A 72,089-nucleotide genomic window follows, 5' to 3' on the forward strand; every position below is an offset into this window, starting at 1 on the left:
CAAGGTGGTGAAGCAGCCGCAGGCGGTTTCAGCGTAAGTGTCGTTTTTCTTATGCCTTTCTTTTTCTTATTCGGTTGATATTCTTCTAAGCCTTCTTCTTGACTTATCAAAACAGGGCCCCACTTTCTCTCGAACGGGCCCCTGCCGCCTCCATAGTCGGACCCGTGGGAGGGTCCTCAAGCTCCCGCCGTGTGGATCCCCGCGCCGATCTCCTAGAGGCAACGGAGCGAAACGCGCGGGAGGCGCGGGAGGAGCGGGAGGCGGAGGAGCGGAGGGCGGCTCAGGAGGCGGAGGAGAAGTTGGCGGAAGCACGAGCCGGCGCGGCTGCCAAGGCCCGGGCGGAGGCCGCGGCCGCGGAGAAGGAGGCGGAGGCCCTGCAGAACCAGCCTCCGCAGCTCGTCATCCCCCTCCGCGCCGCGGCTCCCGACATCTAATGCCCCCGACGGAGGAGGCCGGCCACAGCCAGCCGGTGATGGAGAGGGAGGCGGCGTCGTCGCCGCCGCCTGGAACGGGCCAAGGAGGCCGGCCCGATGCGCCGCTCGTGGAGCTGGCTGGAGGCGAGCCGACTGTGGGGCGGATCTTGTGGTCTCGTCACCGTCTTGTTGGCGCGCGGGGAAGGTGACTTCGGCGCCGGATCCGCAAAAAACTGCGGGCGCCAACTCGTCGGCCTAGGACCTGGGATCGGCCAGCGATAGCTCGTCCGGGTGGACGCCGGGCGGCGGGACGGCCGTGCTGAACGTGGCGGCGCAGGACGTCCGGAACCGGCTTCAGTCCCAAGCTACCGCGCTGAAGCAGTATACTCAAGAATTTCTCACGACGCGCACGGTGATTTGGGTGAGTCCTCCCGCTTTTCGTTGATTGCTCCTGATTTCTTCCGTGGGGAAAAAGGGCGCGTCAGCGCACCCACTGGGTGTAGTCCCCGAGTTCCGAGTCGGCTGCTGAGCAGGCGGCTTAGAACTTCTTGGTAGACTTCGATTGCCGTCTTGTTCTTACTCGTATCTCTTATATTATCTGCAGGAGTATCATAACCTCCGCGCAGCTGCCTTCAACTCCCAGGCCCAGGAGTTGAATCAGAAAGCCACCGATCTGACCGAGAGCCGGAGTAAGTGCTTCATTTTTGTCTCAAGTGGGGTCGTGTCAGCGCACCCACTGGGTGTAGTCCCTGAGATTCGGGCCGACTGCTGAGCAGTCGGGTCGGATCTTTTCCTGACGACTTATTTCTTCATATCTGCAGGGGCCAATGCTGACTTGAGGATCCAGCTAAGCGGAGCCCAGACCGCCCTTCGTGCCAAGGAGGCCGAGTGCGCCGCCCTGGTTCAGGAGCGCGATCGCCTGGCCAAAAAACTGGCCGACCAGGAAGATAGGCACAAGGCGGCGCAGGACAGCGAGGCTGCCCTCAAAGCCGAATATGAAGCCGAGGCGACGAACTGGGCCGAGGCAAGGCAGGCGTTGAGCCAAGGCTATAGCCGGGTGGAAGACTTAATCGACGGTAGGCCGCCTTCTTCTTCGTTTCTTTGCCTGCCTCCTGCCGTCTGACTTGTCTTTGGATTTTGTGCTGCTGCTTTCTTCTTTGTGCAGATTACTTTCCCGGCTACTCCGTTGCCGCTACCCAAGCCATCGAGGCCCACCGCGACGCGTGACGGCAGGTAGGGGTCGAGATCGCGCCGGGCGCCAGCCGGTCACTTGAGGAGCAGCTTCTGGCGATTCAAGCCCGCCTGCAGCCGGCTCACCGCCTGCTCCGCCGGCTTCAGCGCGCCGGGGCACAAGTGTTGGCCGCCTTGTGGCCTGGCAAGGTGATTCCGCGCACCCCAAGTCGGACTGTTGACTGGCTGGAGGTTGCAATCGGCCGCTTCGAGGCTTGGAAGGCGTCAGCGGCCCGGTCCGGTGCTGGGCGGGCGCTAGAGTTCGTCCAAGCTTGGTATCCTTGGCTGAACTTGGACCAGCTGAGCACCTGGCGGCAGGAGGCCGACGAGGAGCTGGAGGCGGTGCGGCTGGCTATCATCCAGCGCGCCTCGGCGATCGCCGAGTACACCGACACCAGTGTCTTTGCCCCTGAGGTGGATGATGCCGGCGTCGCTCAGCCGGAGGAGTGGTTCGGGCTGAACCCGGCAGAAGGTGAGGACTCGGCGGAGGAGATTGCTCTAGCGATGAGGGCAAAGGGGAAGAGGGAGAGGAAGGTGAAGACGTGCCAGACATCAAAGCGACCAGCCCGCCTCAGCTTGATCGTGCCTCCAGCAACGAGGCGCGTGCAAGCACGCCGCCTGCAAGAGGTGATGATCATGCCGAGGCTTGCCAGCCGGCCACTCCTCCAGCCGGCACTGCCGTCTCCACCGACCTACCCGACTCGCCCGTCGCTCCCTTGGCCTGATCCGCCGTCCTTGCTTTTCCTGCTCGTTACTCTTTTGAACAACTTTTATTAAATTTGCACAGTTCCACCCACTGGGGGTGTATTCAAACTATGTTGAATGCTGGCCTTTTGAAGGCCTTTTCTGTAAATATAATCATGCATGTGTTTGGCTTCCGTTCATGTTTGCTTTTCATCGTTTTGGCTTTTTCCTTTGCCGCCTTCCCTTGGCCGCCGCCTTCCCAACCGGACAGCTGCTCTGTATTCTGTGGCTGGAGAAGGACTTGGTTGTTTTGGAAAGACAAGTACTCAAGCTTTCCCAACCGGCAGCAAGGTGAACGGGAAGCCGGCCAGCCGGCTGCTCTGGTAGCCGGTTGGCGGGGTCGAGAGGCCGGCTCGCGTTATATAAGTTTGTTAGTCCTTAGCCGTGTTTCGTGTGGGCATCCTTTCCTGCCCTTGGCTCTTGCCAGTCGGACAGTCGATTCTTTGAGCTACGACTTTTGGCAAGAGGGGGCTTGGGTGCCGGCACACTACTTGTCTGACTGCAGGCAGAACTTTAGATATAACTTGAGGCGGCGAGTCCTCGGGCCGACTAGTCGAACCCGGTGTCGGACAAAAAGGCAAACGTAGTAACATAATTGTAGGCATGATACTTATCTTTCATAGATAAAAGAGGGTAGTCCCCGATGCTCCTCGGGGGACCCTTTGTTTTGTACTTAGTACAAAAGGCTACGTACTGCTTTTTTAACTGTAAAATCTTTGGAGGAGATTGGCGTTCCATGGTCGTTCCGACTCCTTGCCGGAATCATCTCTCTTGCGTGCCTTCGGCTTCTGCGCGTCAATTAGGTAGTAGGAGTCGTTGCCTGAAGCTCTGCTGACGATGAAGGGGCCCTCCCAAGGGGACGAGAGCTTGTGCTGGCCGGCTGTTCGTTGGATTAGCCGGAGCACAAGATCGCACTCTTGGAAGGATCTTGGCTTGACCTTCCGGCTGTGGTAACGGCGCAGACCCTGCTGATAGATGGCGGACCGGCTGAGGGCTAACAGCCGGCCTTCTTCCAGCAAGTCAACGCCGTCTTCTCGTGCTTCCTTGGCCTCCGCCTCCGTGTACATGGTGACCCGAGGTGAGTCGAACTCGATGTCAGTTGGGATGACAGCCTCGGCACCATATACAAGGAAGAAAGGGGTGAAGCCGGTTGACTTGTTTGGGGTAGTGCGCAAACTCCAGAGGACGGCCGGCAGCTCGTCGAGCCAACAGCCGGCCGAACGCTCCAGTGGCACGACCAGTCGGGGTTTGATGCCGGAGAGGATGAGGCAGTTTGCTCGCTCGACCTGGCCGTTTGACTGCGGGTGGGCAACGGACGCTAGGTCTAGCCGGATGCCGTGTGTTGCGCAGAAACGTGCCAGTGCTCCCTTTGCAAAATTTGTACCATTGTCGGTGATGATGTTGTGCGGTATGCCGTACCGGGTTGTGATATCTGCGATGAACGTCACGGCAGTCGGCCCATTCAGCTTCTTGATCGGCTTTGCTTCAATCCACTTGGTAAATTTGTCCACAGCAACGAGCAGATGTGTCATGCCGCCGCGTGCCGTCTTGAATGGGCCCACCATGTCCAGCCCCCAGATGGCAAAAGGCCAAGTGAGGGGGATGGTTTTGAGTGCAGAAGCCGGCAGGTGTTGTTTGAAACTGAAAACTTGGCACCCTTTGCAGTGTTTGACTAGTTCCTTGGCGTCATCCAAAGCAGTTGGCCAGAAGAATCCATGGCGGAAAGCTTTGGCAACGAGTGATCTTGAGGCCGCGTGGTGGTCGCATTCACCTTGGTGGATGTCCTTGAGGATTGCTATGCCCTTCTCTTGCTCGAGCAGCGCTAGAAGACTCCAGTGACACTGCGCCTAACAAGCTCTTGGTTTACTATTGTGTATGCTCCGGCTCGACGTTGGACTTGTCTTGCCGAGATCTCGTCGGTTGGCAACTCTCTGTTTACTAAGAAGTTGAGGATGGGTTGGGCCCATGATGGAGCTGTGACTTCTTCTGCTGTCAAAACTGCTACTGTGACCAGGGCGGGTGGGCTGGGTGGTGAAGAGTTGGAGTCGGCCACCGCCTGTTGTGTCGATGCAGTCCCCGGGCCGGCTGTAGTAGCCCCCGGGCCGGGTGCGGCTACGGCAGTCCCCGGGCCGCCTGTCGAAGTCCCCGAGCCGCCTGCTTGGTTCCCCAAGTCGGATCCGACTGCGTCGGGGTCAGGCAGCACGAAGATGGAATCGTATTCTAGAGACGGCTTTATAGACGGCTTGAGGAGGCGGTGAAGAGAAACGCCGGCTGGTAAAGCTTGCCGGGTGGAGCCTATTCGTGCCAGGGCATCTGCCTGCACGTTGTTGGCCTGTGGTACATGAAGGAACTCGCATCCTTCAAAATATCCACTAATTTGCTGAACGAGGAAGCGGTAGCTCGCCATGTTCGCGTCCTTGGCGTCCCAGTCGCCAGATGACTGCTGGACCACCAAATCCGAGTCGCCATAGCACAGGATCCAGCGGATGCCGAGCTCTTTGGCTAGCCAGAGCCCGTGTATGAGCGCCTCGTACTCGGCCACGTTGTTGGAGGCGGCAAAATGAATTTGCAATGTGTACTTGAGCTTGTCGCCCTTGGGAGAGGTGAGGACGATGCCGGCTCCCAAGCCGGTGTGCATCTTGGACCCATCGAAGTGCATCCGCCAATGAGTGGAGTCGGGGGCCGGTGGCAGATACTGGGTTTCGGCCCAGTCGACGAGGAAGTAGGCCAGTGCTTGGGACTTGATGGCGGTGCGGGGCTGGTAGAAGATCGTGTAGGGAGCTAGCTCGATGGCCCATTTGGCCACTCGGCCGGATGCATCTCGGCTGCCTATGATCTCGGCGAGCGGGGCAGTACATACGACCGTGATGGGGTGCTCTTGAAAGTAGGTCTTGAGCTTCTTGGCGGCAAAGTACACACCGTAGCACATCTTCTGGTAGTGTGGGTAGTTCTGCTTCGAGGCGGATAATACTTCGCTTAAATAATACACCGGCCTGTGGACTAGCTGAGCTCAGCCTTCTTCTGGGCACTGGACCACGATAACCGTGCTGACCACCCGGCTAGTGGCGGCAATGTAAAGGAGCATAGGCTCTTTTTCAGTCGGCGCCGCCAAGACAGGCGGCGTGGTCAGCATCTTCTTTAGCTCGTGGAAAGCTTGGTCTGCTTGGTCGTTCCACTCAAAGTAAGTGGACTTCTTCATGAGTCGGTAGAGGAGGAGAGCTTTCTCTCCGAGCCGGCTAATGAAGCGGTTCAGGGAAGCCAAGCATCCGGTGAACTTCTGGACGTCTCGTAGCTTGCTGGGAATCTCCATTCTCTCTATGGCCTTGATCTTCATCGGTTTGCATTCGGTGCCGCGTTCGGAGACCAGGAAGCCTAGAAGCTGGCTGGCTGGTACTCCGAACACGCATTTCTCGGGGTTGAGCTTGATCTGGAACCGGCGCAAGTTGTCAAATGTCCCTCTGAGGTCTTCCAGCAAGGTGCTGCGCTTCTCCGTCTTCACCACAATATCGTCTACATAGACGTGGGCATTTCTGCCGAGCTGCTTGAGGAGGCATTTCTGCATGCAACGTTGAAAAGTGGCACCGGCATTTCTCAAGCCGAATGTCATAGTCAGGTAGCAGAAAGCTCCGAATGGTGTGATGAAGGCGGTCTTCACGCGGTCAGCTGGATCCAACTTTATCTGGTGGTAGCCTGAGTAAGCATCTAAGAAGCTCAACAGCTCGCATCCGGCTGTGGAGTCTATTACTTGATCAATCCTTGGCAAGGCGAATGGATCTTTGGGGTAGGCCTTGTTGAGGCTGGTGTAGTCTATACACATGCGCCACTTGTTATTTTTCTTTAGCACGAGGACCGGGTTGGCGAGCCACTCTGGAAAGAAAACTTCCATAATGAAGCCAGCTGCCAGAAGCCGGGCTATCTCTTCTCCTACAATCCTTCTCTTTTCTTCCGATAGTCGGCGGAGGGGCTGTTTGACTGGTTTTGCACCTTCTCGGACATGTAGCTTGTGCTCGGCGAATTCCTTCGGAACACCCGGCATGTCCTTGGGGGACCATGCAAAGATGTCCCGATTCTCACGGAGGAAATCAGCGAGCTCGCCTTCCTATTTGTTGTCCAGGTTTGCCCCGATGGTGGCAAACCTTTCTGTGTGCTCCGGGTCCAGAGGTACCTTCTTTGTTTCTTTGGCCGGCTGGAATGAACCTTGGGCATCACACTCCTTGGGGTCGGGGGACAGGGCCAGCTGCTTGCCGTCCGTGGCCACGACTCGATCCAGTATCTTCTTCTCTTCAGCAATCACGAGGGACTCGGCTAGCCGGCTACTAGCTGTCGCACACTCGGAGGATTTCTTGTAGTCTCCGGCTATGGTGATGATGCCCTTAGAACTTGGTATCTTCATCTTGAGGTAGGCATAGTGGGGTACAGCCATGAATTTGGCCAGAGCAGGTCGGCCAAGCAACGCGTGGTAAGGGCTCTCCAGATCCACTACCTCAAACCACACTGCCTCTCGGCAGAAATGATCCTTGTTCCCGAAGAGGACGTCTATCCTGACCTTGCCGGTTGAGGAGTAGGACAGGCCGGGTACGATCCCATGGAACACAGTCCGACTAGGCATGAGCTGCTTCGTCTTGATGCCCAGCTTCTCCATGGTGTCACGGTACAGTATGTTGATGCTGCTCCCGCCATCTATCAGCACGCGGGAGAAATGGGCAGCTCGCCTTTCTGTTGCGAGGGTGGCGTCCAAAACCAATGCGTAAGAGCCAGGAGACGGCATCACCTTTGGGTGATCAGTCTGGCTCTAGCTGATAGGCCTCTTTGACCAGTGCATGAACTCGGGGTTGTTGGAGGCGACTGCATTGACTTCTTGGTGCTGTCGGCACCGGCTACGCCGATCTTCTGGTTGGCTTGTAAAGACGACGTAGGCGGCATGCTCGTCGGGGAACTCGTCTTGAACAGCCCCGACTGCTGGTCGAGCGGCCGGCTGTGGAGGGGCCGGAGGCGGCTGACCAGCAGGCGGAGGCGGCGCTATCCCCTCGCCCTTGGAGATCCGTGTGAGCCAATGGCATTTCCGGGTCGTGTGGTTCGAAGGCTTCGCGCCGCTGTGGAACTTGCAGGGGGCATCAAGAGCTTGCTCGTAGGAGAAAGCCGGCTGCCAAGCCGGCCTGCTGCCTTTCTGCTTCTTGGGCGTGGGTCGCCCTTCGATTTGTTCATCTTCGACTGTGGCCACCTGCCGACTGGTGGAAGGCGGCATGGGAGCTTTGCGCTTGTGGTCGTTGTGGTACGGGCATCGGCTGGAGTCTCCGGCCGGCGTCTTGGGACTCGGAGCGAGCACCTTCCCAGAGGCATCTACTCAGAGCTCGGTCATCATTGAGGAATCGGCCATGGCGTATTTATCAGCTATGACTAGCAGCTCGTCGAGGGTAGTCGGCTCATCGCAGAGGAGTCGGTGCTTGAGGAGGGTGCCTTCTCGGCACCCAGCGGTGAAGTACTCTATAGCTTGAACCTCGTGCACCCCTTCACAGGAATTGCGGAGCTCGGCCCAACGCGTGAGGTAGTCGCGAGTTGATTCATTGGGCCCTTGTACACACAAGGAGAGCTGTCGGGGCTTGGGAGCCCGCTTGTAGGTGCTGGTGAAGTTGCGGATGAAAGCTTCTGTGAAGTCTAGCCAGCTGTTGATGTTGTAAGGCTTGAGGCTGTTGAGCCAGGTGTGCGTCGTGCCCTGGAGCATGAGGGGGACATACTTCACAGCAACACGCCTGTTGCCGTTCACGATGCTAACTGCAGTGGAGTAGTCGATCAACCAATCTTCCGGCTTCACGGAGCCATTGTACTTGGGCGTGTCTCTTGGGAGCGAGAACCCTTTGGGGAAGGGCTCGTCGCGGATGCGAGGGCCGAAGCAAGGCGGGCCGACATCATCTTCTTCTTCCAGAGCCAAGGATCGCGCTAGGCGGTCGATCCGGTGGCGGGCGTCATTCTCGCCGACTCCTTCGCGGCGGTCCAGTCGGCCGCTGAGAGTCAGATGCGTGACAGGCGGCGGGGTAGGATATCTCTCCCCACGAGGTGGAGGAGGAGGAGGATCGCCTCGCCACTCCATAGCTCGAGGGCGGCCTTCTGCGTCACGCTCGATGGAGATTCGAGTTCGGCTGTGGCTGGTAGCCGGCTCCTTTTCTTTCCTTGCGTGGGTGTTTCCCGCAGTCGGCGTTCGGGACGTCGCACCATGCTCTCGGCGCGGGGGAGGATTTTTGGTGCGGACACCGGCTTCATGCCGCTCTGTGGCCGCGTCGATAAGCTGTTGGATGCGTCTGGTCATGTAGGGGAGCTCGTCGGGCCCCGGTCCATTCAGCTCGTCTGCGGCCGCCTGGGCGGCGCGTAGGTTCTCGAGTGGCGTGGCATAGACTGGGCGGTCTGCTCCCAGCACGTCGGCGATAGCCGCACCGCGTTTCTTGATGATGTCGGCGCGGCTCGGCCCATCGGGAGGCGGCGTGCCGAAGGCGGCGCGGTCGACTTCGCGCTGGTGAGCCTCGGTGAGGCGTCTCATGGTAGCTAGCTTCTGGCCCTCCGCAACGAGGGCGAGGTGGCGCGCCTCCAGTGCCTCAGCGTCGGCGTCGGCCAGGTTGGGGGCGGACAAGTCGTGCAGCGCCGTCTGCAGGGCATCGTGTGCGTTTTCGCCAGAGGCAGCGCCGTGACTGATGACCAGTACCTCGGTGATGGCGCTTCCACTGCTGTCGGCTCGAGGAAGAGGGTCGTTGATGATTACCACGTTGGAGGGGAAGGCGTCAAGCGATGCCGTGTCAGAGTCGACAAGCATCGGGTCGGTGGAGCCAACCGACTCCAAGTCCGCGGCAAGCTCGCCGGAGACGTGGAGTTGGTCGAGGAGGCTGACGAGGTGGCTCTCGGGGCAGCCTGTGCCCGCGTCGGATGCGGGCTCGTCGGAGATGCGAGCCTCGCCAAGAAGATCGGCGAGGCAGCTCGCCGCGCAGGCGTCGAAGACGCCTTGCAGCGCGTCGGGGCAAGCGCCATCGGGCGAGCCGGGCTGGCTACGTGCGCTAGGAAGGAAGAGGGTTCCCGTCCAAAACAGGTCTCCGGACGACGGTGCACCTGGCCCCACGGTGGGCGCCAAATGTCGGGTGGTTGGTGCGACATATGCCAACGGGCGGCTTATCATTGTGGGAGCCAATAAAACATCGCCGGTGCCTGGAAATGGGATAAGGCGAAGACATGCACGCCGGCGGATCTTACCCAGCTTCAGGGCTCTCCGTAGAGATAACACCCCTACTGCTGCTCTGCGGTGTCTCCGCATGGTCACTAGATCAACAAACAACTACAAGAGGCTCCTTGAGCTGTTCGGTGAAAGGATGAAGAAGGGCAAGGCTAGCCCGTTCTTCCTCTCAGTGCGGTGTCTAAAACTACTCGAAAGAGCCTCCTCTGCATGGGTGCCCTGGGGGGGTTTATATAGGCCTACCCCCAGGGGTACAATGGTAATTCGGCTGGGCGTGGGCCCCAGCCGTCTATGTCTACGCCGGCCGGCTTCTCCGCCGACCGATGGGCCCGCCGACTGGTGGACCCCGCCGGCTGCCGGCCTTCTGGTCGACAGGCCAGTCCCACCGCTCGAGTGTCTTGTCGGAGGCTGGTTACTGTTGCCTCGCCTCTGGTGACGAGGGCTTCGTCGTGGTAAGCATGGCTACAGTGCCGCCGTCGGGCGGCTTATTGCTGTAGCCTCACCTCGTCTTATCTCCTTAATGGGGCGCCCCCTTCGAGGTGTGAACTAGCCGGCTTTGGGAGTCGGCTACATGCCAGGCCGACTGGGGGAGGCCTGGCCGCCTTTAGGCGTCTCCCTGGCTGAGAGGGCCCGCCACCCACGGGTCGTACTGACACCTCGCCGTGGGTGACGTCATGGTCACCATGGCAACAGTGCCGCGCTGGACAGGTGATGGTTGCCCCGTACGGCGCACTGTGGCCATGCGCGTCCCGGGATTCGGGGTGGCAGGTTTCCCTGTAGCCACGCCCCGTCTCATCGCCGTTATGTGGGTGCAGACTCTGAGGGCACGATCTTGGCCGCCTGCTGGGGGGAGCCGGCTTCTTGGAGTCGGCCTTCTTGCGGCCGGCTTCTTGGAGCCGGCCCTCTCGTGCTTTCCTTCTCGAGGATTTCAGGGCTGGGCCGCCTTTGTGCAGCCGGCCAGAGAAGTAGCCAGCCGGGGGAAGGCGGCCCCATGTCTTGGATGTTTGAAGGCTTGATCGGCCTATAATTTTTCTGAAGAGCCAGGGGGAGCCGGCTAGGCTACCCGTGGTCATTTACTCCGACAAATTTGTATCATTTTTTACGATTTTCATACACCATCATTTGCGATTAATGCATCGCACACATTTTCGTTGAAGGGTCTCTGATTGTACTATCGCATTTGGACCATCCTACAGTAGTGAAAGTTGTCTCACAAATCTGAGCTATCACTTCACTAACCCTAGCTAGAGGGAGGAGGTGGTCTATATATAGTCTAGGTGAAGTGGGGGAGAGAAGGGTCACATGGCCTCTTTCTTGTGGTTGCGTTGCAGGAGCCGGATGTTCGGGGTCATGCCGAATGTCCAATCCGACTTGGGGCAATGGATGTCCGGCCAGGTGGTGACCTGAGTCAGCCTCTTCTTTGGACTCCTTTGCCCGGATAATCCTGAGAGGCGCCCGATGTTTGGGGGTTGTCCGTATGTCCGGCCACTGAAGCTCTTATGTTCCTCTTCTACACAAGCGCCGGATGTCCGGCCCTGATCCGAATGTCCGGCCATTGTAACTTCAGCATCTCGTCTTCTTTCGTCGTCGCTTCCATGCTTCCTTCGCGGACGGTGTAGTTGTTTCTCGGTGCTTGCACTCCTCCTCGTCATCAATGATTCTTCGGTAACACCTCATGCACATGAGAGGAGTGTCACGTAGTATACCATCCTCGAAGGGGTCAAGTGAACACGGGTAAAGAAGATGATTCACTATGTATGTGAAGTAGATGATGAACGTGTCACTTGCCGAACAGACTCTTGACATCGTGATGTTCATAGGATGCTCCGCGTCATGGTACCTCAGGCGGGCGGGGGAGCAGACAAAATTTATCCTAGGAAGTGCCTCCGATCGAGTATATTTGAGAGAGTTGGGCTGCCTTTTTGGGATAACTCCTTAATATTTGCTCCTCTAAACGTATAAGGGTTCGGCTAGATGCGGTTAGTTGATTATCTTGCTCCATCAAAACATTTTAAGGGGTGGGCTAGAGATGCCCTAAGACATTCAATTTGCAGATTTAGTGGGCCGAAGCACACCTTAGAATTAGGTGATCCACTGGTTTTGGGGTTTTTTTGCGAAAATGATTAAGATCTATTATTAAAGTTCACCGGAATACAAAACATCTCAAACACAATAAAAATTACATCGAGATTCCGAGACCACCGAACGGCCACTACCTTCAGAAGAACGAGCCGTTGCAGTGTCGATGTCGTCGCCCCCCTATTGATGACGGTTTGACCTTGTCGATAATAGCCAGGAAGTATTCATGGACGTGCTCCTAAGAACCATCGACATGGAGCCGCAATCGCCGTCATTGAGTCCTTGAATAAATCTGAAGCATCTAACACCAAATCTCGTCACACGATGAGAAACACTAACCTCACGGCCCCAAGGAGATGTCGGGGATATACACTGGAGCTTCGTCGACTATGTCCGGATGGACAAACTCGGATCGAAGCCCAAAAGACAAACTCGAAAAAGAAGTGTCACCATCTACTCGCGGAAAGATAAAGTCTAATGACAAGCATTGGTAATTCTCTCACCGGGCCAGCCACTAGAATCAGTCAATGAAAAAGCAAGCGCAAGTGTAGAGGGGAATTGCGCAAGTGCAGAGAGGAATTTTGCAAGCTAGGAGGAATAGAAAATCCTAACTAAGAGCGTCGCACCTGCGATGACTAAAACCCTAACCTAAATTACTAACCGAATCGAATGCACCAGGATTCCCCTTCCCGTTACCGGCCGCCGGAGCGGCAGGCAAAGGAAAGGCGAATCAACGGGCTCGCCGACAAAGCATGGACGGGAGGTTTTGCCCTAGCCGCCAAAGGGATAGGGATGGGAAACAAAAACCCCAACGATGAGCATACACATTAGGGCATCCACCGATTCAGTTGCCACGCACAAATCAGAGAAGCAGTGATAAATGTTCGTCCGTTGCCTCTTGACCATGTAGTATACCCTCATATGCAGCTGGTCTCGGCATGCAAGCCAAGAAATACTCCATTTTTTGGGGGAATGACAGTAGCCCAAAAAAAATCCAAAGAATAATTTATTTAAATCTATAAAAATATAGTAACAAATGTTTGCTGAGATGGTACCCACTACTTTAAGGCGTCATGGTGTCCCGAGGACACGCACATGGTCATGCTCGATGATCGTAGATGGAGCGTTCTCCGTTGTCGCTCTCGCAACTCTCTTTTTTTCTAAAATAAAATGTTTTCCTTGAGCCTTGGGGATGTCCTATATCTGGGTTGGATGGGAAACCAAAGCAGGTGCTACGCCACCGAACTTTTAGCGGCGCAGAAGAAATAGGACTAGAGGGAGGGAAGTAGTTTGTTTTATGGAGAAATAAGGCAGTTTAAAATTAGAAATGCCAGAGCATCCCCATCCCCAGGCAATAATTGAGCAAGCAAAGCCTTTAATCACTCCCTGTAAACGTGTATCTATATATTAGGAGCCTGCAGCAATTAACCCAAGGAAAGGGTACTGCTAATATAGAGGAGGTGGACAGGCCAGCCCCCCTCTGGCCTTGTTCTCTCCCCCACATGCCCTGCCCAAGGTGATCATTCTTCCTTCAACCATCCATCAATCCATGGATGATGCTTTTGAGATTCAGCATGTGAATTGATTACTTCTCTGTTCATCATTCTCCTCCGATTTGGTTGTTTTTCTGCTTGTGAATTGATTCTGTCTCTCCCGGTTTTGCATTTGGTTCTTGATGAGATTGTTGGGTAGATGTTGTTTTTGGAGCCTGGAAAGAACGATGTGCATCCCTCCCATCATTCGATTCGATGACAAAAACAAAAAAGGCAATCTCATCTCATGTGGTTAGCTAGCTTGTATTCTACGTGTGGAGAACATGATTCCATGAATCCATCAAAAGTTGGTGCTGCATTGGCTTCCGATTCTTCCGATTCCTGGCCATTGCTGGTGTCGAGCTCTAATCTTCCCCTTCCTGCTTGATTCGTCAGTGCCAAATCCAAGAATTAGAGCTGCTCCATTGACGGGGGAGAGATCGACAGCAATGGGGGAGCTGGTGGTCGCCCGGAGGTACTGGTGCCACATGTGCGCCGCGGCGGTCAGCCCCGTGGCCGCGGACGCCGGGGTGGAGATCAAGTGCCCGTATTGCGGCAGCGGCTTCCTCGAGGAGATGGAGACCGCCCGCAGCAGCGTCGCCGCCGGCACCGGCCACGCCCACGCCCACGCCAGCGGCACCTACCCTAGCGCCGACAACGCCATCTCCATCTGGGCCCCCATCATCGACAGCATGGTCGGCGACCCCGTCCGGCGCCGTCGCAGCAACCGCCGTACTGTGGACGCCGTGGCCGCCGCAGAGGACGAGCTGGACAACGTCGACTTCTCGCGACGCCGGCGGCGCGCCACCGCGTTCCTGCGGCTCCTGCAGGCGATCCGGGAGCGCCAGCTGCAGCGCCTCGAGTCCGCGGCCGCCCTCGGCAACGGTGGCGGCCTCGAGGCAGAGCACTACAGCCCATTCGGCCGGAGCATCTTCGCCGCCGCCCCCCTCGGGGAGCACGGCATGGCGCTGGGGGACTACTTTCTTGGGCCCGGGCTGGACGCCCTGATGCAGCAGCTGGCCGAGAGCGATGCGGGGCGGCAGGGCACGCCGCCGGCAAAGAAGGACGCCGTGGAGGCGCTGCCGACCGTGGAGGTGGTGGGCGGGTGCAACGAGGAGGACGCGGCCAGCTGCGCGGTGTGCCTGGAGGACTACGCGTCCGGCGAGCGCGCCCGGGAGCTGCCCTGCAGGCACAGGTTCCACTCCCAGTGCATTGTGCCGTGGCTGGAGATGCACAGCTCCTGCCCGGTCTGCCGGTTCCAGCTGCCGGCCGACGACGACCCAAAGAGCTCATGCGGCAGCGGCAGTGGGAGTAGCAGCACCACCACCACCTACGTCACCTACGTCAGTGCTGAGGTGAATGACAATGTGGATGGTCATGGCAATGAGAGTGGCGATGAGGCAGCGGGCAATGCAGCCGTGGAGCGCCAAGACGGCGATGTGGAGGGTGAAGGAAACGCGAGCCGTCTGCCGGCGTCCATACAGTGGCTCAACAGCCTCTTCTCCCCGCAGGCGACATCACCATCCTCCACTTCCACTTCCACTTCCGGCGGCAGCTCGCGGCACTTTGAGGACTAAATCTGCTCTGCTCTGCTCCGTTTGGATGCCATTGCCATACCTACCACGCACGCAAGGGTCTGCTGCTTGGAGCTTTTCTCTCCGTCTCTTCTTCGTGTGAATCGGTCATTTGGGTGTAATTTAAAAAGAAAAAACAAGGGTTGTACAGTTTAAATTTGATACATTTTGTCAAATATATGACCAATGTTCATCAGTTTTCAAACTCTACACAACGATAATCAACCCTGTGCCAGAATTCAAGAGTGTGTGGGCATAATTGATCTAACGCTTTTATGTTGTCAATCATCCTTCTTCACCATTTTGAGATAAACTAGTAGCAAGTACCAAATGTTAGAAATATAACGCAAACAACAGGCAAACATATGAAGTGAAGCAGCTATCAGGTAGTTCAATCATTGCATATAAGTAAGTTATAGTAGTAGCAAAACAAGCTGCTACCATAATAGTTTTGGTGTTTCCATGGCTAACCCCTCTCATAAAGAGTAAACAGCCACAACTTGATAACACAAAGTTTTAACCAGGTTGCACTGCCGCAATCTTGGCAGCAAAAAACTGTGGGTATGCGTAGCCTCGCAAAAAAAAAAGGAAAATCCCCAGGCAAAATGGTGTTGCATTGTCGCTGCCACTAGCTTACACGGTCAAGAGCTTGATGACGGATGCATTCCCGATGCGGTGAAGGGCCACAATGGACTCACCAGCGTTGCAAAGCCCCATCTCCTTGGCGTTCTTCATGGCAAACCTCAGTGCCTCTTCCGTGGCTTCACTGTCAAACGCCTTGGCAGTGCCAGCACTCAGCATAGGGATCACGCCCCTCACGATCAGGCTTTGCCTGGCAGGCCCTTCGTCGCTGCAGATCCAGTCAAACTCGACCGTCTTGAGCTCAGGAACCACGACAGACAGTATCGGCATGGATGGCCTGTACTTGGCTACAAGCCTTGCAGTTGTTCCTCCCCTGGTCAGTACCAAGATAAGCGTCGCCTTAGCTGAGTTCGCTGTGCGGACAGCTGATGAGGCAAGGCTCTCCAATGGGCTCATGGGAATTGGGGCTGATGACATGATTGATTTAAAAACAGCAGAATAGTCCACACATGACTCGGCCTGCAAGCAGATCTTGGCCATAGTTTGCACTGCCAGTTCTGGATAAGCTCCAGCAGCTGTCTCACCACTGAGCATGACACAGTCAGTGCCATCAAGAACTGCATTGGCAACATCTGTTGCTTCCGCTCGAGTAGGGCGAGGAGACTTGATCATAGACTCCAACATCTGGGTTGCGGTCACAACTGGCTTGCCCTGAATGTTGCACTTGAAAATCATCACCTTCTGTGCATAAAAGATCTTCTCTACAGGAATTTCCATGCCCAAATCACCTCTTGCCACCATAAAAGCATCAGACTGTGCCAGGATATCGTCAAAGTTAGCTACTCCTTCCTGGTTCTCAACCTGCACATTCAAATTAATTGTAATGAACTGCTAGGTGAAAGTGCAGAAGTGCATACTCAAATGAGACAATGGCATACCTTTGACATCAGCATTATTGACTTGGCATGCTCCCCAAGTACCTTCCTGACCTCCACAAGATCTGAACCTTTGCGGACAAACGACAAAGCAATCATGTCAATCTTGTTCGGGACACCCCATTGAAGGATATCCTCCTTGTCCTTTTCAGTGAGTGTTGGGAGATCAACAACGACCCCTGGAAGATTGACATTCTTCCTCTCACCAAGCATAGCAGTGTTCTCACAACAGCAGCGAACAAGACCTTGCTCTTTGTCACAATGAAGCACAGTAAGAGTGATGGTACCATCAGCGCATAATATGACACTGCCTGGCTTCAGATCAACTGCTAGCTTCTTATAGCTCATCGATATCATCTTGTCGTCCCCCTTTATGCTATAATCTGTGGAGATCACAATTTCTTGGCCCTTTCTCAACTGGATAGGCTTCCCATCTTTCAAAAATCCAGTACGGATCTCTGGACCCTGGAAATGTAGAAAACAAATAATATCTAATCAATAAGCTTTCATCAAGCAAACAAGTGTACACAAAATGAGGTTAGTGGTTCTCCATTTGACACGTAAGATGTAAATAGCATTTCATAACTGACACACGTCCATACACCACAAACAAGATAACTTGTGTTTAATTTCTGTGACTATCAAGCTGATCAAGGAGACAGAAATTTGACATCCAATGTTTGGTCTGTCATAGTTTTAGACATACTGCAACTTTCTTCATCCAAACAAGGATTCAAAATGTTGCTATCATGATGGTAACATTTTTTTTCCAAATATATTACCCACCTTGATAAAAAGGGTAATGTGAACCAAGTGTGTGCCACGACAAACGGTTGAGGTTTAGGTTGCTGGAATTCCATTACAATATGCTTTTCTTAGATAAAGAAACATATATACCAGAAAGCCGCTAGCAATGTGAAATTATTGAGAATATGGTCAACTAACCCCGGTAAGGTTTGTTTCAGATTATGTGTGTGCCAGTTAAATTTAATCATTTGTGATCCAAATATGCATTCGCATTTGATCCTAACTGAAGGTTTAGTAAACTGTCTCTGCAGACAACTTCTCCAATTGGGTATTTAAAATAAAATTAAAATGCAAAATTACTTGCTCCTTGGATGTGGTAGTTACATAGATACTATCTGGACATCTTTGTGTGGGTGATCCGCAAGAGAAGAAAATCTAGACTGTAATCACACAAGCCATAAACTTTGTTGCAGCATAATAATTGTCAGCAGATCAGAAACTTGGTCAATATAACCAAAAAAATACTGCTCTAAAAGCATGGGCCATTACTAAAGCATTACAAGGACAAAACAAACAAAGAGGATTAGAAGGAACTATATAATACAGTTTGGCTTCTTTTAACTGAGCTATAGGTTAAAGTTCACAAAATGATACTATTAACATTTTGGCGATTCAAACATATTAAGTTGGTAGCACAATGTGAGAAGCATACAATTATCCATTGGCAGTGTTACAAAAAAGAACAGAACAAAACATAACACATTAATATAGTCAGAAACTCTCGCTGTACAACAAGGACCACAAGCCGACAAACTCGACAACAGCAAGCTAGCCAATCAAAATCCAGCTAGGCTAGTATTGCTCCATTGATCAACTCAGTTGCAAAATCCACGTGCAAATCAAGCTATATGTCAATGCAGACATTTAATGGCTAGATCTTCTGATACCAGAAATTATCTTCTGCCATCTGTCGCTTTAATTGCTGGCAAATTTACCATACTAGTAAAACACTACTGACCCCGCAAAAAAAAGACATACACAAGCAGCAAAAAAGAAAGCAGAGCACAAAAAATGTTCAAGGGAGCAAACAAATAAATCAGAGATCACATCCAATAATAACATAAAAAAACACAGTAATAACCATTGAAAGTTGCTAAGGACCTGAAGTTAACTTGGTGATGTCTTAATATTTGTTTCAGATCATAGGTTCTGACAGTATGGTTTAGTCATTCATCATCCAAATATGCTCATATTTGCTCCTAACAAGAACACCCTCCGTACCGAATTACTCGTCGCAGAAATGGATGTATCATATTCTATCTCATGTATAGAGTATCTAGACGTATTTTTAGTTCTAGATACATCCATATATCCTGGAGGGAGTACTAGTTTACTGTGCTACTTCTGCAGACAACTCCTGCAACAGGACATTCTACAAAATAAAATGCACATCAGTTAAGCGACCATGCAAAATTACTTACCCCTCGGATGTGATAGTTAGATACTATTTGGACATCTTTGTGCGGGTGACATAGAAGAAAGAAAATGAATCTAAGAATTATAATCACGTCATTCATATAATTTGTTGCAGCAACACAATAATTGTCAGTAGATTCACAAAAAGCATGAGCTGTAACTTGAAAAAAAATATACTGTTTCAGAAGCGTGAGCCGTTACTAAACCATTACAAAGTCCAAACAAATACGTGAGGAGAAAAAAGGGGCTATATATATTACACTTTGGCTTCTTGTGCTAACTTAGCTAAAGGTTAAAGTAGTCGAAATTATACTGTATGAGCATTTCGGCAGTTCGTCCATATTTCAGTTGGTTGGCTGGGGTGAGAATAATACACATTCTCCATTGGCAGTCACAAAGCATTCCACAACAAACAAAACAAATTAACGCACCAGGAACTCTGGTTGCAGCATGAGGACCGCAGCCGACAAGGAAATGAAATCCACAACTGCAATCTAGCGAATCGAAATTCAGGGATACAGGATACTGGTACAGAGTATTACTACTACACTGGCCCATTCGATACTACTAGCAAAGTTCGCATGCAAAAATACCGTGTGCAATCTGTGGCTTTAATTGATTGCTAGATCTTGGGATATCAAAAACATCGTGCGCAATCTGTCGCTTTAATTGCCTGCAAATTTACCATGCAGAAGCAGCAGTCGAAAAAAAAAACAAGGGAGATCGCATCGACAAACAAGATCAAGAACCAAAGACGAGTAATAACCCCTGAAAATGGCTAAAAATAGCCAAATCGCTGGCTTACAAGCCCACCCAAGGAGAGAGAAAGAGAAAACCCCACGTCCCCACCACGACAAGGCCAGCAGCCTGGCTATTACAAGTCCATCTACAAATTAATTTTAATCGGAAAAACAAATCAACGATGAAAAGATGCCCAGGAGCAGCCGAAAACCTAGACCAAGCATGAGCAGGCAAGAAAATTAAACGAGCAAAAAAATAGGCGGGCACAGATCGGATCGGCGAGGCGCGGAGCGGAGCGGAGCAAAAGAAGGGGAGCAGGAGGGAGGGACCTTGGTGTCGAGCATGACGGCGCAGAGGATCCCGGTGCGCTCCATGGCGGCGTGCAAGTTGTCGAGCGTCTCCTGGTGGTAGTCGTGGGAGCCGTGGGAGAAGTTGAAGCGGGCGACGCACATGCCGGCGCGCAGCAGCTTTTCGATCATGTCGACGGAGCGCGAGGCCGGGCCGAGCGTGCAGACGATCTTGGTCTTGGGCCGGCGGCGCATCACGGCGAGGCCGTACTCCCCCGCCTGCGGCTGCGACAGCTCCCCGTTGGACACCATGGCTTGTCGGTCGCCGGATCTGTCTGCGGCCGGGGAGGGGAGGGGAGGGGGTCGGCGGGGGTGGGGATTCTTTGGGCGAGGTGGTGGCGTGCTTCTTGCTCTCCAAGAATGGGACGGCTCGGTTAAATAAACGGAACAGTCGGCGGATTGATTGAGGGGAATGGAATGGAAAGGAGGGAAAGTGTTTGCTTTGCTGTGCTCTTCTTCTTGCTCTCCAAGACCAAGGACGGAAGGGCGCGGGGTGAATAATAATGCGGCGGCGGTCTCGTTGACAGCTCTCTCTCCCTCTCTCTCCGGTCAAAAACCACTGCCGGCCAGGGCCCATGGGTTGTTTTGTGCTGCTGAACCATTCGAGCATATTTTTCTTTTTGAAGTTCAAAAAAAAAAAGCTTCAACCGAAACAGGTGAACGGACGAACGAGAAGGGGCAAAGCGAAACAGCACCTCTGTCGGTTCATAACCGCCACGTAGCTACAAACATGCGCATAAACAAGAGACGCCAGGTCAGGGGCTCCACCGCAACGGCGCTTGCCTTGCGACGTTCCCCAAAAGTCAAACGCAAGATGGAATCAACTAAATTTTAAGCTTAAGCCAATCCTTTGTTCTTAGCATTTTAAGGGTTTCACTTTCACATCCATACTATGCCAATCATTGAGCTTTTCTGAAATAATCATCTTGGAATAGCATTAGCTCAATGAGCTATATGTTATTATGAATTACCAAAACCACCTAGGGATAGTTGCACTTTCAATCTCCCCCTTTTTGGTAATTGATGACAACATATAGATCAAAGCTTTGACAAATGATAATAAGCATGAAATATATCGTCGCTTTGAGAAGTATGTGACAAGTAAGAGCTCCCTCTAAATTTGTGCATATTTAAAATTTACTTTGGACTGCAAATGCACAAGGAGTTAGAGTCATGGGTTACTCTTCCATGTCACATACATCTTGATGGAGCGCTTAAAATGATAAGAATGAAATACATGCACTCATCATTAAGAATAGTGAATGATCACATAAGATAGATAAGATAATAGCATTAAGTGTAGCTTATGATCAAACACATGATCATCAATGTCTCACAAGCAATGACATAGTATCCAAGCACTCAAAAGCAAACAAAGTTCGAAAAACCACCAAATAAAGCAAGAGAGAAAAAAACAACACTCTCTTTCTCGAAGCCTATGATCTATACATTTTTCTCCCCCTTTGGCAACAAGTTACCAAAAAGTTCCTAGAAAATGCATAGTGCTAGATCGACACTCAGGCTTGATCTTCTGGTGGTGGTGGAGTCCGGATCACTCCAAGGACGAAGGCTTCTGTAGACGCTGAAGTAGACGCTGGAGTTGGAGCTGAAGTAGATGCTGAAGCTGGTTGGGCTGGTGCTACGGCTGGAGCTGAGGCAGTTGCTCTTGTGTCAGGAACTGGCACTGCAGACGACCTCGGACCTCGTGGCACTCTGGCAAAGGCATCAGTGGTTGTCTTCTCTTTCCTCTCCTGCATATATCCTGGAGCTGCTCCATTGCAGTCTGAATCTCTGTCACCTTGACATCCAAGTCATAAAACTTTTGTTCCATGATTCTCTCTAGGCTTGCCTGGTTTTGAGTTAGGATGGCTAGTCCTTTCTCAATCCGCAGGGTGGATGCAATCAGGTAACCAAGCTGCTCTTGTTTGGTTTTCAAGAAATATTTAGATGCCTCCTCTTGAGTTGGCATCTTGGCAGCTTTCTCCTTTCTTGCCTTCTCCTTCTTTGCTTGTGCTTGTGCAGACGATGGTTCATTTTCAGTCATCACAACTTGATTGTCCTCAAAATCTGGACGGATGGGCAAGTGTTCCTTGTCCAACAAGTATATGCCCGTGCCCATCTTGGAGTTAATGAGCTCCTGAATTTGTGGGGCATACCCACAGCTCCTCTTCTGGTCTGCTGCAGTCCTCTTGATAGTCTCTACTATGAGGCTCATGACTTTGAATTTCTGAGATACATCAAATACATGAAGCAAATTGATTGCATGGCCTTTGATCATCTTGTGATCTCCAGACTTAGGCAAGAGAGTGTGCCTCAATATCTAATTTATAGTTGGCAGCCCTGACAGAAGATAATACACAGACCCAAATTTGAAAGTATCAAGAGCTTCATTGGGAATCTCCTTGTACATGTTGGACATTGAATTGTGGTCCATCTTCTTCTTGGCATAAATGTCCAAGTCATCTGATTGCTCCTCTGGGGCATTAATCAGCTGAGCCCATTCAGCAACTGTGGATTGGTACCTCGTACCTTCAGACATCCATGTAATCCTCTCATCTGAGTAGAAGTGTGCTGTGGAGTAGAATTGCATGATAAGCTCCTCGTTCCACTTTGTGAGCTTCTGCCCAACAAAGTCTGCAACTCCACAAGCACTAAAGCTGTCATACACTTCAGGGTAGTGTTCCTCATTTTCCTTCATGTAGGTCCAGTCGACCCATCTCATGTCACAAACAATGGGCTTCTTGTCCAACAAAACTGTCTCATAAAAGTCCTGCTGTTCCTTAGTGTGGAACCTGTAGTCAACAACAGTACTCCTCCTTGAAGCATACGGATCTGCTTCTCTCCACTTCCTCAGCCCTGAGTCTCTCCTGAGTTTCATGTCCTCAGCCACAGGATGAGCATCATTGTGGTCTGGGATCTTGGGCTTGAGCTTTCTGAGAACTTGCTCTTCATCCTCTTCGTTAGCAGCTTCAGGCACTGGGGCCTTGTTCTTCTCAGCAGCAGGTATGCTCCTTGTATTTCTCTTTGGTGTTGTCTTGACCTTTGATGCAGCCTTGGGCTTAGATGCAGTAGCCCCTGATTTGATAGCATCACCCATTAGCTTGGGTGCCTTAGGTGCTGGTGCAGCAACCTCTTCTTCCTCTCCCTCTTCCATAATGGAAGCCTTTCCAAGCACTTTGGCTACGGTCTTCTTGACCATTTCCTTCCTCTTCTTGCCTTCAGCAGCAACTGGCTCTTTGGGTGCAGGCTTTTCAGTTGAAACTCTGGCCTTTGACATAGGCTGTCTGCCTGCTGGCCTTTTGATCTTTAACCCTGGCTTTGTGCCTTGAGCTGGCTCAACTCTCTTTGATGTGGCTTCCTCTTCTGCCACATAATCTTCATCCTCAGAATCTGAAGTTCTCTTCTTCCTCTGTCTGGTGGCAGCTTTTGGCAGATTGCTTGGGGTACTCCTGCTGCCATCATCTGAAGAACTTGAGGGACTAGTGCCCTCACTCATCTGCACTTGCTGCTCTGACAAGTTCTGGCTGTCACTCTGATCAGACATGTTGCAAACTCTGACTGCTGACCCTGTGAATAGTTTATAGATGAGGTAGAATAGATGAGCATCACAAAATGCAGAGATTTTTGCAAAAGAATGATCCAAAAACTTAGTTTTAGTTTCCCACTGAAATCATCTCGGATCTACCGATTTTTAAACTCGGTGATACCGAAGCAGTTTTAGAACCTAAACTAGTGAACTCGGTCGGACCGAGTCACAGTTCGGTGGCACCGGGACTGCTAGGGTTTCACAGAGTTCCAAAATCGGTCACACTGATAAGTAATTCTCGGTCAGACCGAGTCTCACCTGTGCAATGGCATAAGCCAAATCGGTGGGACCGAGTTTTTCAACTCGGTGGGTCCGAGATGGTTTCGGCGGAAACCTAAACCTAGAATTTTCGAATCAAACCTAATCTACGAGTTCATTGACTGGATAGAAGTTTATCAAACGTGGCTAGAATCAATATGATCACAATGTGCTAGGAATCAGATTGGAGAATAGCACAAAGATCGAGTCCATACCCTAGTTCAGCGGAGACTCGCTACGGCGGCAGCGGTGGGGTAAAATTCCCGTTGACGGCGACGGAGACCAGTGACTGGAGGCGGATGGCGGCGAGGAGACGATCCGGAGACCACGTTGGCAGAGCAGGCTATCGCGCGGGCGAAGGGGTTCGGAGAAATTTCCAAATTTTTGCCCGTGACTATATATAGCCCGACCCTGTCGGTGTGACCGAGTGGAACAACTCGGTGGCACCGAGATTCATAACTGCAAGCAGTTACTGAAACTCGGTGTGACCGAAATGTTCAAATCGGTTGCACCAAGATCGAAAACCTAGATCAACTTAGTGATCTCGGTAGGACCGAAAGTGGGGTATCGGTCAGACCGAGAATCATAAAGAGGTTTTGGAAGTTTAAGTCTATGACGAATCGGGGACTCCGAGCGCTCCTCACACAGAGTGGTTCGAATCTGACTTGATCAAATTTTGTGATGTAGCATGAATAGAGTTTGAGACGAGAAAAGCATAGATAGCTAGAGGAGGTTCTTAGGCATTCTTGTCCATCCACTTGGCAAAAAAAAAGAAACCAACCAATCAAAACAACAAGTGGATGTCCTCGAATGAGTAAAATATGCAACCAGCATGCTCACACAATAAGATGGCAAATGAAATATGTGACAAGGCATGCACAACCAATTTTAGCATCTATCAAGCAATTTGCGATGACAAGGTCATCTATATATGAGCATATTGACTTAGGAGTCAAGTGAGAACACTTGATCATAGGTCATACTCATCGTTTAAGCTCAAGTGGGGTTACCACTTTTACATAAAGCATTGTTGTGTTCACATCTTTAGAGTTGCTTTAGCTCAAGTCTTAGAGTAAAGCTCCCCTAGATGTGATATCCCCCCTAAGAGGGATGAACTAACCTCGGGTTTTGTCGATCATGACTTCATGTAGATGTCGAAGATGTGGATGCTCAATGTTGATGTAGATCACTTGGAGCTATCCATTTGAGTGAATTGCACTTTCAATACCTACATGGGTTAGTCCCACAAGGAACAAACAAGGATATCCATAGACATAGAGTGATGCACACACAAGATGATGTCCATGAAAACTTTTAGATTACCTTGTACCTTGTCTTACCAACAAGAGGGTTTGTGACTCCTTGAACTAGTGCAAGATGTGGAAGTTGATTGCACTTGTTCTTGCCAAAATGATAAGAGTGAAGTATGTTGGCGGAGTCACCCTCAAGAACTCTCTAGTTCTTCTTCTTTTGGATCCACACCATCTTGATGGGAATCCTTGGAGTAGTAGTCGTACTTGATGAAGTGGAACTTGAAGTAGTCTTGGGAATCCACTTGACTAAGGTCTTAGGAGCTTCTTCAAATGCATCAATTTCTTCTTGAAGCTTGTCCTTGCCTTTTTGCTTGTAGTCTTGTGGTGGAAGATCATCTTGAGCTTGTGTCCCCTTGAAAGAAGTATCATACTTCTCTTGTTGAGGAACAAACTATGTCTTGGGGTATTGATCTTCTTCCCACTCAACTCCATTGGCATTGAACTTTCGTTCAAAACCAACACCTTGATTCTTCCGGTGCATTCCTTGCTTGCGCACAATTTCCTCGAATTGCTTACTCCCGGCAAGGCTTTTGTACACTCCTTTCTCTATAATTCCCTTCAATAAGCTATTTTCTTGCTCAAGTGTAACTTGGCTAAGAGAATCATTAGTGGAATCAAGAGAACTACTAGAAGCAACAATATTGGATTTAGTATGATCATTGTTACTGCTAGAGGAAGAATCTTTCTTGTTCTTGTTACTAGACTTGACTTGAGGCATGTAAGTGGATAAGAGTAAACGCTTGGCAATGTGAGAATAACTTTTCTTGCGGAGATCATCATTGATTGCTTTTAAGAACTCATGCTCTTGCTCAAGATTGAGCTTTTCAAAGCGTAATTTCTCATGAGCTCTTAAAAGTTCTCGATGATCTTCGAAGATAGTTTCATGAGCTAACTTAAGAGTGTTTAGTTCTTTAGTTAGAGCCTCAATCTTCTCCTTATCATTGTCATTCGTTTTATCTTGATTAGCATGATTAATTGACGTTTCATCATAGTATTCATCACTAGAGTTGTCAATAAGCAAATCATCACCTAACAAGTCATCTTCATCACTATTGAAATCAACATACTCGGGGTGTGTTACCTTAGGACCTTTGGCCATGAAGCATCTTCCAATTCCTTCATTTGGTGAGTCAAATATGTCGTAGGAGTTGGTTGACACAAGTGCTAGACCGGCAACACCTTCATCTTGAGTATCTTCGGAGTCGGAGTGATAACTTCTCTCGGAGTGGCTGTCGGAGTCGGAGCCGGATACCCATTCACCAACATGAGCTTGATGTCTTTGTTTTGTGTAGCTCCTTGATGATTTTTCCTTCCTTTCCGAATCCTTGCTTCTCCGTGAGTATCTTCGTTCATAATGATCATCTCTACTCCTTCTCTCTCTTGGTGGTGATTATTTGCTTCTTCCTTTTGGAGAATCTTCTCTTCTCTTGTAGGGAGCCGTACACTCATTGGAATAGTGTCCGAGTCTTCCACAACTGTAGCAGTTTCGCTCTCGACTAGAAGATCTTTTGTCATTGTAGGACCTTGACTTGAAGTTTCTATCTTTGCTTCTACTCTTGTAGAACTTGTTGAAGTTCTTCACCATTAAGCTCAATTCTTCATTGAAGTCTTGTTTCTCACTTGATGATGTAGGGGCTTCACATGAGGCTTTGTAGGCACCACTTGATTTGTTGTGAAGTTCCTCTTTATCCTTAAGTGACATCTCATGAGCAACAATTCTTCCAATCACCTCCGTTGGCTTGAGATCTTTGTAATTGGGCATCATTTGGATCAATGTGCACACGGTATCATATTTTCCATCCAAGGCTCTTAGAATCTTCTTGATGATGAATCTATCGGTCATCTCTTCACTTCCTAAGCCGGCAATCTCATTTGTGATGAGAGCAAGCCTAGAGTACATTTCAGCGACACCTTCACCATCCTTCATTTTGAACTTGTCAAGTTGACTTTGAAGCACATCCAACTTGGATTCCTTGACGGAGTCGGTACCTTCGTGCATATCAATAAAAGTGTTCCAAATTTCCTTTGCATTCTCAAGACGGCTGATTTTGTTGAATTCTTCGGGGCACAATCCGTTGAAGAGAATATCACAAGCTTGAGCATTGTATTGCAACATCTTCAACTCATCCGCGGTAGCTTCACGGTTTGGTTCTTTCCCATCAAAGAAGTCACCTTGCAAACCAACACACACAATAGCCCAAACGGCGGGGTTATGTCCAAGAATATGCATTTTCATTTTATGCTTCCAACTAGCAAAATTAGTACCATAAAAGTAAGGACCTCTACGGTGATAATTTCCCTCGCTAGACGCCATACTCTCCTAGGTTGTGAAACCAAGGCTATGGCCACCAAAAGCTATGGAGATCAAAGCAAATGGAGACCAAAGCTCTGATACCACTTGTAGGATCGAAAGTATGTCTAGAGGGGGTGATTAGACTACTTGACCAAATAAAAGCTTAATCTTTTCCCAATTTTAGTTCTTGGCAGATTTTAGCTATTGTAGGACAAGTCAAGCAATCATCATATAATTCAAGCAAGCATGCAAAGAGTATATTGGCAGCGGAAAGTAAAGCATGCAACTTGCAAGAATGTAAAGGGAAGGGTTTGGAGTATTCAAACGCAATTGGAGACACGGATGTTTTTCCCGTGGTTCGGATAGGTGGTGCTATCCTACATCCACGTTGATGGAGACTTCAACCCACAAAGGGTAACGGTTGCGAGAGTCCACGGAGGGCTCCACCCACAAAGGGTAACGGTTGCACGAGTCCACAAATGGCTCCACCCACGAAGGGTCCACGAAGAAGCAACCACCCACAAAGGGTCCACGAAGAAGCAACCTTGTCTATCCCACCATGGCCATCGCCCACACAGGACTTGCCTCACTAGCGGTAGATCTTCACGAAGTAGGCGATCTCCTTGCCCTTACAAACTCCTTGGTTCAACTCCATAATCTTGTCAGAGGCTCCCAAGTGACACCTAGCCAATCTAGGAGACACCACTCTCCAAGAAGTAACAAATGGTGTGTAGATAATGAACTCTTTGCTCTTGTGCTTCAAATGATAGTCTCCCCAACACTCAACTCTCTCTCATAGGATTTGGATTTGGTGGAAAGAAGATTTGAGTGGAAAGCAACTTGGGAAGGCTAGAGATCAAGATTCATATGGTAGGAATGGAATGTCTTGATCTCAACACATGAGTAGGTGGTTCTCTCTCAGAACATATGAGTTGGAATTGTGTATGTGTTCTGATGGCTCTCTCCACGAATGAAGAGGAGGTGGAGGGGTATATATAGCCTCCACACAAAATCCAACCGTTACACACAGTTTTCCAATCTCGGTGGGACCGAATCAACAAACTCGGTCGGACCGAAAATGTAAACCTAGTGACCGTTAGAGATTTTCGGTGGGACTGACATGCAACTCGGTAGGACCGATATGGTTAGGGTTTGGGCATAACGTAATCTCGGTGAGACCGATTACACAAACTCGGTGGGACCGAATTTGGTAATTAGCTAACCAGAGAGTTGGTCAGGCAAACTCGGTGGGACCGATTTGCTCTTTCGGTGAGACCGAAAAGTTACAAAAAGGAAACACTGAATTTACATTGCAATCTCGGTGGGACCGATTCGCTCTTTCGGTGAGATCGAAAAGTTACGAAAGGGAAAAAGAGAGTTTGCAATCCCATCTCGGTGAGATCGAGATCCCTATCGGTAGAACCGAATTGCTAGGGTTTGGCAGTGGCTTATGACAAGTGAAACTCGGTGGCGCCGGATAGGAAGAATCGATAGGAACGAGTTTGGCTTAGGGTTTAGGTCATATGTGGATATGGGAAAGTAGTTGAGGGTTTTGGAGCATATCACTAAGCACATGAAGCAAGAGGCTCATTAAGCAACACCTCATCCCTCCTTGATAGTATTGGCTTTTCCTAAAGACTCAATGTGATCTTGGATCACTAAAATGTAAAATGAAGAGTCTTGAGCTTTTGAGCTTGAGCCAATCCTTTATCCTTAGCATTTTGAGGGTTCCACTTTCACATCCATACCATGCCAATCATTGAGCTTTCCTGAAATAATCATCTTGGAATAGCATTAGCTCAATGAGCTATATGTTGTTATGAATTACCAAAACCATCTAGGGATAGTTGCACTTTCAGTTACTCTCCACTATAGAGGTAGTAACATACTCCCTCCTTTTCTGGTTTATAAGCTTATCTCAAAATTTTAGATTTCTCATTTTTATAAGTCTCAATTTGATTGTTTTCCATCATATGTTCAGATTTCAAGATGCATTAAATCGTTGCATGCGAGGATCAAGAGAAAGTTGACCAATGCATGTATTGTATTCATGCATGCATTGCAATTAATGCATTGGAAACATAATTTTGTGAAGAAAATGGGCACGCTGATTGAGTGCTTTTGCAAACTACAAAAGTTATTCCACCACTCATTATCTACCTTGATTGGTGAGATTTTTGAATTGGGCCCTATAAACCGGAAAGGAGGTAGTAGACTAGTAACATAGTCTATATTACTACCCATTGTGGGTAGTCTTAGAAGGTGCTTGGATACGTTTTAGTCCCATGACTAAAAGTAGTGGGACTAAAACATGCTAGCCTCACCCATGCTTGGATCCAAATACTAAAAAGGCTAAAATCAAGTTAATGAGCATCTATTATCCTCCAAACCCTCCAATCCAGAACTCGCATGTGTTAAAGGAGAGGAGTTAAATGAGTAGGGAGAGGACTAATCCACATTTTAGTAGGGGTACCCCTGACAAAAAAAATTAGTATCAAGACTAGTTTTAGCCCCTCTTTAGTCAGGGGTGCTTGGAAATTTTAGCCTCTTAAAGAGACTATTTTTAGTCAGACTAAAATAAGTCCCATGGATCCAAGCACCCTCTTAACAACAACAATTTAAGCACTTATGCATTGGGGACTAGAGATGATAACCTATTTAATGCGCTTAGCACCTCATCTAAGCACCTGTCCATTGGAAGAGGTCTTATGGTTGCCGATTGGCATAATTTATGGAGCTCGCAACCTCCATAGTTTTAAGGCTGTGGAGGTCAAGTATGAAGTTCGCTCCAAAATCTAACCGCCAGCCACAAAGGAATGTTTCTGCTTTTTCCTCCTCACGTGTTTTTGTGTCAAAGAGTGCTGAGAATGCACTACAAAAAAAGACACATCCGTGACATTTTGGGCCGAACGAATTTTTTTCCTGTCATACATATGACACTTCTATGACGATAATTGTGACAAAACCCGGTATCGTCATAGATGTGGTGGGCTCCTACTTCTATGACAAAAAATCATGACAGAAAATGGGCTTTTCGTCCTGGGCGGGCCGGAGACGCAGCTGCATGACATTCTTTGGGCCGTCCATAACGGAAAAAACCGTGGTAGAAGCAAGGGGAGGAAAATTTCGGAGAGTTTCCGGTTACGGTGGGAGGTCGGGGGCCGAGCGATGCGCGTTTCTCTCGTACACGTACGTGCGTGTGTGCGAGGCGTTGGCTCTAACTGAACCCGAGCGAGGCATTGGGTTCTAACTGAACCCGAGCGATTGCACTGCAGGCTACGCGTTACTGAACCCGAGCGATCGATCGATGGCTGTTAACTGAACCCGGTCGAGCGATTCCTTCGCTACTGCTGCTAACTGAAGCCGATCGATGCTGCCTCTGGATGAACAGTTAGCGTTGCGAGGGGGTTTGGATGAACAGTTCCCGGTGGGGGTAGATGAACAGGACCCCGTGGTGTTGCCTCTGGATGAACAGGACCTCGATCGATCTAGCCGGTTGGGGCTGGATGAACGGGACCCCGTGGAGGGCTGGATGAACAGGACCACCCCGTGGAGGGCAGGATGAACAGTAGACGGTGGAGGGCAGGATTAATAGTAGCCCGTGGAGGGGTGGTTGAACAGGAGCCCGTGGAGAGGGCTGGTTGAACAGTAGCCGGTGGAGTAGCGCGCGGTGGAGGCTGGATGAACAGGAGCCCGTGGATGAACAGTCGCAGGTGGAGGCTGGAGGAGGTCGACGATGGATGAACAGTAGCTCGTGGAGGCTGGAGGGGTCGACGGTGGAGATGAACAGTATCCAGTGGAGTCCCGTTTTGCGGTACGCCACACCCCTCCTGATGAACAGGACCCCCGTTCCGACCGTAGTGCTCCAACACAAGTCTGTTTCGTCCGTTTTGCGGTACACCACACCCCTCCCGATCAATAGGACCCCCGTTTCGACCGTAGAAGGTACGTTTCCTCCGTTTTGCGGTACGCCAGACCCCTCTCGATCAACAGGATCCCATTTAGAACGTGGTCGGTCGAACACAAGGCTGTTTCCTCCATTCTGCGATATGCTAGGCCTCGTTTCCATCGCCTGTTCCGTCCAAGCCCTCCCGATGAACACGACGCATTCCGTTGCCTCCCCATGAACACGACGCATTCCGTTGCCTCCCCATGAACACGACGCATTCCGTTGCCTCCCCATGAACACGACGACGACGCTGTTTCTCCGTTCCGACCCAGCCATGTACACGAGCCCTGGCCGTACATCTGCGCGAGTAGGCATACGAGACCCCGCCCGTATGTACACATACGTGGCCGTATTTTCTTTCTTGCACCCTGGCCGTTGTACGTACGTGTACATGCTACGTGCGCGCCTCTACTACGACACGTGTGCGTCTCTACATCGACCAGTATATATGTACGTACACGTTCGCGACCAGAATGACAACGCTATGTACGCTTCGACCCGGTGGGTCCCGACTATCAGGCACTTCCTTGCGTGCGAAGATGTAGCTGGTGGGTCCGAGCAGTTAGGGGGGCAAATCATTTTTTTTTGCCCGGACGCACTTCCTTGCATGCGAAGGTGTAGCTGGTGGGTCCCAGCAGTCAGGGGGAAATGTTTTTTTTTCGCGAAATATGGTGGCCCGTCCGCTGGGTCCCTGTTGTCAGGTGGAGGAATAATTATTTTGCACGTAATAAGGAGGCACTTCCTTACTGCGGCCGTGGACCCAGTTGTCAGCCTCTCCACGTACAGTCCATGTCCGATGGAAGTCGTTCCTTGACCACGTTGACCATGCCGCGCCGAGAGCACCAGGGCGGTGGACGACGACGAGGCCTAGGAAGGGGACGACAGGGAGCCGGGGAAGACGCGACAGTGGAAGCCCGCGCGGAGAGGAGTACGAGGGTTCACTGGTTCGGCTGCGGTGTGAGGCTGCCGTCGCCGCAGGGCCTGGCCAGCGGTGGGAATAGTAGGGGGCGGTGAGGCCTCCGCGGCAGCACAGCCAGCCACGGGAGGCAGGAGCATGCGGCACGACCGACGCTGCTTTGGGCAGCTAGAGCAAGAAGACCAGAGGTTGAAGAAGCACTACGACCGTTGGATGGACATCGTACGGTCACCGGAGCTAGAATCGTTCATATTGACTAAAGTTGACAAAGGCCCCCGTCCCAGTCAACTTAGTAGGCCCACAAGTCAGCCTCCCACCATGGTGGGTTCCAGCAGTTAGGGGGAAACGCTTTTTTCGCGAAATACAGTGGCCCGTCCGGTGGGTCCCAGCTGTCAGGTGGAGGAATCATTATTTTCTGCGTAATGAGGAGGCACTTCCTTGCTGCGGCCGTGAACCCAGCTGTCAGCCTCTCCACGTACGGTCCACGTCCGATGGAAGTCGTTCCTTGACCACGTTAACCACGCCATGCCGAGAGCACCAGGGCAATGGACGACGGCGAGGCCTAGGAAGGGGAAAGCATGGAGGCAGGGAAGACTCGTCAGTTGTTTCCCACGCGGAGGGGAGTACGACTGTACGAGGGTTTACCGGTTCATCTGCCGTCGCCAGAGAATAACAGCAGGTGTGGGTGAGTGGAGGGATGGCTAGGCCAGCGATGGGAGTACGGTCGGGCAGTGAGGCCTGCGCAGCAGCACAGCCGGCCGCGAGGAGGAGGGAGCAGGCAGTCCCGCCGGCGCTTGTTTGAGCGGCTGGAGCAGGAAGAGCAGAGATTGAAGAAGCACGACGGCCGTTGGATGGACATCCAATAGTCAGTGCTTGTGCATCAACCTTTTTTTAGGAAAGCCTCAAATCTGTGGAAAACAGCATACAACCCATCTGCCATTATTTCTAATAATTTACAGCCCATTTGCTAATTCTTAAGGTTTTTTTGGAGCCCATATTCTTTTTGTTAGCATTACAACCCATATTGTGGCAACGGTTAAAAAATTATAAGAAATTTTGCATATTTCGATGCGGTCCGAACTATTTTTAATCCCAAAATTTTGACTCACATTCAAACTGATTTTAAAAATAAATGTATATCAATATAAAGTCCAACAAATTCTCCACGCATAAAAATTAATGTAATTTAAAATCTTGAAATGAAAAAAAAGATATTTGAAACTAATTGCCGGTTTGATGTGTTTTAAAAATGTACAACCCATTTCTCATTACTGATGGGTCATTTTCTCGGCCAGCCGAATGAAAGCTCTCCTCGTCTTGAAAGATTTACAGCCCAACAGGCATAACAAAGCGACTAACTTGGCAAATCACAAAAAAATTGGGATGTGGCCGTGGACCCAGCTGTCAGCCTCTCCACGTACAGTACTCTTTCGATGGAAGTCGTTCCTTGACCACGTTGACCACGCCGCGTGGAGAGCACCACGGCGGTGGACGACGGTGAGGCCTAGGAAGGGGACGACGCGGCAGTGGAAGCCCGCGCGGAGAGGACTACGAGGGTTCACTGGTTCGGCCGCGGTGTGAGGCTGCCGTCGCCGCAGGGCCTGGCCAGCGGTGGGAATAGTAGGGGGCGGTGAGGCCTCTGCGGCAGCACAGCCGGCCACGGGAGGCAGGAGCATGCGGCACGACCGGCGCTGCTTTGGGCTGCTGGAGCAAGAAGACCAGAGGTTGAAGAAGCACTACGGCCGTTGGATGGATATCGTACGGTCACTGGATCTAGAATCGTTCATATTGACTAAGTTGACAAAGCCCTTCGTCCCCGTCAACTTAGTAGGCCCACAAGTCAGCCTCCCAGCAAGGTGGGTCCCAGCTAGCCAGGGGAGTATTCATTTTTTTGTGCGTAATAAGGAGGCACTTCCGGTGGTTCCGAGCTGACAGCGGGGGGGGGGGGGGACGTTTTTTTCACGAAATACGGTGGCCCATCCGATGGGTCCCAGCAGTCAAGGGGGAAAGATTTTTTTCGAAAATACTGGTGGCCCGTCCAGTGGGTCCCCGTTGTCAGGTGGAGGAATAATTATTTTGCACGTAATAAGGAGGCACTTCCTTACTGCGGCCGTGGACCCAGCTGTCAGCCTCTCCACGTACAGTCCACGTCCGATGAAAGCCGTTCCTTGACCATGTTGACCACGCCGCGCCGAGAGCACCAGGGCGGTGGACGACGGCGAGGCCAGGAAGGGGACAACGTGGAGCCGGGGAAGAAGCGGTAGTGGATGCCCACGCGTAGAGGAGTACGAGGGTTCACTGGTTCGCTGCGGTGTGAGGCTGCCGTCGCCGCAGAATAATGGGGGGTGTGGGTGAGTAGAGGGATGGCCTGGCCAGCGGTGGGAGTAGTAGGGGGCGGTGAGGCCTCCGCCGCATCGCAGCCGGCCACGGGAGGCAGGAGCACGAGGCACGACCGGCGCTGGTTTGGGCGGCTGGAGCAAGAAGACCAGAGGTTGAAGAAGCACTACGGCTGTTGGATGGACATCGTACGGTCACTGGAGTTAGAATCGTGCATATTGACTAAGTTGACAAAGCCCTCCGTCCCCGTCAACTTAGTAGGCCCATAAGTGAGCCTGCCACTAAGGTGGGTCCTAGCTAGCAGGGGTATTCATTCTTTTGCGTAATAAGAAGGCACTTCCGGTGGGTCCGAGCTGACAGCAGGGGGAACGTTTTTTAGCAAAATACGGTGGCCCGTCGGGTGGGTCCCAGCAGTCAGGAGCAAACGTTTTTTTCGTGATATACTGGTGGGCGTCCGGTGGGTCCCTGCTGTGAGGTGGAGGAATAATTATTTTCCGCGTAATAAGGAGGCACTTCCTTGCGGCTGCCGTGGACCCGGCTGTTAGCCTCTCCACGTACAATATTCTTCCGATGGAATTCGGTCGTTGACCATATTGACCACGCCGCGCCGACAGCACCACGGCGGTGGATGACGGCGAGGCCTAGGAAGGGGACGACGCAGAGCCAGGGAAGACGCGGCAGTGGATGCCCACGCGGAGAGGACTACGAGGGTTCACTGGTTCGGCTGCGCTGCCGTAGCCGCAGAATAACAGGGGGTGTGGGTGAGTGGAGTGGAGGGATGGCCTGGCCAGCGATGGGAGTAGTATGGGGGCGGTGAGGCATCCGTGGCAGCACAGCCGGCCACGGGAAGCAGGAGCAGGCGGCACGATCGGCGTTGCTTTGGGTGGCTGGAGCAAGAAGACCAGAGGTTGAAGAAGCACTACGGCCGTTGAATGGACATCGTACGGTCAGTCGAGCTAGAATCGTGCATATTGACTAAGTTGACAAAGCCCTTCGTCCCCGTCAACTTAGTAGGCCCACTATACTGGGTCCCAGCTAGCAGGGGGAGTATTCATTTTTTTGTGCCTAATAAGGAGGCACTTCCTTGCGTGCGAAGATATAGCTGGTGGGTTTGAGCTGTCAGCGGCGATAACATTTTTTTCGCGAAATATAAAGGCCGTTTCAGTGGGTCCCAAATGTCAGGTGGAGGAAATCATTATTTTGCGCGTAATAAGGAGGCATTTCCTTGCGTGCGGCCGTGGACCCAGCTGTCAGCCTCTCCACGTACAGTCCACTTCAGATGCATGTTGGTCATTGACCATGCTGACCACGTCACGCCGAGAGCACCAGGGCGGTGGACGACGGCGAGGCCTAGGAAGGGAACGACACGGAGGCAGGGAAGACTCGGCCATTATTTTTGTTTCCCACGCGAAGGGGAGTACGACTGTACGAGGGTTTACTGGTTCGTCTGCCGTCGCCGGAGAATAACAGCAGGTGTGGGTGGGTAGAGGGATGGCTAGGCCAGCGATGGAAGTACGGTGGGGCGCTGAGGCCTGCACGACAGCACAGCCGGCCGCGGGGAGGAGGGAGCAGGCAGTCCCGCCGGTGCTTGTTTAAGCGGCTGGAGTAGGAAGAGCAGAGATTGAAGAAGCACGACGACAGTTGGATGGACATCCAACAGTATACAAGCCATCTGTCGAAAGCCTCAAATCTGTGGAAAACAACATACAACCCATCTCCCATTATTTCAAATAATTTACAACCCATTTGCTAATTCTTACGGGGTTTTTGAGCCCATATTCTTTATGTTAGCATTACAGCCTATATTGTGGCCACGGTTAAAAAATTATATGAAATTTTGCATATGTCGGTGCGGTCTGAACTGTTTTTAATCTCGAAATTTCGAGTCACATTCAGGCTGATTTTAAAAATAAATGTATATCAATATAAAATCCAATAAATTGTCCACGCATAAAAATCAATGCAATTTAAAATCTCTAAATGAAAAAAAGATATTTGAAAATAATTACCGGTTTGATGTGTTTTAGAAATGTACAACCCATTTCTCGTTACCGATAGGCCATTTTCTCGGCCAGCCGAATGAAGCTCTCCTCGTCTTGAAAGATTTGCAGCCCAGCAGGCCTGGTAAAGCGACTTACTTGACAAATCACAAAAGAACCGGGCTAGCCATTTTCAGAAAGAAAAAAAAACTACTGGGCTGGTCTGTGGTAAACATAAAAGAAAAGGCTGTCTAGACAGGCCAGAGTGTCCCGCACAGCCCAGTTGACACCCTGCTTCCGTCTCAAAAACAAATTAGATAAATGCCACTCCAATTATGGCGATTCATAAAAATGCCACTGCAATTTCCAAACTTTAAAAAATGCCACTGCAATTTTTGCAAACTTTGGAAAACGCCACTGCAGTTTGCAAACTTTGAAAAACGCCACTCCAGACTTCGAAAAATGCCACTAGAAATGGCATGAAATGACATTTTTCAAAGTTTGGAAATTGCAGTGGCATTTCCCGGATACACCAGATTTGGAGTGTCATTTATCAAATTAACTCAGAACAAAAATAACTAGGCGAGCTACTGGGTCCCTGGTGTCAGCCGCTCGTTGTGCAATTCTCTCGTTTATTGACTACGTTGACAATGGCATGGGACCCAGATGTCAGAAATCCACTAGGAGGAGCCATTTTTTATTGGCTTCAAATAAGGAGGCACTTGCTTGCGTACTGCCATGACCTTGGCGGATCCCTGCTGTCATCCTCTCCACGTACAGTACCAGTTAGTCATGCTTCAAAACTGATCGACACGTCATTAAAAAAATAAAGGTCGATAACTAATGCGGCACCTCGGGCCAACGCGGCCAGATCGAATTTTGCACGAGAAATTACACACCATGTTTCGTTGACATGTGGTCCCGTTCCAACATATCAGTGAGACGCCGGCGAGTAGTAGGAGTATTTCCGAACGGACGTGTAGGCCGGGGCGCCTCTTCATGAACCGTGGCAAACTCGCAACCATCCACCAACTCTTCGCCTTTCCCTCTCAATTTGGAACTGCTGTCGCACGCTCTTCCTCTCCCTCCTCCATTTTCCTTCAGCCCTTCACCCTTTCTTCTGCCATTGTTCGATCGTCTTCTCCATGGAGGGAACAGGCCGGAAACGACCCCGTTATTCTTGCCCCGATCTGAAAGATGACGTGGTGGAGGAACTCATTGATCGGTGCGACGTCATCACCTCGGCTAGCATGGCAGGTTCGTTCAAGCCCATTCTCGACTCAACTAATAACATCATTACAAAGAACCCAAGAGTCAAGGAGCGGTTTGATCTCCCCTATCTTCTTCGCCGTGACCCTAATGACTGGCGCCGGCACGATGGAGGCCTCGCCCTGTGCCAATTGATGCCGCTTGATAATGATACGTATGATGTTAAGATGCCATCGCTCGAGGGTAAGGCTTGGGCGGGCACAAATGGAAATTGGGTTGTTTACATTGGGTCCAACTGCGAGTGGGAACTTGTGAATGTGTACACTCATCACTGGGTTCCACTTCCAAAAATCTAAGCACACTGCCCAGAGGTTGAGCACACCGGTAATGTACGCACGTTCAAATACGATCATGGTGACTGTCTTCTACGGAAGATAACAATTTGTCGAGTTCCCAACCGCTCTTGGAATTAAAATAACTATCAAGTTGTTGCTATCTTCGACAAGCTTGTTGCCATCCTTCGTGGTTCGACTCGATGGATATTGCTCAAAAATCAGTTTCTGTACACGGATGAGTACTATGATGCAATTCAATACGAGGGCCTTGTGTTTGCTGCCACCACTCGTGGCACTATTTTTGCATGGCATCCTAGTAGTTTCGGTACGTTTGTCTCACACCATAATTATAATTGTTTCATCCACATGCATGCGGGTTAGCAAGTTTCCCTTTACTAATTAACCTTCTTCTTGTGTTTCCAAGGTCCTGTGAACATCCCACCACCTATACTTGAAATTTTTTATAACCAAGGGGGAGATGACGATGGTGATGATCACGAGCATGAGGACGAGCACCGCCGATATACTCTGTGGCGCCTGGCAACTAATTCCGATGGATCACCTCTTCTTGTGTGTATACAACGCACTGATGACGTTACTGGTAAGGAAGCAGGTGTCTCCCATGGTCGCACTCTCCGGACTTATTCCAACACCCGTTGCATGGTATTCGGGATGGATACTAGTGTGCTAGCGCCAACTCCTTCTCCCTGGCACAGAATTGATAGTCTTGGAGAAAACTCGCTCTTCCTTGGACAAAACTATCCGATGATGGTGAAAGGCGATCCAACTGCTGTTGACACATTTATGAGAAGCAACTGTGTCTATACCTCGGACCTTTGGGTGGTTCCCTAACCTCGTACTGATATAGTAGGCCGCTTCAGCCTGGATGATCGGTCCTGTGTTGGTCTCCAGATCGACAACAGATGGCCCGTCCCAGAGAATCAGTTGTGGTTCAAAGCAAGCATTTCCAACGCCGCAGAATGGTTGTGTTGAACTTCATTTCATGGCTTGTTATTTGTTGTGTGGTGAAAACTTTAGTATTTATAATGTATCCTCATTGTCGGTGTGGGTTGATGACCTGTTGTATGTAATAAAATGATATGCTTGTGATAAACTTACTAAATTTATGAATGGCTTTCGAGTCGCTTCCCTAAATTTGTACTAGCTTCACATGCTTCGCGTGTCGGGCGGGTGTTTTTACTGTAGCCATATGTTAATGTGTTCGTTGTACGTAACCAGCACCTCGAATCCTTGATACTAGTATACTATATACTAGTAGGAGTAAGTAGTAGGAGTAGTAGGGTGGCATGGGCCAGAACAAGCATTCACGTCCAGGAGTACGGCACACGCCACCACCACGACATCCATCTGACACCATATTATTTCTTGGAGTCCGTGCTAGAACTTCAGCCATCGCGCGGCGGGCGAGGTGGGGGTTTGCCGATAGTTGGTTTCCTTAACTGCGGTCCCACTTGTAAGGTCAACTCCAACACACGACCCCAAATGGACCTCCGTTTTGCACGAACTCCAACGATAATTTTGACTAGAAAAGCAAGACCAAAGAAAACAAGAACCACAAGAATACATTTTACTACTCCTGTAAGTTGGATTAGTGCCTTCTTGATGCATTCATTGTTGATCTGCGGAGGCTCGATCTTGCGTGCTTCTTTCTTCTTCGAGTGTAAAGAAGTAGACGTTGCTTCCTCGCATCTAGTCTCATGTATAGCCTCTATTCTAGTAGGAGTATCAACAAGTGCACTAATTGAAGGAAATATGCCCTAGAGGCAATAATAAAGTTATTATTTATTTCCTTATATCATGATAAATGTTTATTATTCATGCTAGAATTGTATTAGCCGGAAACATAATACATGTGTGAATACATAGACAAACATAGTGTCACTAGTATGCCTCTACTTGACTAGCTCGTTGATCGAAGATGGTTAAGTTTCCTAGCCATAGACATGAGTTGTCATTTGATTAACGGGATCACATCATTAGGAGAATGATGTGATTGACTTGACCCATTTCGTTAGCTTAGCACTTGATCGTTTAGTTTGTTGCTATTGCTTTCTTCATGACTTATACATGTTCCTATGACTATGAGATTATACAACTCCCGTTTACCGGAGGAACACTTTGTGTGATACCAAACGTCACAACGTAACAGGGTGATTATAAAGGTGCTCTACAGGTGTCTCCGAAGGTACTTGTTGGGTTGGCGTATTTCGAGATTAGGATTTGTCACTCCGATTGTCGGAGAGGTATCTCTGGGCCCTCTCGGTAATGCTCATCACATAAGCCTTGCAAGCATTGCAACTAATAAGTTAGCTGCGGGATGATGTATTACGGAACGAGTAAAGAGACTTGCCGGTAATGAGATTGAACTAGGTATTGAGATACCGACGATCAAATCTCGGGCAAGTAACATACCGATGACAAAGGGAACAACGTATGTTGTTATGCGGTCTGACCGATAAAAGATCTTCGTAGAATATGTAGGAGCCAATATGAGCATCCAGGTTCCGTTATTGGTTATTGACTGGAGACGTGTCTCGGTCATGTCTACATTATTCTCGAACCTATAGGGTCCGCATGCTTAACGTTACGATGACAGTTTCATTATGAGTTTATATATTTTGATGTACCGGAGTTTATTCGGAGTCCCGGATATGATCACGGACATGACAAGGAGTCTTGAAATGGTCGAGACATAAAGATCAATATATTGGATGGCTATATTCGGACACCGGAAGTGTTTCGGGTGATTTCGGAGTAAACCGGAGTGCCGGAAGGGTTACCGGAACCCCCCGGGGAAGTATTGGGCCTTAGTGTGCCTGAGGGGAGAGAGAGGGCAGCAGCCCAGGAGGTGGTGCACCCCCTCCCATGGGGAGTCCGAATTGGACTAGGGGAGGGGGGCGCGGACCCTCTTTCCGTCTCCCTCTCCCTCTCTTTCCTCCCCCCTTCTCTCTTCCTAGTTGGACTAGGAAAGGGGAGTCCTAATCCTACTAGGAGGAGGACTCCCCCCTCCTTGGCGCGCCCCAAGGGCCGGACGGCCTCTCCCCCTTGCTCCTTTATACACAGGGGCAGGGGGCACCTCTAGACACACAAGTTGATCTTCATGATCGTTCTCTTAGCCGTGTGCGGTGCCCCCCTCCACCATAATCCTCGATAATATTGTAGCGGTGCTTAGGCGAAGCCCTGCGACGGTAGAACATCAAGATCGTCACCACGGCGTCGTGCTGACGGAACTCTTCCCCGACACTTTGCTGGATCGGAGTCTGGGGATCGTCATCGAGCTGAACGTGTGCTAGAACTCGGAGGTTCCGTAGTTTCGGTGCTTGATCGGTTGGGCCGTGAAGACGTATGACTACATCAACCGCGTTGTGCTAACGCTTCCGCTTCCGGTCTACGAGGGTACGTAGACAACACTCTCCCCTCTCGTTGCTATGCATTATCATGATCTTGCGTGTGCGTAGGAATTTTTTTGAAATTACTACATAACCCAACAGTGGTATCCGAGCCCAGGTTTTATGTGTTGATGTAATATGCATGAGTAGAACACAAGTGAGTTGTGGGCGATATAAGTCATACTGCTTACCAACATGTCACACTTTGGTTCGGCGGTATTGTTGGATGAAGCGGCCCGGACCGACATTACGCGTACGCTTACGCGAGACTGGTTTTACCGCCGTGCTATGCACACAGGTGACTAGCGAGTGTCAGTTTCTTCAACTTTAGTTGAACCGAGTGTTGCTACGCCCGGTCCTTGTGAAGGTTAATTTTGGGGAACGTAGTAATTTTGAAAATTCTCCTAAGCACACGCAAGATCATGGTGATGCATAGCAACAAGAGGGGAGAGTGTGATCTACGTACCCTTGTAGACCGACAGCGGAAGCATTAGCACAACTCGGTTGATGTAGTCGTACGTCTTCACGGCCCGACCGATCAAGTACCGAAACTACGGCACCTCCGAGTTTTAGCACACGTTCAGCTCGATGACGATCCCCGGACTCCGATCCTGCAAAGTGTCGGGGAAGAGTTCCGTCAGCACGACGGCGTGGTGACGATCTTGATGTTCTACCATCGCAGGGCTTCGCCTAAGCACCGCTACAATATTATCGAGGATTATGGTGGAAGGGGGCACCGCACACGGCTAAGAAAACAATCACGTGGATCAACTTGTGTGTCTAGGGGTGCCCCCTGCCCCGTATATAAAGGAGCAAGGGGAGGAGGCCGGCCGACCCTTCTGGCGCGCCAAGGAGGAGTCCTCCTCCTAGTAGGAGTAGGACTCCTACTAGGAGGGGGAAGGAAGTGGGGAGGGAGAAGGAAAGGGGGGCGCCGCCCCCCCTCTCCTAGTCCAATTCGGACCAAGGGGGGGAGGAGGTGCGCGGCCCACCCTGGCTGCCCTTCTCTCTCTCCACTAAGGCCCATATGGCCCATTACTTCTCCCGGGGGGGGGGGGGTTCCGGTAACCCTCCGACTCTCCGGTTTTCTCCGAAATCACCCGGAACACTTCCGGTGTCCGAATATAGCCGTCCAATATACCAATCTTTATGTCTCGACCATTTCGAGACTCCTCGTCATGTCCGTGATCACATCCGGGACTCCGAACTAACTTCGGTACATCAAAACTCATAAACTCATAATATAACTGTCATCGAAACCTTAAGCGTGCGGACCCTATTGGTTCGAGAACAATGTAGACATGACCGAGACATGTCTCCAGTCAATAACCAATAGCGGAACCTGGATGCTCATATTGGCTCCCACATATTCTACGAAGATCTTTATCGGTCAGACCGCATAACAACATACGTTGTTCCCTTTGTCACCGGTATGTTACTTGCCCGAGATTCGATCGTCGGTATCTAAATACCTAGTTCAATCTCGTTACCGGCAAGTCTCTTTTACTCGTTTCGTAATACATCATCTCGCAACTAACTCATTAGTTGCAATGCTTGCAAGGCTTATGTGATGTGCATTACCGAGAGGGCCCAGAGATACCTCTCCGACAATCAAAGTGACAAATCCTAATCTTGAAATACGGCAACCCAACATTTACCTTTGGAGACACCTGTAGAGCTCCTTTATAATAACCCAGTTACGTTGTGACGTTTGGTAGCACACAAAGTGTTCCTCCGGTAAACAGGAGTTGCATAATCTCATAGTCATAGGAACATGTATAAGTCATGAAGAAAGCAATAGCAACATACTAAACGATCGGGTGCTAAGCTAATGGAATGGGTCATGTCAATCACATCATTCTCCTAATAATGTGATCCCGTTAATCAAATGACAACACATGTCTATGGTCAGGAAACATAACCATCTTTGATTAACGAGCTAGTCAAGTAGAGGCATACTAGTGACGTTTAGTTTGTCTATGTATTCACACAAGTATTATGTTTCCGGATAATACAATTCTAGCATGAATAATAAACATTTATCATGATATAAGGAAATAAAATAATAACATTATTATTGCCTCTAGGGCATATTTCCTTCAGTCTCCCACTTGCACTAGAGTCAATAATCTAGATTACATAGTAATGATTCTAACACCCATGGAGCTTTGGTGCTGATCATGTTTTGCTCGTGGAAGAGGCTTAGTCAATGGGTCTGCAACATTCAGATCCGTATGTATCTTGCAAATCTCTATGTCTCCCACCTGGACTAGATCCCGGATGGAATTGAAGCGTCTCTTGATGTGCTTGGTTCTCTTGTGAAATCTGGATTCCTTTGCCAAGGCAATTGCACCAGTATTGTCACAAAAGATTTTCATTGGACCGGATGCACTAGGTATGACACCTAGATTGGATATGAACTCCTTCATCCAGACTCCTTCGTTTGCTGCTTCTGAAGCAGCTATGTACTCCGCTTCACATGTAGATCCCGCCACAACGCTTTGTTTAGAACTGCACCAACTGACAGCTCCACCGTTTAATGTAAATACGTATCCGGTTTGCGATTTAGAATCATCCGGATCAGTGTCAAAGCTTGCAGCAACGTAACCATTTACGATGAGCTCTTTGTCACCTCCATATATGAGAAACATATCCTTAGTCCTTTTCAGGTATTTCAGGATGTTCTTGACCGCTGTCCAGTGATCCACTCCTGGATTACTTTGGTACCTCCCCGCTAGACTTATAGCAAGACACACATCAGGTCTGGTACACAGCATTGCATACATGATAGAGCCTATGGTTGAAGCATAGGGAACATCTTTCATTTTCTCTCTATCTTCTGCATTGGTCGGGCATTGAGTCTTACTCAATTTCACACCTTGTAACACAGGCAAGAATCCTTTCTTTGCTTGATCCATTTTGAACTTCTTCAAAATTTTGTCAAGGTATGTGCTTTGTGAAAGTCCAATTAAGCGTCTTGATCTGTCTCTATAGATCTTAATGCCCAATATGTAAGCAGCTTTACCGAGGTCTTTCATTGAAAAACTCTTATTCAAGTATCCCTTTATGCTATCCAGAAATTCTATATCATTTCCGATTAGTAATATGTCATCTACATATAATATCAGAAATGCTACAGAGCTCCCACTCACTTTCTTGTAAATACAGGCTTCTCCAAAAGTCTGTACAAAACCAAATGCTTTGATCACACTATCAAAGCGTTTATTCCAACTCCGAGAGGCTTGCACCAGTCCATAAATGGATCGCTGGACCTTGCACACTTTGTTAGCTCCCTTTGGATCGATAAAACCTTCCGACTGCATCATATACAACTCTTCTTCCAGAAATCCATTCAGGAATGCAGTTTTGACATCCATCTGCCAAATTTCATAATCATAAAATGCGGCAATTGCTAACATGATTCGGACAGACTTAAGCATCGCTACGGGAGAGAAGATCTCATCGTAGTCAATCCCTTGAACTTGTCAAAAACCTTTTGCAACAAGTCGAGCTTTGTAGACAGTAACATTACCGTCAGCGTCAGTCTTCTTCTTGAAGATCCATTTATTCTCAATTGCTTGCCGATCATTGGGCAAGTCAACCAAAGTCCATACTTTGTTCTCATACATGGATCCCATCTCAGATTTCATGGCTTCAAGCCATTTTGCGGAATCTGGGCTCACCATCGCTTCTCCATAGTTCGTAGGTTCATCATGATCTAGTAGCATGACTTCCAGAACAGGATTACCGTACCACTCTGGTGCGGATCTTACTCTGGTTGATCTACGAGGTTTAGTAGTATCTTGTTCTGAAGTTTCATGATCATCATCATTAGCTTCCTCACTAATTAATGTAGGTGTCATAGAAACTGGTTTCTGTGATGTACTACTTTCCAATAATGGAGCAGGTACAGTTACCTCATCAAGTTCCACTTTCCTCCCACTCACTTCTTTCGAGAGAAACTCCTTCTCTAGAAAGTTTCTGAATTTAGCAACAAAAGTTTTGCCTTCGGATCTATGATAGAAGGTGTATCCAATAGTTTCCTTTGGATATCCTATGAAGACACATTTCTCTGATTTGGGTTCGAGCTTATCAGGTTGAAGCTTTTTCACATAAGTATCGCAACCCCAAACTTTCAGAAACGACAACTTTGGTTTCTTGCCAAACCACAGTTCATAAGGCGTCGTCTCAACGGATTTTGATGGTGCCCTATTTAACATGAATGCGGCCGTCTCTAGAGCATAACCCCAAAACGATAGCGGTAAATCAGTAAGAGACATCATAGATCGCACCATATCAAGTAAAGTACGATTACGACGTTCGGACACACCATTACGTTGTGGTGTTCCGGGTGGCGTGAGCTGCGAAACTATTCCGAATTGTTTCAAATGTACACCAAACTCGTAACTCAAATATTCTCCTCCACGATCAGATCATAGGAATTTTATTTTCTTGTTACGATGATTTTCAACTTCACTCTGAAATTCTTTGAATTTTTCAAACATTTCAGACTTATGTTTGATTAAGTAGATATACCCATATCTACTTAAGTCACCTGTGAAGGTGAGAAAATAACGATATCCGCCACGAGCCTTAACATTCATCGGACCACATACATCTGTATGTATGATTTCCAACAAATCTGTTGCTCTCTCCATAGTACCGGAGAACGGTGTTTTTACCATCTTACCCATAAGGCACGGTTCGCAAGTACCAAGTGATTCATAATCAAGTGGTTCCAAAAGTCCATCAGTATGGAGTTTCTTCATGCGCTTTACACCGATATGACCCAAATGGCAGTGCCACAAATAAGTTGCACTATCATTATCAACTCTGCATCTTTTGGCTTCAACATTATGAATATGTGTGTCACTACTATCAAGATTTAATAAGAATAGACCACTCTTTAAGGGTGCATGACCATAAAAGATATTACTCATATAAATAGAACAACCATTATTCTCTGATTTAAATGAATAACTGTCTCGCATCAAACAAGATCCAGATATAATGTTCATGCTTAACGCTGGCACTAAATAACAATTATTTAGTTCTAATACTAATCCCGAAGGTAGATGTAGAGGTAGCGTGCCGACCGCGATCATATCGACTTTGGAACCATTTCCCACGCGCATCGTCACCTCGTCCTTAGCCAATCTTCGCTTAATCCGTAGTCCCTGTTTCGAGTTGCAAATATTAGCAACAGAACCAGTATCAAATACCCAGGTGCTACTGCGAGCATTAGTAAGGTACACATCAATAACATGTATATCACATATACCTTTGTTCACCTTGCCATCCTTCTTATCCGCCAAATACTTGGGGCGGTTCCGCTTCCAGTGACCAGTCTGCTTGCAGTAGAAGCACTCAGTTTCAGGCTTAGGTCCAGGTTTGGGTTTCTTCTCTTGAGTAGCAACTTGCTTGCTGTTCTTTTTGAAGTTCCCCTTCTTCTTTCCTTTGCCCTTTTTCTTGAAACTAGTGGTCTTGTTGACCATTAACACTTGATGCTCCTTCTTGATTTCTACCTCCGTAGCTTTCAGCATTGCGAAGAGATCGGGAATAGTCTTATTCATCCCTTGCATATTATAGTTCATCACGAAGCTCTTGTAGCTTGGTGGTAGCGATTGGAGAATTCTGTCAATGACGCAATCATCTGGAAGATTAACTCCCAATTGAATCAAGTGATTATTATACCCAGACATTTTGAGTATATGCTCACTGACAGAACTGTTCTCCTCCATCTTGCAGCTATAGAACTTATTGGAGACTTCATATCTCTCAATCCGGGCATTTGCTTGAAATATTAACTTCAACTCCTGGAACATCTCATATGCTCCATGACGTTCAAAACGTCGTTGAAGTCCCGATTCTAAGCCGTAAAGCATGGCACACTGAACTATCGAGTAGTCATCAGCTTTGCTCTGCCAGACGTTCATAACATCTGGTGTTGCTCCAGCAGCAGGCCTAGCACCCAGCGGTGCTTCCAGGACGTAATTCTTCTATGCAGCAATGAGGATAATCCTCAAGTTACGGACCCAGTCCGTGTAATTGCTACCATCATCTTCCAACTTTGCTTTCTCAAGGAACGCATTAAAATTCAACGGAACAACAACACGGGCCATCTATCTACAATCAAACATAAACAAGCAAGATACTATCAGGTACTAAGTTCATGATAAATTTAGGTTCAATTAATCATATTACTAAAGAACTCCCACTTAGATAGACATCCCTCTAATCCTCTAAGTGATTACGTGATCCAAATCAACTAAACCGTGTCCGATCATCATGTGAGATGGAGTAGTTTCATTGGTGAACATCACTATGTTGATCATATCTACTATATGATTCACGCTCGACCTTTCGGTCTCCGTGTTCCGAGGCCATATCTGTATATGCTTGGCTCGTCAAGTATAACCTGAGTATTCCGCGTGTGCAACTGTTTTGCACCCATTGTATTTGAACATAGAGCCTATCACACCCGATCGTCACGTGGTGTCTCAGCACGAAGAACTTTCGCAACGGTGCATACTCAGGGAGAAAACTTCTTGATAATTAGTGAGAGATCATCTTAAAATGCTACCGTCAAACAAAGCAAGATAAGATGCATAAAAGATAAACATCACATGCAATCAATATAAGTGCTATGATATGGCCATCATCATCTTGTGCTTGTGATCTCCATCTTCGAAGCACCGTCGTGATCACCATCGTCACCGGCGCGACACCTTGATCACCATCGTAGCATCATTGTCGTCTCGCCAATCTTTATGCTTCCACGACTATCGCTACCGCTTAGTGATAAAGTAAAGCATTACAGCGCAATTGCATTGCATACAATAAAGCGACAACCATATGGCTCCTGCCAGTTGCCGATAACTTGGTTATAAAACATGATCATCTCATACAATAAAATTTAGCATCATGTCTTGACCATATCACATCACAACGTGCCCTGCAAAAACAAGTTAGACGTCCTCTACTTTGTTGTTGCAAGTTTTACGTGGCTGCTACGGGCTTAAGCCAGAACCAATCTTACCTACGCATCAAAACCACAACGATAGTTTGTCAAGTTGGTGCTTTTTTAACCTTCGCAAGGACCAGGCGTAGTCACATTCGGTTCAACTAAAGTTGGAGAAACTGACACCCGCTAGCCACCTTTGTGCAAAGCACGTCGGGAGAACCGGTCTCGCGTAAGCGTACACGTAATGTCGGTCCGGGCCGCTTCATCCAACAATACCGCCGAACCAAAGTATGACATGCTGGTAAGCAATATGACTTATATCGCCCACAACTCACTTGTGTTCTTCTCGTGCATATAATATCAACACATAAAACCTAGGCTCTGATGCCACTGTTGGGGAACGTAGTAATTTCAAAATTTTCCTACGCACACGCAAGATCATGGTGATGCATAGCAACGAGAGGGGATAGTGTGATCTACATACCCTTGTAGACCGACAGCGGAAGCGTTAGCACAACGCGGTTGATGTAGTCGTACGTCTTCACGGCCCGAACGATCAAGTACCGAAACTACGACACCTCCGAGTTTTAGCACACGTTCAGCTCGATGACGATCCCCAGACTCCGATCCAGCAAAGTGTCGGGGAAGAGTTCCGTCAGCACGACGGCGTGGTGAAGATCTTGATGTTCTACCATCACAGGGCTTCGCCTAAGCACCGCTACAATATTATCGAGGATTATGGTGGAAGGGGGCACCGCACACGGCTAAGAAAACGATCACGTGGATCAACTTGTGTGTCTAGGGGTGCCCCCTGCCCCCGTATATAAAGGAGCAAGGGGAGGAGGCCGGCCGGCCCTTCTGGCGCGCCAAGGAGGAGTCGAGGGAGAAGGAAAGGGGGGCGCCGCCCCCCTCTCCTAGTCCAATTCGGACCAAGGGGGGGAGGAGGCGCGCGGCCCACCCGGGCTGCCCTTCTCCTCTCCACTAAGGCCCATATGGCCCATTACTTCTCCCGGGGGGTTCCGGTAACCCTCCGGCTCTCCGGTTTTCTCCGAAATCACCCGGAACACTTCCGATGTCCGAATATAGCCGTCCAATATATCAATCTTTATGTCTCGACCATTTAGAGACTCCTCATCATGTCCGTGATCACATATGGGACTCCGAACTAACTTCGGTACATCAAAACTCATAAACTCATAATATAACTATCATCGAAACCTTAAGCGTGCGGACCCTACGGGTTCGAGAACAATGTAGACATGACCGAGACATGTCTCCGGTCAATAACCAATAGCGGAACCTGGATGCTCATATTGGCTCCCACATATTCTACGAAGATCTTTATCGGTCAGACTGCATAACAACATACGTTGTTCCCTTTGTCATCGGTATGTTACTTGCCCGAGATTCGATCGTCGATATCTAAATACCTAGTTCAATATCTTTACCGGCAAGTCTCTTTTACTCGTTTCGTAATACATCATCTCGCAACTAACTCATTAGTTGCAATGCTTGCAAGGCTTATGTGATGTGCATTACCGAGAGGGCCCAGAGATACCTCTCCGACAATCGGAGTGACAAATCCTAATCTCGAAATACGCCAACCCAACATTTACCTTTGGAGACACCTGTAGAGCTCCTTTATAATCACCTAGTTACGTTGTGACGTTTGGTAGCACACAAAGTGTTCCTCCGGTAAACGGGAGTTGCATAATATCATAGTCACAGGAACATGTATAAGTCATGAAGAAAGCAATAGCAACATACTAAACGATCGGGTGCTAAGCTAATGGAATGGGTCATGTCAATTACATCATTCTCCTAATAATGTGATCCCATTAATCAAATGACAACACATGTCTATGGTTAGGAAACATAACCATCTTTGATTAACGAGCTAGTCAAGTAGAGGCATACTAGTGGCGTTTAGTTTGTCTATGTATTCACACAAGTATTATGTTTCCGGATAATACAATTCTAGCATGAATAATAAACATTTATCATGATATAAGGAAATAAAATAATAACATTATTATTGCCTCTAGGGCATATTTCCTTCAGTTAAAACAGCACCAACTTGACAAACTATCATTGTGGTTTTGATGCGTAGGTAAGAACGGTTCTTGCTAAGCCCGTAGCAGCCACATAAAACTTGCAACAACAAAGTAGAGGACGTCTAACTTGTTTTTGCAGGGCATGTTGTGATGTGATATGGTCAAGACGTGATGAGATATAAGTTGTTGTATGATATGATCATGTTTTCTTGAAGTTATCGACAACTGGCAAAAGCCTTATGGTTGTCTCTCTATTGCATAAGATGCAAGTGCCAAATAATTGCTTTACTTTATCGCTATGCGATAGCAATAGTTGCAAGAGCAATAGTTGGCGAGACGACCATGTGACGACACATTGATATAGATCAAGATGATGGAGATCATGGTGTCATGCCGGTGATGATGGAGATCATGACGATGCTTTGGAGATGGAGATCAAAGGCACAAGATGATGATGGCCATATCATGTCACATATTATGATTGCATGTGATATTTATCTTTTATACATCTTATTTTGCTTAGTTCGGCGGTAGCTTTATAAGATAATCTCTCACTAAATTATCAAGGTATAAGTGTTCTCCCTGAGTATGCACCATTGCGAAAGTTCTTCGTGCTGAGACACCACGTGATGATCGGGTGTGATAGGCTCTACGTTCAAATACAACGGGTGCAAAATAGTTGCACACGCGGAATACTCAGGTTAAACTTGACGAGCCTAGCATATAACAGATATGGCCTCGGAACACGGAGACCGAAAGGTCGAGCGTGAATCATATAGTAGATATGATCAACATAGTGATGTTCACCATTGAAACTACTCCATCTCACGTGATGATCGGACATGGTTTAGTTGATTTGGATCACATGATCACTTAGAGGATTAGAGGGATGTCTATCTAAGTGGGAGTTCTTAAGTAATATGATCAATTGAACTTAAATTTATCGTGAACTTAGTCCTGGTAGTATTAGCATATCTATGTTGTAGATCAATAGCTCGCATTTAGCTCCCCCGTTTTATTTTTGATATGTTCCTAGAGAAAACTAAGTTGAAAGATGTTAGTAGCAATGATGTGGATTGGATCCGTGATCTGAGGTTTATCCTGATTGCTGCACAGAAGAATTATGTCTTGGATGCACCGCTAGGTGACAGACCTATTGCAGGAGTAGATGCAGACGTTATGAACGTTTGGCTAGCTCAATATGATGACTACTTGATAGTTTAGTGCACCATGCTTAACGGCTTAGAATCGGGACTTCAAAGACGTTTTGAATGTCATGGACCATATGAGATGTTCTAGGAGTTGAAGTTAATATTTCAAGAAAATACCCGAGTTGAGAGATATGAAGTCTCCAACAAGTTCTATAGCTAAAAAGATGGAGGAGAATAGCTCAAGCAGTGAGCATGTACTCAGATTGTCTGGGTACTACAATCGCTTGAATCAAGTGGGAATTAATTTTCCAGATAAGATAGTGATTGACAGAATTCTCTAGACACCATCACCAAGTTAGTAGAACTTCGTGATGAACTATGATATGCAAGGGATAACGGAAACGATTCCCAAGCTCTTCGTAATGCTGAAATCAACGAAGGTAGAAATCAAGAAAAATATCAAGTTTTGATGGTAGACAAGACCACTAGTTTCAAGAAAAGGGCAAAGGGAAGAAGGGGAACTTCAAGAAGAACGACAAGCAAGTTGCTGCTCAAGTGAAGAAGCCCAAGTCTGGTCCTAAGCCTGAGACTAAGTGCTTCTACTGCAAAGGGACTGATCACTGGAAGCGGAACTGCCCCAAGTATTTGGCGGATAAGAAGGATGCCAAAGTGAACAAAGGTATATTTGATATACAGATTATTGATGTGCATTTTGCTAGTGTTCGTAGCAACCCCTCGGTATTGTATACTGGTTCAGTTGCTAAGAGTAGTAACTCGAAACGGGAGTTGCAGAATGAACAGAGACTAGTTAAGGGTGAAGTGACGATGTGTGTTGGAAGTGGTTCCAAGATTGATATGATCATCATCGCACACTCCCTATACTTTCGGCATTAGTGTTGAACCTAAATAAGTGTTATTTGGTGTTTGCGTTGAGCATGAATATGATTTGATCATGTTTATTGCAATACGGTTATTCATTTAAGTAAGAGAATAAATGGTTGTTCTGTTTACATGAATAAAACCTTATATGGTTACACACCCAGTGAAAATAGTTCGTTGGATCTCGATCGTAGTGATACAACACATATTCATAATATTGAAACCAAAAGATGCAAAGTTAATAATGATAGTGCAACTTATTTGTGGCACTGCCGTTTAGGTCATATTGGTGTAAAGCGCATGAAGAAAATCCATGCTGATGGGCTTTTGAAATCACTTGATTATGAATCAGTTGATAGTTGCGAACCATGCCTCATGGGCAAGATGACTAAGACTCTGTTCTCTGGAACAATGGAGCAAGCAACAGATTTGTTGGAAATCATACATACTGATGTATGTGGTCCGATGAATATTGAGGCTCGCGGCAGGTATCATTATTTTCTTATCTTCACAGATGATTTGAGCAGATATGAGTATATCTACTTGATGAAACACAAGTCTAAAACATTTGAAAAGTTCAATGAATTTCAGAGTGAAGTGGAGAATCATCATAACAAAAATAAAAGTTTCTACGATATGATCGCAGAAGGAAAATATTTGAGTTACGAGTTTGGCCTTCAGTTAAAACAATGTGAAATAGTTTCACTACTCACGCCACCTAGAACACCACAATGTAATGGTGTGTCCGAACATCGTAACCGTACTTTATTAGATATGGTGCGATCTATGATGTCTCTTACCGATTTACCACTAACATTTTGGGGTTATGCATTAGAGACAGCTACATTCACATTAAATAGGGCACCATCTAAATCCGTTGAGACGACAACGTATGAACTATGGTTTGGCAAGAAACCTAAGCTATCGTTTCTTAAAGTTTGAGGTTGCAATGCTTATGTGAAAAAGTTTCAACTTGATAAGCTCAAACCCAAATCGGAGAAGTGCATCTTCATAGGATACCCAAAAGAAAATGTTGGGTACACCTTCTATCACAGTTCCGAAGGCAACATATTCGTTGCTGAGAATGGATCCTTTCTAGAGAAGGAGTTTCTCTCGAAAGAAGTGAGTGGGAGGAAAGTAGAACTTGATGAGGTAATTGTACCTGCTCCCTTATTGGAAAGTAGTTCATCACAGAAATCTGTTCCCGTGACTACTACACCAATTAATGAGGAAGCTAATGATGATGATCATGTAACTTCAGATCAAGTTACTACCGAACCTCGTAGGTAAACCAGAGTGAAATCCGCACCAGAGTGGTACGGTGATCCTGTTCTGGAGGTCATATTACTTGACCATGACGAACCTACGAACTATGAGGAAGCGATGATGAGCCCAGATTCCACGAAATGGCTTGAGGCCATGAAATATGAGATGAGATCCATGTATGAGAACAAAGTATGGACTTTGATTGACTTGCCCATTGATCGGCGAGCCATTGAGATTAAATGGATCTTCAAGAGGAAGACGGACGCTGATAGTAGTGTTACTATCTACAAAGCTAGAATTGTCGCAAAAGGTTTTCGACAAGTTCAAGGTGTTGACTACGGTGAGAGTTTCTCACTCGTATCTATGCTTAAGTCTATCCGAATCATGTTAACAATTGCCACATTTTATGAAATCTGGCAAATGGATAAACAAAACTACATTCCTTAATGGATTTATTAATGAAGAGTTGTATATGATGCAACAAGAAAGTTTTGTCAATCCTAAAGGTGCTAACAAAATATGCAAGCTCCAGCGATCCATCTATGGACTGGTGCAAACATCTTGGAGTTGGAATATACGCTTTGATAAGTTGATCAAAGCATATAGTTTTATACAGACTTGTGGTGAAGCCTGTATTTACAAGAAAGTGAGTGGGAGCACTACAGCATTTCTGATAAGTATATGTGAATGACATATTGTTGATCGGAGATAATGTAGAATTATTCTGCAAAGCATAAAGGAGTGTTTGAAAGGATTTTTTTCAAAGAAAGACCTCGGTGAAGTTGCTTACATATTGAGCATCAAGATTTATAGAGATAGATCAAGACGCTTGATAAGTTTTTCAATGAGTACATACCTTGACAAGATTTTGAAGTAGTTCAAAATGGAACAGTCAAAGAAAGAGTTCTTGCCTGTGTTACAAGGTGTGAAACTGAGTAAGACTCAAAACCCGACCACGGCAGAAGATAGAGAGAGAATGAAAGTCATTCCCTATGCCTCAGCCATAGGTTCTATAAAGTATGCCATGTTGTGTACCAGACCTATTATATACCCTGCCCTGAGTTTGGCAAATGAGTACAATAGTGATCTAGGAGTAGATCACTGGACATTGGTCAAAATTATCCTTAGTGGATAAGGATATGTTTCTCGATTATGGAAGTGACAAAAGGTTCGTCGTAAAGGGTTACGTCGATGCAAATTTTGACACTGATCCAGATGACTCTAAATCTCAATCTGGATACATATTGAAAGTGGGAGCAATTATCTAGAGTAGCTCCGTGCAGAGCATTGTTGACATAGAAATTTGCAAAATACTTACGGATCTGAATGTGGCAGACCCGTTGACTAAACTTCTCTCACAAGCAAAATATGATCACACCTTAGTACTCTTTGGGTGTTAATCACATAGAGATGTGAACTAGATTATTGACTCTAGTAAACCATTTGGGTGTTGGTCACATGTTGATGTGAACTATGGGTGTTAATCACATGGTGATGTGAACTATTGGTATTAAATCACATGGCGATGTGAACTAGATTATTGACTCTAGTGCAAGTGGGAGACTGAAGGAAATATGCCCTAGAGGCAATAATAAAGTTATTATTTATTTCCTTATATCATGATAAATGTTTATTATTCATGCTATAATTGTATTAACCGGAAACATAATACATGTGTGAATACATAGACAAACATAGTGTCACTAGTATGCCTCTACTTGACTAGCTCGTTGATCGAAGATGGTTAAGTTTCCTAGCCATAGACATGAGTTGTCATTTGATTAATGGGATCACATCATTAGGAGAATGATGTGATTGACTTGACCCATTTCGTTAGCTTAGCACTTGATCATTTAGTTTGTTGCTATTGCTTTCTTCATAACTTATACATGTTCCTATGACTATGAGATTATACAACTCCCGTTTATCGGAGGAACACTTTGTGTGCTACCAAACGTCACAACGTAACTGGGTGATTATAAAGGTTCTCTACAGGTGTCTCCGAAGGTACTTGTTGGGTTGGCGTATTTCGAGATTAGGATTTGTCACTCCGATTGTCGGAGAGGTATCTCTGGGCCCTCTCGGTAATGCACATCACCTAAGCCTTGCAAGCATTGCAACTAATAAGTTAGTTGCGGGATGATATATTACGGAACGATTAAAGAGACTTGCCGGTAACGAGATTGAACTAGGTATTGAGATACCGATGATCAAATCTCGGGCAAGTAACATACCGATGACAAAGGGAACAACGTATGTTGTTATGCGGTCTGACCGGTAAAAGATCTTCGTAGAATATGTAGGAGCCAATATGAGCATCTAGGTTCCGCTATTGGTTATTGACCGGAGACGTGTCTCAGTCATGTCTACATTATTCTCGAACCTGTAGGGTCTGCACGCTTAACGTTATGATGACAGTTTCATTATGAGTTTATATATTTTGATGCACCGAAGGTTGTTCGGAGTCCCGGATATGATCACGGACATGACGAGGAGTCTCGAAATGGTCGAGACATAAAGATCGATATATTGGACGGCTATATTCGGACACCGGAAGTGTTTCGGGTGATTTCAGAGAAAACCGGAGTGCCGGAAGGGTTACCGGAACCCCCCGGGGAAGTATTGGGCCTTAGTGGGCCTGAGGGGAGAGAGAGGGCAGCAGCCCAGGAGGTGGCGTGCCCCCTCCCATGGGGAGTCTGAATTGGACTAGGGGTGGGGGGCGCGGCCCCTCTTTCCCTCTCCCTCTCCCTCTCTTTCCTTCCCCCTTCTCTGTTCCTAGTTGGACTAGGAAAGGGGAGTCCTACTCCTACTAGGAGGAGGACTCCCCCCTCCTTGGTGCGCCCCAAGGGCCGGCCGGCCTCTCCCCCTTGCTCGTTTATATACAGGGGCAGGGGGGCACCTCTAGACACACAAGTTGATCTTCGTGATCATTCTCTTAGCCGTGTGCAGTGCCCCCCTCCACCATAATCCTCGATAATATTGTAGCGGTGCTTAGGCGAAGCCCTGCGACGGTAGAACATCAAGATCGTCACCATGCCGTCGTGCTGATGGAACTCTTCCCCGGCACTTTGCTGGATCGGAGTCCGGGGATCGTCATCGAGCTGAACGTGTGCTAGAACTCGGAGGTGCCGTAGTTTCGGTGCTTGATCGGTCGGGCCGTGAAGACGTACGACTACATCAACCGTGTTGTGCTAACGCTTCTGCTTCCGGTCTACGAGGGTACGTAGACAACACTCTCCCCTCTCATTGCTATGAATCACCATGATCTTGCGTGTGCGTAGGAATTTTTTTGAAATTACTACATAACCCAACACTAATCTCATCTGATAGAAGAACCAAAGATTTGGTCGGGTTCTTCCTCCTTTTGCCGACACGTGGGACATCCAGCATCCAGGTTGTGTCATGAAAGAAAATAGAGTGGTAGTTGAAGCCACGAGATGTGCATCTTGGGTTAAACTGTAAATAGAATCTTACTACTCTTGAGTAACTCCAAAAGCGGCCACCGAAGATCTTTATTGGATTTGTTTTTCACCACTAGCACGTCGAGGTGAAAGATGTGCAAGTTCAGTGGGTCCTCTTGTGTTTTCACTGACATGTGGGGCCGCATGTGAGCAAACAGGTGATGGGCTCCGCGCGTCCGCTGGCTGGCTGAGAAGAGAGATAGAGGAGGGCTGAGCACGGACTGCAGGAAATTTGTTCTACGTACCTCGATATAGTGGGGTGGCATGGGCCATAACTCAGTAGCATTCACGTCTAGCAGTACGGCACACGCCACCCACATGAGTCCCATCCGACACCAATTTTCTTGGAGTCCATGCTACAGCCATCTCTTCTCCCTCCTGTTTTCTCAGCCATCCGACAAGATAATTACTGTAGTATCATATACTACTACATGGATTTGATGGAAAGATAAAAATACATACGGATCCATCAACATTCAACGACATCCTCACGCCCTAGTGCGCCGGGTCACCAACCGACGTGTGAGGAGCAGTGGCGTTGGAGGCGAGCTCAACGTGCTTCTGAACAGTGCCGTCCAAGGTTGCCCTGCGCTCCAAGAAGGCCAGCGTCCTATCATCCTCCTCTTGCATGTAGTAGTCCTTGTGGATGATTTGCGCGTAGACGTGGGTGATTATGTCGATGGTGTCTTGCTACGCCAGGTGCTGCGCGGCGAGCGCGACCTCGAGGTGGACATTCTCCGGCGCGACGGCGGGCAGTCGCTGGGCCACCAGTGCATCGAAGAGGTTGTTACCATAGTGGCCGTTGAGGGTGGCGGGCATCGCAGAGCCTGGGCGCGTCGGCTGGAGGCTTACGTCAAAGTCATCCACAAGCTTCTTGACGACGGTGAACTTGTTGAGGAAACCGACGAGGACCTCATCGAACAAGGAGACGAAGCTGTCGTCCAAGCGGCCCCTCGCCCTGGCGGCCTCAAGCAATACTACCTGGAGACGTTACTCGGTGCCGGGCCGCAGGCTGGCGTCGTGGACCATCTGGCATAGCCGGCTGATGCTCGCGCTCATTGCCTCCATGGGTCCAGCGTAGCTTCTAGTCAACTGATCTTGCGATTCGAGTGATCACTCAGCCCTTGGTTAGCGTGCGTAGGTGCGTAGGATTTCGTACTACTCCTCGGCCCTCTACTGCACCTGCCTTTGGCTATATGATAGGTGGGCTAGCCACCCCCTGGGGCCATGTGTCATTCACCCAAAGGCAGTTGCCGTAAGTCAATGAAGCTGCGTCCCCCTCCGTGCCGGTGCAGTATAGTCATCTCACCGGACCTCTAGTTGGCCAAATGAGAGAAGTTTGATGTTTACTGGTTTATTGGTCCCCTTTGCATTTTGCGCCAAGTTTTGACCTTTGATTTAACTATTAAATGTTAATGCATGTAAACAAAAATGTTGTGTAAGTCACCTTACGAAAACCAAATAATCCCAAAATACTTAGGCACGGTGCATTAACTCCCTCCTTGTTTCTTATTTCGTGACATATCAACCAATGAGAGATGTGGGCCGTGCATGCTTTCAATGACTTGAGACTACCAAACATGACATGCAGTGTTTAGTTCATTGCATGTAATCCTATTAGTACTCTAGTTACGAGTAGCAAAAAAACATTAAGTTCTCTCGCCGATAGGAATAAAACACCATGTATTTATTTACAGAGGGAGTAGTACATTTTTGGTGACATGCATTACTAGATATTGCTAGTCAAATACTAAAATCCAGATGGACGTGGTAGTACTCCTAAATCCAGACGGTGGTGCTACTAGTACTAGTAGTAGTACTATCAATGTAGTAGTAGGAGTACTAGCACTGTATTATCCGTTGGTCAAATTATTACGTGCTGCTCCTCACAGTGAAGTGACAAGACCCTGCGCCGGAGATGACACCTGAGTATAGGCGCCGTGTTCGGCATACCATAGTCAGCCTCACCGTCTGCAGTCACTATCATCATGGCTGTAGAGCTAGCCTACTTACAACTAGCCCTATTCGACATAATTTCCCGTGCGTAGATGCCTGTGCATTGCACGGAACACCAAGATTGGGGGTGGACGGCTCCGGCAGCGGCCATCGCGCCAGATTTTTCCACGGCCTTCTATTCCTAGATGTGGTGGGGAGGAGATGAGGCTGATTGTGAGAGACAAGGAGTTGTTTGTAAATAGGGAACAAGTGCGGGCATTTTTTTGCAAAAATGGAGAAGCTTGGTTTGTATGCATCAGATCTAGATCCGACGGCTATTGGTGAAAGATGGGAGGCACAACATCATCACCAACTCAGGACCTGTTTGATTCGCAAGATTTTGAAAACACAGTAATAGGTCACCCTGTGCGTTCGGTTTATTCGGTTTACATGGTTCGATTTATACGGTTTTTCAGTTTGTACGGTATTGATACTTCGGTAAATATGGCATGAAATTAAAATACGGTTCGGTTTCGGTATATACGAAATTATTTCGGTATGGTTTTGGTATATACCATAAAAACCAAAGTTGATGCGAATTTGGAAATGACGTAATAATAATTAGCAAATTTATGACTCAAAACACATACTATTCTACACAAATAGTATATGACTATATATATAAGTATATATGCATGCATTGATTCATCTGTTGATGGTTATGGACGTGCTTAGCATTTTAAAAATAGAAAAATGACTATGTTACAAGAAAACATTACGTGCTTAGTAGTGCATTTGACTCATGTACAAGAAAAATGACAACTTGTATGGTTGTTCATCTCAAGAAATATAAATTTATTTTTTTACTTCGGTTAACCGTTCGGTTTTCCGGTATATACCATAAAAACCAAGTTCAAATCGGTATGAAAAGTTCATACCATACCGAAACCAGAAACCATAAAAACCATAAAATTGGTTCGGTTCGGTTTATTTTCCGTATGGTTTTTCGGTTCGGTTTTTAAATGCACAGAGTGAGGAATAGGACACGGCAATATTACAAGTTTCAAACTGATATTACAAATGTTAGGAGTAATGCTGCACCTACGAAGAGGGAATTACTAGGAAGTTTACGTAAGAACTTTTGTTACTTTAGGTGGATGCAGCATTATCGTACAAACTAAAATCCACCGCCCTGACAAGTCACTAATCGGCAAATAAGTTTTCGAGTCTTTGGCCACTTGATGTTTCAAAAACAAATTCAGCTTCTGCGGAGAAATGAGCTCCACCGTGTACCCGCGCGGGTGTGGCTGGGCACGAAGCGTGAGTACGTGCACGGTGCACCTATTCTCTTCTTGTATACGTACACCACCTACGTGGGGTTGTGTGAGAGAGATACAAACCTAGAGAGATATAGTGTGTGGGTTCTTGAGAGTTTATTTTGTGTGTGGGGGGGTCAATCAAAAAATTTAACATATGCAATGTGTGTGAAATAGAGTCCTGGATATAACATATATATAGAGGGGGCGATCCACGAGAAGAGAGTGGAGGTATCATCGGCTTGAGGTGTCCATAGAATCGAAGAGAGGGATGCTGTGTGTGTGTGCGCGCGCGATCGATAAAGAGTGCCATCGAATTTGTGTGTGCCCACGTCAAAGATATAGAGTGGCTGGCCTACTGGAACGTGAGATGGGACATGTGCAGTTTGTCTCTGTGGCATGGATACCTACCTGCAACGCTCGACTATCGGTGTGTGGTGGGGGAAGAGGGAGGCCTAATTAACTATAGAGGTACAATGGCTGGTATATGTGTGGAGGAGGAGAGAGGCCTACCTCATGTATTAAGGAGATCTATCTGCCTCATGTATTAAGGGAGATCGATCGTCATCCATGCATATGTGCAGGAGATGAATAAGGTTGGGAGAGAGACAGAGCTAGAGTGTTGGAGGGGTGTAGTGGAGTTGCTTCTAACAAATGGTGGGATAGGCTTGCTAGACAAACGGAGGGCACTCCCGCAATATCAATAAGAGAGGAGATGGCTGCTTGTTGTCTGTGCACGTGCGTGTGAGAGACGGGTCAGGAGGCATGCACGAATGATGAGGGGGGACGATGTGGCTATGGTAAGCAGACGTAACTACATAGGAAGATCAATCGCCCTTTATAAGATAAAGGAGAGACATAACTTGTGAGGTACGTTGATCGATGGGGGGGGTAGTTAAAGTCGATCTAGGTATATGTTGGGAGATCGATCGATATACATGCATGTGTGTGTTAGAAGCAAATGAGGCACGAGGAGAAGGATAGAGAGAGAGGGATGCATGTAGGAGGTGGTACGAGAGGCATACTATATCGAGGGGGAGGAGTGTGCGAGTATGAGAACGATGAAAAGAGTGGTGGGAGTGAGGCTTGGACGGTGACAAGAGAAGAGGGGAAGCTTGTGTTTGTGCTAGGCACACCTGGCTAGAGAGGCATATCGATCGATGTGTGCCGTAAAGAAGGAGCTGGGGGGCCTACACACACCGTGGGTGAACGACCTGAAGTGAAAAGACAAATTTGCGCGATGAAGCTAGAGAATGCTGAGGGAGGGTGAGAGGGATGCGGGCGTGTTCATGCACAAGAGAAAGTTAGCACTAGCTACAAACATAAGAGGGTTGCGTGGGTGTAAAAGACGAATAGAGATCATATATACTTCATTATAAAAAGCGAATTCAGATATTTGAAGAATTTATCATTGTGTTTCAAACCGACAGATGTGTGAATATATATAAGGGTGATACACATGGTGTGGTTATGAACATGGTATACTACATTTAATATGTTTTATCTCTACTCTTATAAAAAACGGAGTTGTTGATGATGGTGTGCCTGCCATCCTGCATTATAAGCCGTCTGATTTATATCTGGCAAATAGCAAGGAAACTATGATGGTTGAAGTTGGCAACAATCATGATTGCAGATTCTTATTGAAATAGAGAAACAAATTCAAATTTAGTTCGAATTGCAGCGGTAGTATAGACATTTGGGATGCACTAAAATGTTGGTATGAGTAGGTTACATGCATTATACAGCAAGCGAAAAAATTTAATCGGACATAACATGGATTCATACTCCCTCCTTCCATCTATATAGGGCGCAATGAGATTTTTAAGACCGCCTTTGACTATTGACAAGATTAGTAGTACATGACATGCACAATGTGAAAATTATATCATTGAAAGAACCTTTCACAGACAAATTTAACGGTGTGCTTTGTGTAAGTTGCATGTCATATATCATTGCTCTAATATTTGGTCAAAGTTAGAATCGAAAAACGCATTAGGCCCTATATAGATGGAAGGAGAGAGTAGCTTTGAATAGCATTTTTATAATAAAACGGGCAAGACTTTCTCTTTGTGTGGTGTGAATAGTTTTATTTTTTTTCATTTTCTTTTTGGTTGAGGGAAGTGCGAATTAATTTGGTACGTACAAGTACAATATTACTACACGTTAGGCTTGTCCCTAAAATTCAACCCGCGTCTTGTTATATCCCGAAAATTCAGATATCGTGCTCCCAAAACTGGCGCCTTCACAACCCGCGCCTTGCTATCCCAAAATTACAACGCGCGCGAAAACTCCCTCCAGCTGCCAAATCCCGACACGCAAAATCCCCCTTCTAACCCTGAGCCGAAAGGGCCGCTAGTTCAAATCGGTGGGGGTACTTTTGTAACACACCCTACATTTTGGACAAGCGCGTTCCTAAGTCATGCTTCACCCCCTCCCATCGCCCCCTTTTCGCCATTCGAAATCCCAGGCCGCCATAACCTCTCCTCTCCAGCCGCGAAACCCCACCCTCCTCCATCCACCACGTCACCGCTGCCCAGCCGGAGCCACTTCCCCAACAACGTCGTCCAGCGCAATAGCTCGACGTCCCTCGTCCACCTTCCCGGATGAGGATCCGTCGTCCATCTCGCCGTCCCGCCGGTTCAGCCGCCCCATCCTCCACCTCCAAGGAGCTGCTCCGACGATCGCCTCGTCTATCGCGGCTGCTCCATCCCCACAGCGCCGCCTTAACCTGCTCCACCGGAACCGCAGCATCCTCACCGACTCCTCGGACAAAGCCGAGGCCTACTCGGCGCCACCAAAGAGGTTGTACACTCATCGCATAGCACCTTCTCCTTAACTCGACCTCCCGGCGCCGACGGTGCTCCATCCCGCACCCCCATGGAGCGGCTACCTTGAAGCCGGCGCCGCAGGCGACACCTCCATGGCGGCTCTCCCCCAGTGCGAGGCCCCTTCGGCGGCGGCGTCCATACCAGCCGGATCTGCTACTGCTGCTCCGGCTCTCGCTCGATCGCTCGCTCGCCTAGCTGCTGCTGCTGCTCTCCCCCTCGCTCGTGCTGCTGCTCTGCTCTGATTAAGCCACACTTCAGTCGACTGAATTGACTTTTGGGTCAGTCGATTTTCAGGGGTTGGGGGGGGGGGGCTCGCCGGAGTTAAGGAAGAACCACCCGCAGCGGGGACGGGGGCTCGCCGGAGAGGTACCCCACTATCTATCTTAGGGTTCAGGGTGGGGGCGGGGGGCCTAGAGGGCTGGCCGGGGCGGCGGTGGCGAGTTGTTTAGGGGCGGCGAGGCGGCGCTGGGGCCGGCGGTTCGGCCGGTGGTGGCTGGCGGCTCAGGGGGGGGTGCAGGTTGAAGATGAACTGCAGGCCCTCCCTAAACTACATGTCAAGTGCCTCTCTGCTACCATTGCATTCAGTTTCGACAGTAGCATTCAGATTCCACAGTAAATTTCAGTTTCAACAGTTAAGTTCACAGTCAACAGTTTTTACCTCATCTGTTGTAGTCAGGTGGTTTTTGGTGATGTTAATTTACATCCATTTTACATCATCTATTGGAGATGCTATTAGAATCCCACTTGAGATTGATGATGTCTGTCTTGTGCTGCTTCAGCCTTGACATCTTACGGCTCACCGGAGCTGCTCCAACGACAGAACGATCCGTCACAACAGAGCAGTGCCCTGGACGCCGTCTACAGATTTCTCAGATCTTCCTCCACACCTCCGACAACCACCTCTGCCTCAACTGCTTCAGCGACCAACCCAATGATGCTGAGGTCGACATGGCTACGACAAAGAGGTTGTACACTTGTTGCATCACTTATTACTATACATTCACGTCGATCCATTAGGGTATTTTGGTTCAACGGAAAAACATCGTTCCACTGGTTGTTACCATCACTCTAAATTTCTGCATGCTCTCCTTACATAATCTCACCTTATTTTTTTCGTATGCATGTCAGATATTGTACACAATCATGCTGAACATGTAGAGAAAAAGAGAAGAGTTTTGCGCGACAATACAATGTCATGCAAACATCGCTCCATGGTGGGTTCAATGGAAAACCCTCCCCACCCCTCTCCAGATTGTAATCCAGAGGAAGATATCTGTTCTGAGGCGGATTCGGGTGCTGCTGACCACTCCTATTTACCCCCCAAGGTGTTTTCTCTACCTTGGCATGATGATGTTAGTCATAGCATGCATATGTTGCCTTGCAATGCCTACTTTTAACATCATATATGTCATCTGCTTAGTTTAGACATGTTTTGTAATGCCACCTGTTTAGTTTCTATATCATATATGGGAATTATGCAGTCTCATGTCTTTTAGCCAGCCATAATATATGTGAAATGTGCAATGCCATCCTGTTTAACCAGGCATCATATATTTGAATGATATCTTGCCCATCCTTTTCTTCATTACATTTCCATTTGTTGACAATGTTTGTACATTAAACTACCCTTCCTGTGAATCAGCCATTTGGGTGGGAGATGGAAAAATTTGGAGTGAAAACAAGGCCTTCAGAGCAGACAGTGCTACCTGTCAAAGAAGATCTCTTGTTGGGTCCCGATAGCTCCTCAGAGATGGATTCAGAGACAGATGACCAGTCCTATTCCCCCACTGAGGTGTACGCTCTAACTTGGCATGGTTATACTGCTCATATCATGCATACGATGTCTTGCATTGCATAGTTTAGACATCATATACACAATATTCAACACCATGTTCTTAATTCATACATCATATCGAATGCCCTCTGTTTAGCATATAAATCACATATGTGAATCGAATGATGCGATCCTGATTACTTAGATAACATGTAGGTGAATTATGTCATGCGATCCTGTTTAGTTATTCATCATATCTTTGAATTATGTTATGCTATGCTATCCAGTTTAGATAGACATCATATATGTGAAATTATGTCATGCTATCCGTTTTAGTTAAACAATATAAATGTCAACTATTTCATGCCCTCTTTTTTCCACACTATCTATTGCATCTGTCTCTCATACAATGTCTGTACATTCAACTATGTTTCCTGTTTATCAGCCATTTGAATTGGAGCGGGTGATGCCAGTATCTAGCGAACTAAAAACACGGTCTTCAAATAAAACAGTGCTACTTCTTGGTGGAGATAGCACCCCGGTCGTACATGCACAAGAACCAGCCCTACCACACATAACCCAAACTCTTGTAGATTGTACCCCTACTACGATGGACAGAGAACCAGCTTCACCCAATCTAACCCCAACCCCAGCCGATAGTAACCCAGTTCCTATTGACACAGCACCATCTCCACCACAGAGCTCCCAAACAAGAGCAGTTAGTAAGGCAGCTCCAGTGCCCATAGGACCAGTACTATCATGGCGAACCCCAACTCCACCAGTTAGTACGCCTATTACTATGAAGGAAGCACAACCAGCTAGTCGTAGTTTAGCATCTATCGCATTTGATGTTGTTAAATCGTATGTGCGTATATTCCCATCTTGGAAATATTATACTGAAGATGAAGGAAAATGCCAGTTGCAGGTGTTTGTCCAGGAGTTATGTGTAAGTAATGTTATTCATGGCAATTACTTTGCTTCGTCCCATACATCCTACCTCCATGATGGTTATAGTACAGCAAATTTTCCCATTTTTCTCTATAGGGAAGGACCGATTTGGAAACTCAGGATGAGGTAACCTGTGCTAATACCTCTGCTATCTTCAAGAATGCTTGGTGGCAGTATCGGAATTACCTGAAGAAAACGTACTTCACCGGGAAAGAAACTCATCAAATTCCCTTATGTTCTCCTGAGACACATTTACTGGACGATGACTGGGAACGCCTTCTTCTGTACTGGTCCCAAACCAAGAATGTGGTAAGGTCTATGAGCTCATTTTCTATTTTTAAGTATTATATTCTTGCGTCTTACTGTACTCTGTTCATGTAGAACAAGTGCCTAAACCTGAAGAACAATTGTTCTAATTTAATATTCCATTGCTACCATAGGACATAGATATATGTTTGTTTGATGCTTTTATTATGAACTAGTACTTGGCAATAGAAGACTTGGTAGTTTAATATTGTCCACCTTACTAATGAACTGGTTCACCGAAATGAGTTTCATATACTAGTACATGCTAAACTTGTTATGTGTCTGCTTGTTTCTTCTTTTAGAATGCTGACAGAATATTGGGGAAGAGTGACTTATTAAGCAACGGTAAAGGAAAGGAAGTAATGCAGATAAGGTTCAGGATAGTGACACATCCTGTCTTGGTTTAGTGTTGGAGTTACTGGCCACTACCACTTGCACAAGCTATTCAAACTCACTGTCTGAATCGGTTCGGTTTGTTGAGGCTCAACTACAAGCTGAAAGACATCGATCAGCTGTGTTGCGACAAGATCGAAAGGACTGCGGAAGTCCCTGGAGCATTCAGATGCATACTTTCTGGTGCAACAGCAAGCGTTGGAGGATTTTAGCGCCAAACATGACAAAGCTAATCAGCTTGCAAAGCTTATTGCCAGCATGGTGGATACCCAGGATAACATTTCTTGAGCTCTTCTGAAGTTGTTTCAGTTATGCTCTTGTTTTGCTGCTGCGTTTATTTGCACCGGTGGCCAATTTTGACGGCCAGTGTATATGATATGCTGCTTTGTTCCCTATATTTGCACTGGTGGCGAACTTTGATGCCCAGTGGATGTAATATATGTAATAGCCGTGATAGCCTAGCGTTAATTGCTTGCTTATTTATTTCCTTGTTGTCTTGTTTATTTGTTTGCTTGTAGTCATTGCAGTTCTTTTTCCGCGGTTAACTAGTGGCTGCAATAACCTATTTTTTAAAACTAGGCCACAATAACCATGGGCTAATATTTACTGTAGTGACACTGGGCCTCCTACGGGCCGTAGAAACAGTGGGCCTTCTACGGGCCGTAGAAACAGTAGGCCTTCTACGGGCCGTAGAAACAATGGGCCTTCTACGGGCCGTATCATCAATGGGCCTTATACGGGCCGTATGATCGATTGGCCAAACATGAGCCAATAACAGGCCGCATTATGGCCATAAACGGGCTAGAGTTGGAATCGTCCGTTCATGGGCCGACTGTAACAGGCCATCGTTAATAGGCCGTATTTGATGACGCTATGAAAACGGCCCAACGTATTAACGGACCACAAACGGGCCGACTGTAACCACGGGCTGAATTTGGCCCACAAGCAGAAAATGACAGTAATGGGCCGTAAGTAAACGAATGCTGGAAATGAGCCCAAGAATAAATGGGCTCTGAGAAGGCCGAAAGATAACATGGGCTGGAAACGGCCCAACGGAATAACGGGCCGTTAATGGGTATAAAGTGATACACTGTTCATTACGGGCCAGTTTCACCACGGGCCATTAATGGGTGTAAAGTGATACACTGTTCATTATGGGCCAGTTTCACCACGGGCCGTTAATAGGCCAAGAGTTACATAGGGCCTCATATGGGCCGAAAGACGTCATGGACCATACATGGGCTAGAAGTGAAAACGGGCTGGAATCATATTGGATGGCCCAGATGACGCTACTGGGCCTAATTCGGATAGGGCGTAACGGGCCTTGGGTTAGCGGGCTGTAAATGGGCTATATGCGAACAGGCCGTTAACAGGCTTTCCATGGGCCGGCCCGCCACCTTTTGACCAAGTCAAACGGGCCGTCCTTTTCACAGGAATGGGCCTCTGTTGGGCCATGCCACGTGTCGATGTATCATAAGCGCCTTCCGTCCAATGAGTGGTTGACATCTGTCCCAACGATGAGCCGACACGTGTTTCCTCCAGCCAATGATGATTTTACACGTGGAAAATCCCCATTGGTCGGGGTTGTTAACGGGTTATCGGATCCAAAACCCGACCCGATAGCTTAACGGCATTCCGTTACGGTGGATGCCACGTGTCGGTCACCCTTGACGAAAGCACTTCTGTGACGCGAGATTTATCGTCATGGAAGTTGACACTTCCGTGATGACAATTTTGGTAATGTCATGGAACACTTCTATGACAGCACATGTGTGACTATCATGATTCTGTCATAAATTTGTCATGGATGTACATGCATGACAAAAAAAGCAACCTACTGTGACAAACACGTATCATCACGGAAGTGTATTTTTTTTGCAGTGACGTTTGCAAACGGGTCAACGCGTCCCAACTCCCGCAAACCGACACCAAACCTGAGAAAGGTTTATGAGCGCGGGGTTCGTGGCATGTACATGCCCACTCGCTAGGCCCCACCCAAATTCATCATGGTGCCTCCCACTCTAGAGCGATCGCCGCAATTCTTCATGCCGGTCTGGTGCCCCAGAGCGATGCAATTAGACGACCTTGTTGTCGGTCAGAGTAACGTGACCGGATAGGGTGGGTGCTACTTTAATGCGAACAAGACTACCGAGAAGCACACTCCGGCCACTGCATCGCATTGAAGTGGCATCAAGCATGAGCCCCCTCACCCGACGCAACCGTGGCGTCTGAATCGGACGCCGCATCAAGGAGGAGCCGGCCTGACCGCCGCGCAACACACTGAGCCGCTTTGACCGGCTAACGTCACCGCTCTCTCGCTTCTGGCGGGGCAAGAAGAGAGCGTCGTCATCACCGCCTCGTCGGCGCCTGGTCGATGTGAAGCAGGGGGCCTCCCCCGCGCTCGCGAACACGCGCGGGCGCCTCCTGCATTACCTCGGTCGCAACAACGCTACCACGTCGTCCAAGGAGGAGCGTTGGGCAGCGTTCACGACATCAAACGTCGCGCTAGACTGGTCCGGATCAACATGGAGACGCCCGCATGGCATCGGCGCCGCCTCAGTGACCAGCTCGTTAAGATCAACTTGGCATGGCATGTACGCGTACGAAGTTGCTATCTGGTACTACCTCCGTCCTGATTTATTGCTTCCCTTAGTATTTTGACTTTGACCATAGATTTAACTAAGAAATAATAACACATGTCATAAAAAATTATACCGTTAGATTCGTATTTGAATATAGTTTGCAGTGATATTATTTTTTGTTACATGCATTAATATTTTATTAGTTAAATCTACGGTCAAAATTAAGCACAAAATGCGAAAGGGACCAATAACCAGGACGAAGGTAGTACCTCGTTTAGTTCTTTGATGTTTCTTTAATTGAACTTGTCTGATTTGGTTAAAATATGTCAAAATTTGTCCTATTTATTCAATTTACCTTTATAATGAGCACGGGCGTTTCAGATATGCGTTTAAGTGGATGGCTTTCGTATTCATGTCCGCAGCTGCATCGGACAGATAGTGAGTCCGTCTTGCGGCACCACATTGGAGATGCCCTATCCACAACCCATTGCATATTACTACCCCGTGCCACGTCTTCCTCTGTCAACGTCATCGTAAAGCCCAAGATAGGTGGCGCTCCTTGCCGGTTGTCACTACTCACAAGGCCACCAATTCTATCTTCGCGGACACCAGTTGCCAGTTGGGGTGGTCCCTTTGTTTTCATCGAGCACACATCTACCGTGTCTTGTCTTAAAAAAATTATATGGATGTCGTTATTTGGTGTATCGTACCAGTTCATTTTTTCTTTAGCAATTAATTGGGTCATGAATGCGACGGAAAAAAATTATATGAGATCAGGTCTCACGGTTAGTAGGTGAGACCCGTCCTAATGGATGACACGTGGCATTCACAAATCACAAAGCATCTAATCTCTCTCCCCCTGATTTTAAATGAGGGTGCTTTGTGATTTATGAATGCCACGTGTCATCCATCAGGAGGGGTCTGCGTGAGACCTAGTCTCATAGAATTCTTTTTCGGATGCGACGGCAAAAGAGACGATTGCGTTTCTTGTTATCACTACTAGTACATAAACACAATTACGAACGGAACTATGCAGCCTGGGACGTCGAAATGGAAGAGGAGAGCTATTTTGTTTTCAGCGTAGATGATGGGTACAAGAAGCGGGGGTCTCCCGACTCACCCCGATAGCCCAACCGATGCCATTGGCTCTGGTCTGGGATGGATGTCGGTCAAACAGGCTGCTGTCTCCGGTCTCCATACATTGAAGGGAAACGCATTGGAACTGGAGCCTCGGCTCAGCTGCCCGTTGGATTTTGACGGGGAGCATGTTTTTTTTCTTAAAAACTAGGTTAATAGTAGATCGGCAGCACTAGCACACCGCAGTTTACAACAGTACGCGTCCATGGTGACATGTTCTGAGTTCTAGCGTGCAACGATGGACTGTTTGGATCTACCTCCTCCATTTCTAAATATTTGTCTTTCCAGATACTTCAACAAATGACTACATATGAAGCAAAATGAGTGAATATACACTTTAAAATATGTCTATATACATCCGTATATGGTTGTTCATTAAAAATCTTTATAAAGACAAATATTTAGGAGCGGAGGAAGTATGAGTCAGAGTTAGTTTAAACTAGTTTGGGCTCAAATAGTTCCAAAGTATCTAAATATGAGGGTTAGATTGGAGCTAGTTGCATATAACCCATCCAAAAAAATTATCCCACACAAAAGGTGCTAAGTGGAGCTAGTTTTCATGGGGTCCACTAAAAAAATCGCTTTTCAATCTCTATCCCGCCAGCCAAAAGGTGCTAATTGGAGCTAGTTCTTGTGGGCCCCATTAAAAAAATCACTTTTCTCTCTTCATTAAGTGCATTTACTGTCAATCCAACCTTGTCATCCAAACACCTCTTTAGCTAGAGTTAGTTCAGGGTTAGTCATGAGGTAGAAACTAACTCTAACCTCTAATTAAGTTAGAGTATCCAAACAAGGTTAATATGAATGGGCCCAAAAGGTTCCAGAGACCGTGCCCGGTTTAGCGCGAGTTAAAAGCGAAAGACCACCACATTTACGCCTGGTTTACAGAAAAGGGCCTGCTACGCGTCGGTAGGCGGATCCACGGCCTCGCGAGCCATTCGATTCTGTGACTTGAGCTGTTTGTTCATCTTCTCTAATTTCTTGCAATAATACGCTTGTTGCGAAATCTTCTCTGCTCTAATTTCCTGCAACAAGGCCTTTGTTGTGAAACCCATTCTTCTTTAATTTTCTGCAACAAGTCCCCTGTTGCAAAACTTCTTCTTCTCTAATTTTCTGCAACAAGACCCTTGTTGCAAAAATTGCAAGTACATCTCCCGCCGCGTCTAATTTTCTGTATCAAAACCTTTGTTGCAAAAATTACAACAACATCTCCAGCCGCACTGCACACTAACATAGTCGCCTTTCGATGCCGCTGTTCCGCAACAACGTTGTTGTTGCATAAACTTGGAGTGGACATGAAAGTACGGCGTGGTGATGTGGCTCTTGCTAGCGCTGGTGGTGCCAGAACGACGGTGAGGTTGTTGGTGCTCCACGCCCGCGTGGCGGATCTCTCCGGATACGGTCGCCGGGAGGCGTTTGGCGGCGGAGATCCGGCGTGGATGCCCTCGCGATGACAACCTACAGGCAAGAGCGCTCGGCTTAGCTGCTGATCGCAAGTGCTCGATCTGTAACAAATCATTTGTTTCGGTGAGGTGAACTGAAACAAGGGGTGGGTTGCAAGAACTGTGCTAGGATAAAGATTGCTTCTAAGTCGTTCGATCCAAATCAAATCTGGCGGCTACGGAGAAGGTGGACGCACACACAAACATCCGCCGGCTGAGCGATAGCGTTTTCCTACAGAAAATCACCTGATCATTAACATAATTTTAAAACTCATTGTGTTTCTGGTGGTGAACGCAGTATTTCAAAAAATTTACCTACGATCACGCAAGATCTATCTAGGAGATGCATAACAATGAGAGGGGAGAGTGTGTCTACGTACCCTCGTAGACCGAAAGCGGAAGTGTTTAATAACGCGGTTGATGTAGTCGAACATCTTCGCGATCCAACCGATCCA

General features: G+C 48.0%; 2 protein-coding genes across 3 annotated transcripts; one reads left to right on the plus strand and one right to left on the minus strand.

Annotated features, from left to right (window-relative positions):
* Positions 1–12,927: 12,927 nt before the first annotated feature.
* LOC125543672 (E3 ubiquitin-protein ligase SIRP1) lies at positions 12,928–14,981 on the plus strand. 2 transcript variants are annotated; one of them, XM_048707099.2, is made up of 2 exons: positions 12,928–13,195; positions 13,608–14,981. In XM_048707099.2, exon 2 carries the CDS (start codon positions 13,661–13,663, stop codon positions 14,786–14,788), a length of 1,128 nt encoding a protein of 375 aa, XP_048563056.1. In that variant the 5' UTR covers positions 12,928–13,195; positions 13,608–13,660; the 3' UTR covers positions 14,789–14,981. The 2 variants fall into 2 exon arrangements, with proteins under 2 accessions (XP_048563056.1, XP_087402956.1); XM_087546830.1 differs by lacking the exon at positions 12,928–13,195 and adding an exon at positions 13,221–13,522.
* A 170-nt stretch (positions 14,982–15,151) lies between these two features.
* Positions 15,152–20,095, minus strand: LOC125543671 (Pyruvate kinase family protein). The gene is made up of 3 exons (XM_048707098.2): positions 19,596–20,095; positions 16,306–16,767; positions 15,152–16,228 (listed from the first exon to the last, which is right to left on the minus strand). The coding sequence occupies exons 1-3, from the start codon at positions 19,863–19,865 to the stop codon at positions 15,419–15,421; spliced, it is 1,542 nt and encodes a 513-aa protein (XP_048563055.1). The 5' UTR covers positions 19,866–20,095; the 3' UTR covers positions 15,152–15,418.
* Positions 20,096–72,089: the final 51,994 nt, after the last annotated feature.

Source organism: Triticum urartu, chromosome 3A, assembly GCF_056163025.1.
Source record: "Triticum urartu cultivar PI428250 chromosome 3A, HENAU_Tu73, whole genome shotgun sequence".
Taxonomy (NCBI): domain Eukaryota; kingdom Viridiplantae; phylum Streptophyta; class Magnoliopsida; order Poales; family Poaceae; genus Triticum; species Triticum urartu.

Coding starts and splice junctions, on each gene's coding strand:
- LOC125543672 (XM_087546830.1), top strand. CDS start 13,459: ATGTGGTTAGCTAGCTTGTATTCTACGTGTGGAGAACATGATTCCATG. Junction 13,523..13,607: donor CATGAATCCATCAAAAGTTG/GTGCTGCATTGG, acceptor TTGATTCGTCAG/TGCCAAATCCAAGAATTAGA.
- LOC125543671 (XM_048707098.2), bottom strand. CDS start 19,865: ATGGTGTCCAACGGGGAGCTGTCGCAGCCGCAGGCGGGGGAGTACGGC. Junction 16,768..19,595: donor CCGTCATGCTCGACACCAAG/GTCCCTCCCTCC, acceptor CTACATTTCCAG/GGTCCAGAGATCCGTACTGG. Junction 16,229..16,305: donor CAATAATGCTGATGTCAAAG/GTATGCCATTGT, acceptor TTGAATGTGCAG/GTTGAGAACCAGGAAGGAGT.